This window comes from Salmo salar, chromosome ssa10, assembly GCF_905237065.1.
Source record: "Salmo salar chromosome ssa10, Ssal_v3.1, whole genome shotgun sequence".
NCBI classification, from domain to species: Eukaryota; Metazoa; Chordata; class Actinopteri; order Salmoniformes; family Salmonidae; genus Salmo; species Salmo salar.
In genome coordinates this window covers 22,056,280-22,128,368 of record NC_059451.1, presented here as the reverse complement: position 1 = coordinate 22,128,368, position 72,089 = coordinate 22,056,280, and the positions used below count along the sequence as shown (strand labels likewise).

Here is a 72,089-nt window from a genome sequence, read left to right as displayed (position 1 = left end):
CCTGTTTGTCAGCCTGTTTGTCTGTCTACCCCCACTCCACCTAGCCTAGCCCACCTCTTCTGTTCTGTGTGTCTGTATCCTCCGCAGTCCCCCTCAACGTGGTGGTCGTGGCTTACTTATGTCATCGTCTGGGAGATGTGTTTGAGCAGAGGGAGGCTGGATGTGTTAGGCTTACCAGGTCCTTTCTCTCTCTTTCTAGCCCCTTACCTATCACTCTGTATTCTTGTGATAAGGCAATTTACTTAAAGATGCAAAAAGTCCCTCATATGACCACAAGTTGTACAACAAGTTTCAATAAAATGTCTGTCCTTTGTCGTACTAGGGGTGACATTTCTTTGTCTACTGGGGTCAACACTGGAAGTGGGATCCTGTGAAAACTTTGTATAGCTTTATTATAAAGGATTATGTTGTAAATCTGAGGTCAAGAATAATCCTGCTAAGATTGGGAAATTCCAGTGCAATGGTAAAATAGTATAGTCCTACTGTGTCTTAAACCTTAAAACCTTAAAAGATTTAGATGCACTATTGTAAAGTGGTTGTTCCACTGGATATCATAAGGTGAATGCACCATTTTGTAAGTCGCTCTGGATAAGAGCGTCTGCTAAATGACTTAAATGTAATGTAATGTAAATGTGTCAGCGAACGTTTTAATTACCCAGCGGTAACAGTTAGGCTACATTTGTTCACAGCTGTCATGATCTTTCTAGTTTGTTAACAACTCATTCATAATTACTTCTTGCAATTTGACATACATTTTTTTAGGGGGGTTAACCTGTATGATTTGGAAGATTTTGACAAACAGTACTTTATTGACCAAGCATGTCATGACTGAGATTCCATGTCATGTTGTACAGTACTCCATCTAGTGGCTTATCATAGAAACAAGTCTTGCATTTTTTGAGAAGGGTCTATCCGCGGGCCGCAGGCCGTAGGCCTAATGTTACAAGCAGCCTCAATGGCAGTGGGCGTGGCATGTAGTGAGGCAATGCTAATAGGCGTTTCATGTGGGCGTTCCTAGTAACTGCAGTCTGCAGGTAGACATTATTGCATGGATTACCATAGATTATAATGTGTTGTGCTATACTCCAGTGCCTTCTGCTGGATGCCTAGTAAGGGTTTACGCATGAAGAATAGTGTGTTTTCCTGTTTCAGGTCAAGCCTAGTCCTGTACTAAAAAGCACTTTCAATGAAGAATATCCAATTGGCATGCTTTTTAGTGCAGCAATATGTTTAATCTAGGTTCTGGGAAACAAGCCCGTAGAATGTGACCAGTGGAAATCAGCCATTATGGGACCTATGGAGACATCTGGTCAACTCTGAATATTCTTTCTGTTGAGTGATGACCATGCTTCAAGGGTTCAGTAGTTACCCAATTAGTTCTCCAATGTCATCTCGTTTTCTTACTATTACAAGTAGTCATTTTATTGCTATAACTGTTGCTATCCTCGTTTCGTAGTTACTGTGCACTAAATGGCTTTAGTTTGGTTGTAATTGTAGTTATAGTTATACACTCAACTATTTACTGTCATTGCAGCAGGCAGGAGGTGATGAGCCTTCCCTGTAGCTCAGTTGGTAGAGCATGGTGTTTGCAACGCCAGGGTTGTGGGTTCGATTCCCACGGGGGGCCAGCACAGGAAAAAAAATGTATGAAATGTATGCATTCACTACTGTAAGTCGCTCTGGATAAGAGCGTCTGCTAAATGACTAAAATGTAAATGATGGGGAAACCATATCTCATATTGAATGAGTGATGTTCTCACATGAGTGTGAAGGGCCTCAGTCAAACATTAGATGTGCTCAAAAGTGTCTGGTGTTAACAGACGTGTCCATGCTGTCACCACTCAGCACCACTGGTTTCACACCCCAAAGCAGCATGGCAATTACGCTCTCCTCACCCACATGAAATACAGTTCACATATGGCTGGTATAAATAGCTCATATAGAAGTATTGTATTTTGTTATCTGACAATGATTAGGCTACGGAACACTTAGAAGTAGGCTACTGTAGGAATTTGGTGTTCTAGAATCACTTGCTATTATCTTGGCAAGTCTGTACTGAAACACCTGTAGGTGCAGAGTTTACAATGGTGAGAGGTCTATGTGCAAAAGTGTGAAAATATGAATGAATCATAAGCCTAGTGCTTTTCTTCCTACTGTTTAGAACATCGGTGGCATCATGTTAGATGTGCAGTTAAAGCTACTGAAGGGTATACTGTGAATCGCCATACTTCAAGGTGTTAAACGTGGTTTAGGAAAAGGGTTAAGGTTAAGGGAAAGATTACCTAACTTTAACCCTTCCCCTAACCTTAACCCTTTAACCTAACTCCTAAACTTAACCCTAACCCCTAGCCTAGCTAGCGTTGGCCAGCTAGCTAACATTAGCCACTTAGCCAGCTAGCTGGAATTCGTAACATACCATAAGTTTTGCAAATTCGTAACATATTGTATGTTTTGCATGTTCGTAACATATAATATGAATTGTAATAGTCGGTGATTGACATCCACAAATGAATACATACCATATGAAACGTAACATATACTAAATGGAGTGTCTGGGATTTACCTACAGAAAAATACGAAATGCTCTGAGACCAGGTTGCAGCCAGCCAGCAACCAGCCAGCCATTCTAAGGCATATCAGTATGTGAATTGGTAAAACGCCCGCTTTTCCATAAAAATGCATTGAATTAGCCTACCAGTCAAAAGTTTGGACAAATCTACTCATTCAAGGGTTTTTCTTTATTTTTTACTATTTTCTACCTTGTAGAATAATAGTGAAGACATCAAAACTGAAATAACACATATGGAATCGTGTAGTAACCAAAAAAGTGTTAAACAAATATATTTTATATTTGAGATTCTTCAAAGTAGCCACCCTTTGCCTTAATGACAGCTTTGCACACTCTTAGCATTCTCTCAACCAGCTTCATGAGGTAGTCACCTGGAATGCATTTCAATTAACAGGTGTGCCTTGTTAAAAGTTAATTTGTGGAATTTCTTTCCTTCTTAATGCGTTTGAGCTAATCAGTTGTGTTGTGACAAGGTAGGGGTGGTGTACAGAAGATAGCCTTATTTGGTTAAATACCAAGTCCCTATTATGGCAAGAACAGCTCAAATAAGCAAAGAGAAATGACAGTCCATCATTACTTTAAGACATGAAGGTCAGTCAATCTGGAAAAATTCAAGAACTTTGAACGTTTCTTCAAGGGCAGTCACAAAACCCATCAGCCACTATGATGAAACTGGCTCTCATGAGGACTGACACAGGAAGAAAGACCCAGAGTTACCTCTGCTGCAGAGGATAAGTTCATTAGAGTTACCAGCCTCAGAAATTGCAGCCCAAATAAATGCTTCACAGAGTTCAAGTAACAGACATTTAAACATCAACTGTTCAGAGGAGACTGTGAATCAGGCCTTCATGATTAAACTGCTGCAAAGAAACCACTACTAAAGGACAACAATAATAAGAATAGACTTGCTTAGGCCAAGAAACACGAACAATGGGCATTAGACTGGTGGAAATCTGTCCTTCGGTCTGATGAGTCCAAATTTGAGACTATGGGTTCCAACCACTGTGTCTTTGTGAGACACAGAGTAGGTGAATGGAGGTTCTCTGCATGTGTGGTTCCCACCGTGAAGCGTGGAGGAGGAGGTGTGGGGGTGCTTTGCTGGTGACACTGTCAGTGATTTATTTAGAATTCAAGGCACACTTAACCAGCATGGCTACCACAGCATTCTGCAGCGATACGCCATCCCATCTGGTTTGCGCATAGTGGGACTATCATTTTGTTTTTCAACAGGACAATGACCCAACACACCTCCAAGCTGTGTAAGGGCTATTTGACCAAGAAGGAGAGTGATGGAGTGCTGCATCAGATGACCTGGCCTCCACAATCACCTGACCTCAAACCAATTGAGATGGTTTGGGATGAGTTGGACCGCGGAGGGAAGGAAAAGCAGCCAACAAGTGCTCAGCATATGTGGGAACTCCTTCAAGACTGTTGGAAAAGCATTCTAGGTGAAGCTGGTTGAGAGAATGCCAAGAATGTGCAAAGCTGTCATCAAGGCAAAGGGTGGCCACCAATGTTCTAATCAGTAGTAAGAAAAGCACTAGGCCTTTAACAAATTAATGTTTCACAAATATTTGGTTTTCTACATGATTCCATATGTGTTATTTCATAGTTTTGATGTCTTCACTATTATTCTACAATGTAGAAAATAGTCAAAATAAAGAAAAACCATTGAATGAGTAGTAGTGTTCAAACTTTTGACTGGTACTGCATGTCTAACTAATGTGCAATAGTTGGCAATAAGGGAATTCACAGCGTGGGGATTACCACCCCCAACCAACCAACCAACCAAAAAGAGCACCTAGTTTCAGTGAAGCCTTATTCGATGCTTCACACCGCAGAAAAACTGCTTTTTGAACAGTAAAATTCAAACTACTTTTGCTCATCTCCGTCATGTAGCTGTTAAAGCATTTTAAATCCGTAGTTGCAGAGTGTGTTTTAGAAGGTTGGTTGTCGTGTTAGTTTTTCTAATTCTTGCCATTAGGCTAATAAAGCAATTGTGTTTGTGTACAATGTCCACCTAACAGAACAAAGCGAGCCGTTGAATTAAAAGTGATTGAAAATGTATCTTTGATTGCTTTCATTCCTACCCTACTTGCTTATATGAGAATGTGAAAAATATTTTCTGCTCTTTGAAAAAGTAATTTTTTTATTCCATTGGTGTTAAAAATGCAACATTTAATTGGGGGGGGGGGAAATGCAGTCGGTCTATTTTACCCCTGAATAATTGAATCTTCAGTGTAACTGTAAAAGTTGTTAAACCAGTTGTATTGCTGTGTCATTTGAAAAAGAAAACTTGTATTAGATATACAGCAGAATAAGCAGAGGACATTCTATGGAGCTCCATCTTGTGCTCCACAGAATATAGCCTACTTATTTGTTGTCCTAAATATAAAATAAAAAAAACAACCTGCTAAATTTTAAGATATGCAAGAGGTCTAATTTCTACATATTATCTTCTATAACCTATTCAACTAAACAGAAAATCACCACAAATTCACCGAAATTACCGATGTCAAATTCCTCATGTAAAAGTCTGAGATGAATTTAATGAACTCCCAGTTCACTCTCCAAATGTAATTAATACACATATAGTATTTATAACAATATTTTAAACTATGATTTGCAATTGTTGATTAGCAACCATTCAATAAATCCAGTGTCCATGTATTATTTGACCTGATCTGACATTTAATACATGCCATTAAAGTAGTCCTATGTATAATCTGGGGTTGATTTGTTCTAAGCCACTCCGTTAGCTAGCAGCTGTCTGGACTGAGGTACCTTCTGAGCTGAGTCAATTTGTTGAACCTGCCCCTGAAGCTTCTGTGTATGTCCAGGACCTGGTTCTGCCGCTCATGCTCCTCCAGTGTGGCAGGTAGAGAGGCAGGCTGGGGTACAGGGCTGGCTGGGGGAGGCAGAGGGAGCCCCAGGGCATCAGCAGATTGGTAGGCACTGATGAGTGACTCAGACAGGGCAGCCGGCTGTGCAGTGGAACCGTGCCATGGGAAGGCATGGTGGCTGGGCCTGCCTCTTTCCCCAGGCCCATGTGGTACTGCAGGGTGATCAACTCAGCCCTCAGCCGGGCATTCTCCTTACTCAGGGCCAGCAGCTGGCCCTCCAGCATCAGGTCATTCACCCTCCTCTTCTGCTGCGAGCGCTTGGCCGACTCGTTGTTCTTGTGGCGCTTATCCCAGTAGTTGGCATCCTTCTTATCGGCAGGGGTCATCTCTCTTTTGCGGCGCGTGCTGGGGTACAGATGGCTCTGGCAGGTCCGGAGCCTCAGTTGTCTCTGGGCCAGAAGGGACGGCCGGGCCACAGGGAAGAGGAGGCCAGGGTCCCACATCTCTTCCTCCCCACCACTGCTCTCCACTGAGGAGGAGGGCTGGCACATATCCTCCAGGGGCCTTTCGCTACTCCGTGGGGTATACATGTCAATCAGTAGGCTATGAGAGGACAAAGAGGCTGTAAAGGCTCTATAGTACAATTGCTTTTGAAGAAATTATTCACACCTGATTTATTACTTGTGATGTGTTGCATAGTGGGTCTGTAACCTAAGCCTAATTCAAAGGCTGCAGAAAATGTTATAAAAAGTATATTAGACTTTATACAAAATATTTATACAAAAGTAGCCAAGGCTGAAATTTCAACAAAATACACTGAAAATGCAGATGGGAAAAGACTAAAACCATTAACTACACAGTGCTCTAGGTTATGTTTAAATACAGTTTTGGTAAGCAAGTGACCATTTAGATATTTAACTTTTACAAAAAATTAAGTAAATCTGAATGGCATTTTGGCCTTTTGTCATGTGTTTTCTGCATCCTATACATTTTGCCATGACATATAAATTCTGTTTAGTGAGTTTTTAGGAAGCGTAAGAGGAGTTTTTAGATATAGTTAGGCTACGAGCTCTAGCGGGCCTACCTTTCTGTCTCTGTCACGATGTGAAGTGCTGAAGTGATAATGAGACAAGGCGCGTATTTCGCTCTGAGCTGTGAAACTTTTGTGCATGTTGTGTGTTTATTTCTGTGCAAGCGCGCTCGTCTGTGTGGTTGACGGGAACAATGGTCATTATCAATGGTTGTGCCTAGTTTCTTCAGGAGTTCTGAAAGGTGAAATCCAGATCAACGTTGTAAAAAGTAAATCAAGAAAGGATCTAAATGACCTGCCCTATCTATTGTCAACGTAGCCGTAGCCTACCTTACATGCATCCTCTCCACAGAAATGGACCAGTGTTTGTGTACTTTATCATGTATCTGTGGATGGACCAATGGGCATGTGGTGAGTGAGGGATTGTCCAGGCAGTAAGTGGGGGACTGTCCTGTGAGAAAAGGGAGCAGTTGCGGTGAACATGTTGCTTGCGCTCTCTTGTGACTCATCCATAGGTCTTCCTTAGTTCTAAACTGCCGAAGTTCAACAACCTGACAGATTCTGTGGTCATAATGACTCATAAAGTCTCTATTTCCTAGAACTGAAAGGGTTAAACCACAGACATTCACCTGAATACATTTCTAGTTTCACTTACCACAAGTATGCCTTTTATGCCGTTACTGTAGAAGTGAAAAGGCAACTGTCTGTGGGAGTAGGGATACATTTAGAGATGTTGAAGACAGTGGCAGGGCTTGTTGTGGTGCTCAGACTTTGATTTCAGGATTCATTATATTACAGGTACCAGGTGGCATCACCATAGTCTGAAGTGATTTCCTCTTCATTTACCTGCACTGAACTGATAACATATGGTGGCTGAAAACAATGTGGTGGACGGCCTTTCAGGTATTTGCTGTCACCTGTCCAGTTCTTTCACATTAGTGGAGATGGAAGGGAGGGTATGAGGAGAGAAAGTCACTTTAAACTATTGAGATGCAGCCCAAGTTTCAGTTCATTGTGTGGCAAAACCACTTCCTGCCTTTATGCTGGCATGGAATTCCCCTCCTCTGTCTACATAGGCCAACCATATATCAACAAAGTGACCCTCTAGGCAAGTAGCAGAACCCCGTCCATCTCACCCGTTCACCCTCCCAACACCATCACAGCTAACATACACATGATGCTGTGCCCACATACAGTCTCAAATTCAGTACTTCCACAAAGTGACTCATTGTGGTGTATACCAGTACACGTCAAGTATTGTTAGCCAGGTTATGACTCCTTATCTTACATGGCTAAAGAGTAGAGACTATCTAAAATACTTTTGAAAAAGCCTTGTTTCTTGTGCTAGCTGTTTGTATTTATCAGAAGTGTGTGCATGTTGAAAATAGAGTACGTGTGAATGACAAGACGTGGTTCTATTTTAAACCAGGTCATGTTTTTATATTCACCATCTTGGTTGAAAGGCCAATCTGAAATGGTCTTTGCATGATTCCTACTCCTATCCTGTCAGCGAAGCTGCTAACCACTTTTCACAGGAAGTTTCACTGCCTCATTTAGCTCACTGGGTGTAACCTTCTGCTTCAGATGCAGTGTGACTGGGTGACAGGATGACTGAGAGCAGAGGTTGGTCAGAGCCTGGCTGGTAGACCCCTCCAACAGAAAAGCACAGTTTTCCCACACTGATCCACTCATTCATGGGAAAGATGGACCAGGCATAGACAAGTGATGATACTGTACAGATCCAGTAATATGTAATGGGCTACAGAGATTCTAGTTTGACAAAGTTTGACCCCACAGTTTGTGCAAGTGTACAAGTACCTCATTTTGGGTCATGGTGTTACTCTGGTTCTGATCTCATGTGGAAGATGCCTTAGTGATTGAGTATGGGTTTGATCTACAGTAACCAGGCGGGATGGAGCTTGGCCAAAAGGTCCTCCAGTCCTCTCTCAGAAGGCCTGTGTACCAAAGATACTGCAGTATATCTGTCCATCCATCTCTCTGTTACTTTGGTGTGGACATCAATTAGCAACCATTCCAACTGTTAAATGGTAAGTAGGCCTCCACCTGTTGAACTATTTCTAATGGTGTGATGGATTCACATTGAAGTGTGTATGTGTGTATGCTTGCTGAGGGATATGAGGTTTAGCAGGTATAATAGCCAGCAGTTAAACTGTAGTGGAAAAAGCCTGGCTGACTGGTCTTATTGTTTGTGGAGGTTTGAGACCCCCGTGCCACAATACATCTAAGAAAACCACTCTGCTGCAAGTCTACATTTAAAAATAGATTGGACTGATTGTACTTGATGAAAATACACAGATGCGAAGGAAAAGGGTGTCATGCTGCTTGCTTAGCGAGTACCACTTCCTCCCGATTCGGCCCATACCTGGCATGAACTTAAGACCCCCTCCTTGCTAACAGACGTGACAGCCCTCCTTCAAGTGTCTTAGCCAATCGCGTCACCGCAAAAGCTAGCTATTGAGGCGACACAAGCAGGACATTTAAGACTGAGGAGTAAGTTTCACACATCTCCATGTGCTACATGAACACACAGACACTCGCGTTCAAGCTTTAGACTGCGGCCCTTTTGAGGATAATTCAACGGAGGGTACGAGTAAAACACAAGCACATTTAACACTATGTTAAATAGAGTACATACAATTGAACTGGATGTAAGATATTTATGTGATGACACATGATGACATCTTAGTAAAGTTTAGAAACCGGTAATAAACTGTTTAGTGGATTATCAAGCTGCAGTGGATATTTACAACCACCAGATGGCAATGCAACAGAGAAAAGCACAAGAAGGTGTGCTGACTGAACAATGGATTAGTTTGACATGTATTATTACATACAGATCCATCTAAATACATGCATCTTATTACATATGCCTTGATAACCTAAAACATGCTTTGAGCTATTTAGCGATATATCTTTGTGGCTTTTATATAAGTTTATATTTCATTGCATGTTGCCTTCTGAACAGTAATGGTGATCATTTGCCTTTTGACCTGAAGGAATTTACCTACAGTTTTGATATACAATTCTGGCAATTGCTGTGGTTCCATCGCGAATCCAGGCCACTTAGTAGTTTCCACTGTTGTGGCCACCTTGACCTTCTGGTTCAGCATCAGTCCTCTGAATGTGGTTGAGAACTTGAGATGCACAAGAGGAGTGGAAAGAGAATTTACACCAGAATGGCTATTTAAAGACAGTATATCATACACATTGAATGTAATGGGCTTCTTATTGGAACATATTTTCTTTCACAGACATCATTGATAATCACATGCAATCGTGATTTAACAGAAAATCTAAAATTGTACTAACAAGTGGACAATGTTATGCCATAAACAATGTAGTTGTGTGACCGGTGTCAATAAACAGTGCTCTTTTTGTAGAGAGAACCTTCCGTTTCAGGATGAAGACTTAGTGGCCACCCCTGGGAGGGAGCTCATTGGGCCCCTTCGTCCTCATCTCAGTCCTCGTGCAGCTCAGAGTGCCCTAATAGGCCCTCCTTACGACAGGCTGATTATCTGGAGCAGAGAGACACATCCACAGTCCCACTGTTTGTCCTCCCTCAGAGAGAGAGAGAGAGAATGAGAGAGAGGGAGGAAGAAATAGTGCGAACGGGAGAAAGAGAGAGGGAGAAAGAGGGGGAGATGAGGGAATATGCAGAGAGGGGGGTGATGTGGGGAAGAAAAGGAGACCTCTGTATTGTGAGGGGAAATAATATAAAACCCATTGTGGAAGAAAATCAGAACTGTGAGTTTGGCCAAGTATTTCCAGAACAAAGACATAGTGCTGCAGTTTCTCCACACAGGACTTCCTGCTCATAGATACTCTCATCAGACCTTTAGTCCAATGTTAACCTTATTAGCATTGTGACAAAGGATGAATCTCAAAATAATTTCCTTGTTTCCTCTTGACCTCTCCCGTTCTCCTTAGACTATTGAGATCCAGTCAAAGACGTCAGTGAGATCTTCAGTGCAGATGAGTATATCTCAATGGTCTAGTGTTGAGTGGACATGGAAAAGGAGCTGGGAAATTAGGTGTTGAGGTGTTGAAACTGGTGTTTCTGTTCTCAAACTAAGCACTGATAACCTTTCCCCCTTTATATCTGCCTGTTTTTCTCCCGTCTCTCTCCTCACGCTTTGTCCCTGCCCCGCCCTCCCTTCCTCCCTCTCTTTCTGGCAGGTACAGGTGGAACATGTTGATGGTGAAGCTACCTGGGAGAGGGAGAGGGGCAGAGACAGAGTGAAAGGTAGCGAGGGAGAAGAGAGGGAACACTCCCAAGCAGGTGAATGTTCTGAAATGCTGTGGAGGGTGGATGGAAAGTCACCACCACGTTAATGTTCAGCCGTGGTCTGACACTGCTGAGGTTGTTGGTGCGTGCCACAGTCGCTTGGTCACAGGTCTTACGTGACACCCATGGGACACACATGCTACGGAGGGATCCTCCAGAGACGCTGTTTACAGGTGAGAGTTGTTAACAGTCCCCTACACAGGTGTTTGTGTGTGAGACATACAAACAATTTAAGAGTGAGCTATGGATTTGTTAGTTTATTTATTTCTGGTGGGAGTTTATTCGACTTTGTGCTGTTATGCCGAAGTGTGAAGGAGGGTTAGTGTTTAGGGTTAAAGGACATCAGATATCACCTGTTATCTATTTTCTTTGTAAGGAGAATAGGCATTAGAGAGTTAGAGCTACGGAGGTGGAGCCCCTCTCTCTGGCCTATCTGAGGTGAACTGGCTTGACATTCATTCCACTGAAGACGATCCATTCTCCTCTTTAGGTTGTGACGACAGATGAAAACAGGATATCTACTTCCGAACCAGAATTCACCACCTCTTGTTGTGTTACCTGCTGAGAGTCCTGGCTTAAAAGGATTTATGCTCAAATTGTTGGATCGACATGTTTTGACCAACCGCTTACCAAAAGAAGGACTTTCAACTCAAGCTGGGTTAACTCATGTTCGGTAGGTATTTTGTCTACTACTAATCAAACATCTTAAATATTAAACCTTGGGACCATTTGATTTGACACTCAGTCACCTCACATGACCAGTAATAACACAGGATTGTGTGTCTTTCTATTGAGAATAGGTCACAGTCAATGATTTGAGGAGTCAAGTTTCCCTTTCTCTGTGTGTTCTGTGAGGTAGTAAGCATGGCAGCAATGTAATGAGTTAGAAGACTGGCATGCGAGTCAATGTTATAAATAACTCGTTGTCTGTTGTTTTCTGATGTTTCACTCCTCCAGAACAGCGTCTGTGGTCATTATGGCACCGTGCCCAAAAGGGGATAATACCACCAACCCTGAAACAGGTCAGTCCAGTCTTTGTGTCCATCCATATTTGCATGAAACAAAGAAAAGTGTTTAGATGTCAAATAAAGCATCCAATATATGACCTTTGACCTAATTTGATAATGACAGAGGTCCGGTTTCCTCAGAAGAAGCTATTAGAGTAATTTCTGTCTTCTCCATGTACGGTATGGGCGAATAGGGGCCTGCAAGATTCCCCCTGAGAGATGGCATAATAACACACTACAGTCTGTCACACACACACACACACACACACACACACACACACACACACACACACACACACACACACACACACACACACACACACACACACATGATCTCATCCTACTCCCTCTGTGATGGAGAGTGACCTGACCTAGTCATAGATAAAGCACATTTGCAGTTATATAAGGCTTTTCTTTAACTCTGTTTATAACAGATATCACGTGGGAGGTGAGAGCAAACAGCCGCCGCTTCCACAAACATCGACAGAGGAGATCCTTTCTGTGTTGCTGCTGGGACCGATATACCTTGAGTCCCAGAGTACACTGTGTTGTGATCCAACACTGCTGGCACAGACACGCTAACCCACTAATTGACAAACTCTCACATCTCCCTTGTGTGTCTCTCTCGCTCTCTCTCTCTCTCTCTCTCCCTCTCTCCCTCTCTCTCTCTCTCTCTCTCTCTCTCTCTCTCTCTCTCTCTCTCTCTCTCTCTCTCTCTGTTTCTTTCTGTGTCTGTCCACTGGGTTTTGTTGTCAGGACTTCCCCTCACGCTGTACAAACAGTTCCAGTGAGAAGCCAACCACTACTTCCTCCTCATCCTGGTGATGTAGGTCAAACTCTAGGTTTCAACTCTCAGTTTATAGCCAATATTTGATATTGGTGAATTTAATTATCTGTATGTATGTTGATATAGAATCGTAATATTTTTATATTTTTGGTTGTTTTAGACTAAAGTGTTCCAGGTTCTTGTGAGCAGGTCTTATTAATGTGCAATTCATATTTGTGATTCAATGAATGATCAATATCTGTGTGTGTGTGTGTGTGTGTGTGTGTGTGTGTGTGTGTGTGTGTGTGTGTGTGTGTGTGTGTGTGTGTGTGTGTGTGTGTGTGTGTGTGTGTGTGTGTGTGTGTGTGTGTGTGTGCGCATGCATGTATATGTACACGTGTGTGTGTGTTTCCAGTATATCTCTGCCATCTCATCAATCAATCAATCAAATGTATTTATAAAGCCCTTTTTACATCAGCCGATGTCACAAAGTGCTATACAGAAACCCAGCCTAAAACCCCAAACAGCAAGCAATGCAGATGTAGAAGCACAGTGGCTAGGAAAAACTCCCTAGAAAGGCAGGAACCTAAGAAGAAACCTAGAGAGGAACCAGGCTCTGAGGGGTGGCCAGCCCTCTTCTAGCTGTGCCGGGTGGAGACTATAACAGAACATGGCCAAGATGTTCAAACGTTCATAGATGACTAGCAGGGTCAAATAATGATAATCACAGTGGTTGAAAAGGGTGCAACAGGTCAGCACCTCAGGAGTAAATGTCAGTTGGCTTTTAATATATATATATCTATCTATGTATCGATCTATGTGTCTATTTCTCCTCTCTTTCTACATCAGGCCAGGAGATGCAGTGACTCTCAGATTAATAACCCTGTGATATCCTCATCTCCCAGAGGTGAGCACAAAGAGGCCAGCTCTGTCTCTCAGGGCAAAAACCGAACTTGAGACACCCATGTGTACTGTAAAACCCTCAAACGTCTGTGTAAATCAATATCACTTCCTTTGTCCTTCTGTCTCTCTCCACTCCAGTCTCAGTTTCAGCCCATCCCAGTGGAAGGATGAATGTGTGGGAGATGTGTTGCGACTTCACAAAGACCAGATCATCCCGGTGAGTTTCTAGACCTAGGCTGATGCTTCAGTTTACTCAGCACCACCTGCTGGTTTACGAACAGTCACAGATTGTGTAAAGTAATGTTCATCCAAAACCTGTGTCTCTCTTGCGTTCTGGTCTCCTGTCCCTGACTCTTGTTCCCCTTTCTCCCCCTCTACCTTTGATCCTCTATATTCCCGCTTCTCTCTTTGTATCTCTTGTACAGGTGGATCTGCTTCTCCTCTGCAGCTCCGAGCCTCACAGCCTGTGCTACGTGGAGACAGCTGTGCTACGTGGAGACAGCTGTGCTACGTGGAGACAGCTGTGCTACGTGGAGACAGCTGTGCTACGTGGAGACAGCTGACAGGTACAGGAACATCTGTGTTCTAACAATGCACTTGGCTTTTATTCTGAGATTGATATCATTGTTATGAGAGCACTGCTCCCCAGTAGTATGTGTCTTCCTCTTACACATATTATATCCATATTATAATAATTCTATTACGTAGTCACTGCAGTGTTGTTTTTGCAAAGAGACCAACATGAAGTAGCTACAGGCCCTGGCCTCCACCCGCACAGAGATGACCACTGACCCAGCAGAGCAGACCCTGGCTGCCTTCGATGGTAGGCACCACCTGACTCAAAGCATTACAGTAATTAGGAACAAATGCTACGTTTATAAAAAAATAGGGTGAGCTCAAATCTGAAGCAGACCGCAGCTGCCTTCAATGGTAAACACCACTCTGACCCAGAGCATTAGGAAGTAAGGGGAAATAGGTTCAAATGCAAAGTGTGTTCAAAATATGGTGAGCTCCTAATAACTGTATGTCAGTGTCAGGTTAGAAATGTAAACAGCCCTTTCTTTCACTCTACCCCTGCATCATTTTATTTCTGCCCCTCTCTCTCCCTCCCTTTCACTCTACCCCTGCATCATTTTATTTCTGCCCCTCTCTCTCCCTCCCTTTCACTCTACCCCTGCATCATTTTATTTCTGCCCCTCTCTCTCCCTCCCTTTCACTCTACCCCTGCATCATTTTATTTCTGCCCCTCTCTCTCCCTCCCTTTCACTCTACCCCTGCATCATTTTCTTTTTGCCCCCTCTCTCTCCCTCCCTTTCACTCTCTCCCTCCCTCCTTCCCTCTCTTATTCGCTCCCCACCCCTATCTCTCCCTCTCTCCCTCCGTCTCTCAGGCATTGTGTTGTGTGAGGGGCCCAACAGTCATCCGTACACCATCCGAGGAGAGCTCCACTAGAGGGGAGAGCGCCACCCTCTGGACGGTGAACACATCCTGCTGAGTGGAACAGCCCTTTCAATGCAGACACAGCCTATGGCATGTTCATATACACCAGTACTCAGCACACATACATAGGCCCTGCACCAATACTTTCAAATGGATCCTCTTTTCCTCCCCTAACAGATAAATTATAAGGACTATGAAACTGAAAATTGAAAGTTGAAATGAGACATATCTTCCTGCCCCTCTGGCTAAGACAGTAAGACCCTGGGTAATGTTGGTCGGCTCAGAGTCAAGATGACTCAGATTCAGACAGTAAGACCCTGGGTAATGTTGGTCGGCTTAGAGTCAAGATGACTCAGATTCAGACAGTAAGACCCTGGGTAATGTTGGTCGGCTCAGAGTCAAGATGATTCAGGCTCAGACAGTAAGATCCTGTGTAATGTTGGTCGGCTCAGAGTCAAGATGATTCAGGCTCAGACAGTAAGACCCTGGGTAATGTTGGTCGGCTCAGAGTCAAGATGACTCAGGCTCAGACAGTAAGACCCTGGGTAATGTTAGTCGGCTCAGAGTCAAGATGACTCAGATTCAGACAGTAAGACCCTGGGTAATGTTGGTCGGCTCAGAGTCAAGATGATTCAGGCTCAGACAGTAAGATCCTGTGTAATGTTGGTCGGCTCAGAGTCAAGATGACTCAGATTCAGACAGTAAGACCCTGGGTAATGTTGGTCGGCTCAGAGTCAAGATGACTCAGATTCAGACAGTAAGACCCTGGGTAATGTTGGTCGGCTCAGAGTCAAGATGATTCAGGCTCAGACAGTAAGATCCTGTGTAATGTTGGTCGGCTCAGAGTCAAGATGACTCAGGCTCAGACAGTAAGACCCTGGGTAGTGTTGGTCGGCTCAGAGTCAAGATGACTCAGATTCAGACAGTAAGACCCTGTGTAATGTTGGTGGGCTCAGAGTCAAGATGACTCAGATTCAGACAGTAAGACCCTGGGTAATGTTGGTCGGCTCAGAGTCAAGATGATTCAGGCTCAGACAGTAAGATCCTGTGTAATGTTGGTCGGCTCAGAGTCAAGATGACTCAGGCTCAGACAGTAAGACCCTGGGTAATGTTGGTCGGCTCAGAGTCAAGATGACTCAGATTCAGACAGTAAGACCCTGTGTAATGTTGGTCGGCTCAGAGTCAAGATGACTCAGGCTCAGACAGTAAGACCCTGTGTAATGTTGGTCGGCTCAGAGTCAAGATGACTCAGGCTCAGACAGTAAGACCCTGTGTAATGTTGGTCGGCTCAGAGTCAAGATGACTCAGGCTCAGACAGTAAGACCCTGTGTAATGTTGGTCGGCTCAGAGTCAAGATGACTCAGATTCAGACAGTAAGACCCTGTGTAATGTTGGTCGGCTCAGAGTCAAGATTCAGAAGGCCCTGGACGAGGTCGTCCTTGTGGTGAGTGATAGAGACCTGGACGAGGTCGTCCTTGTGGTGAGTGATAGAGACCTGAACGAGGTCATCATTGTGGTGAGTGATAGAGACCTGGATGAGGTCGTCCTTGTGGTGAGTGATAGAGACCTGAACGAGGTCATCATTGTGGTGAGTGATAGAGACCTGGACGAGGTCGTCCTTGTGGTGAGTGATAGAGACCTGAACGAGGTCATCATTGTGGTGAGTGATAGAGACCTGGATGAGGTCGTCCTTGTGGTGAGTGATAGGCCCTGAACAAGGTCATCATTGTGGTGAGTGATAGGCCCTGAACAAGGTCATCATTGTGGTGAGTGATAGGCCCTGAACGAGGTCGTCCTTGTGGTGAGTGATAGGCCCTGAACAAGGTCGTCATTGTGGTGAGTGATAGAGACCTGGACGAGGTCGTCCTTGTGGTGAGTGATAGGCCCTGAACAAGGTCGTCCTTGTGGTGAGTGATAGGCCCTGAACGAGGTCGTCCTTGTGGTGAGTGATAGAGACCTGGACGAGGTCGTCCTTGTGGTGAGTGATAGAGACCATAACGAGGTCGTCCTTGTGGTGAGTGATAGGCCCTGAACAAGGTCGTCCTTGTGGTGAGTGATAGGCCCTGAACGAGGTCGTCCTTGTGGTGAGTGATAGGCCCTGAACAAGGTCATCATTGTGGTGAGTGATAGGCCCTGAACAAGGTCGTCCTTTTTGTGAGTGATAGAGACCTGGACGAGGTCATCATTGTGGTGAGTGATAGAGACCTGAACGAGGTCGTCCTTGTAGTGAGTGATAGAGACCTGAACGAGGTCGTCCTTGTAGTGAGTGATAGAGACCTGAATGAGGTCGTCCTTGTGGTGAGTGATAGAGACCTGAACGAGGTCATCATTGTGGTGAGTGATAGAGACCTGGACGAGGTCGTCCTTGTGGTGAGTGATAGAGACCTGAACGAGGTCATCATTGTGGTGAGTGATAGAGACCTGGACGAGGTCGTCCTTGTGGTGAGTGATAGGCCCTGAACAAGGTCATCATTGTGGTGAGTGATAGGCCCTGAACGAGGTCGTCCTTGTGGTGAGTGATAGGCCCTGAACGAGGTCGTCCTTGTGGTGAGTGATAGGCCCTGAACGAGGTCGTCCTTGTGGTGAGTGATAGAGACCTGGACGAGGTCGTCCTTGTGGTGAGTGATAGGCCCTGAACAAGGTCGTCCTTGTGGTGAGTGATAGAGACCTGAACGAGGTCGTCCTTGTAGTGAGTGATAGAGACCTGAACGAGGTCGTCCTTGTGGTGAGTGATAGAGACCTGGACGAGGTCGTCCTTGTGGTGAGTGATAGAGACCTGAACGAGGTCGTCCTTGTGGTGAGTGATAGAGACCTGGACGAGGTCGTCCTTGTGGTGAGTGATAGGCCCTGAACAAGGTCATCATTGTGGTGAGTGATAGGCCCTGAACAAGGTCATCATTGTGGTGAGTGATAGGCCCTGAACGAGGTCGTCCTTGTGGTGAGTGATAGAGACCTGAACGAGGTCGTCCTTGTGGTGAGTGATAGGCCCTGAACAAGGTCATCATTGTGGTGAGTGATAGGGCCTGAACAAGGTCGTCCTTGTGGTGAGTGATAGGCCCTGAACGAGGTCGTCCTTGTGGTGAGTGATAGAGACCTGAACGAGGTCATCATTGTGGTGAGTGATAGGCCCTGAACGAGGTCGTCATTGTGGTGAGTGATAGAGACCTGGACGAGGTCGTCCTTGTGGTGAGTGATAGAGACCTGGACGAGGTCGTCCTTGTGGTGAGTGATAGAGACCTGGACGAGGTCGTCCTTGTGGTGAGTGATAGAGACCTGAACAAGGTCGTCCTTGTGGTGAGTGATAGAGACCTGGACGAGGTCGTCATTGTGTTGAGTGATAGAGACCTGAACGAGGTCGTCCTTGTGGTGAGTGATAGGCCCTGAACAAGCTCATCATTGTGGTGAGTGATAAAGACCTGAACGAGGTCGTCCTTGTGGTGAGTGATAGAGACCTGGACGAGGTCATCCTTGTGGTGAGTGATAGAGACCTGGAGAGGATGAGGAAGGAAAGCAGTGTGAGAGTTATGGAGATAGATGGTTTTATCTGCTGAGTTATATGCGTCTCTTGTCTTGACTCATTTTATTATGTTGAATTATTCAACTTGAACATGTGTTTTATTTGTGTATTAAAAGTGTTTTTGTGTAGTAGTGTGTGTTTATCTACATGTATGTCTATGATCTCAGATAGTGCTGCTCTTGCTGCTGGTGGCTCTACTGCTGGCTGTGTTAATGGGGGGCAACTCGCCCGTCTACAAAGCCTTCCTCACCTACCAGAGCTTGACATTTCACTAGAATCCACTCCTCCAGTCCTATAGTACTGTATACACATACTTCATCTGAAATGTCTCTGTCTGTCACACATCTAGTACGGATGGCCTATGACCTGGAAGCAGCCTTTGTCTATATGTGTTAGATTTGGTTTCACCACAGTGACTGAACTCACTTTTGTTTGCATCTGACCAATGACCCAGACCTACGTATGTGAGTGTCAGACTCAGAGTTTGAGTTACAGGCTGACTGGAAGTTCTGGGCACTGTATGACAAATCAGGGCACCCTCGTAAATGTTTAAATATTCAAATACCCACCCTGCAAAATATTTAATGATGGTCCAGCCCTCTAGAGTCAAGGTGTGATCTGAAATGTGGCTAGAATCTCACTCCCATCTGCCCACTGTCTGCTACTACACAGCCCCCTATCCCCACTCTATCTGCAAATGTCTTCATTTCTCTTTCTTGTATTTATTCAGGAGATGCGCCAATCATTGCAGAGGAATCACAGGTAATGATCCAGGTTTAGATGTTCCATATTATTGTCGAGAAAAACATACTGTATACGTTATGCGGTTCAGTCCAGTATTATTTGCACATAGTCAAATCCGCCAGGAAGAAAGGGCTCCCGAGTGGTGCAGCAGTCTAACTGCAGTGAGCTGGGCTGGGTCTTCCTCTCCAGGACCAGGGACTCTCTGACAGTCAGTGAGCTGGGCTGGGTCTTCCTCTCCAGGACCAGGGACTCTCTGACAGTCAGTGAGCTGGGCTGGGTCTTCCTCTCCAGGACCAGGCACTCTCTGACAGTCAGTGAGCTGGGCTGGGTCTTCCTCTCCAGGACCAGGGACTCTCTGACAGTCAGTGAGCTGGGCTGGTTCTTCCTCTCCAGGACCAGGGACTCTCTGACAGTCAGGGAGCTGGGCTGGGTCTTCCTCTCCAGGACCAGGGACTCTCTGACAGTCAGTGAGCTGGGCTGGGTCTTCCTCTCCAGGACCAGGGACTCTCTGACAGTCAGTGAGCTGGGCTGGGTCTTCCTCTCCAGGACCAGGGACTCTCTGACAGTCAGTGAGCTGGGCTGGGTCTTCCTCTCCAGGACCAGGAACTCTCTGACAGTCAGTGAGCTGGGCCTCAAATGCCACTACCAGCTCCCTCACCCTGCTCGACTTCACCAGACATGTCTGTACTGGGTGAGACTGACGTTACCATTTGACCATGCTAGAAGGATGAATATATAACCCTGAGCTTACCCCTAACAAATATACCCTAATTATGTACTTTCTCAAAAGATCTGACAGAATTGCCTCTTGTCCTTTCTAGCATGGCTATCTAGTGACTACCTGAGTGAGACTGGATGCATCTGCCCCACAGCTCCCCTATCCTGGCACCTTTCCCTTTCTCTCCCTTCATCTCTCTATCCCCCAGTCTCTGGTCTTGATGTATTCTCCTGACATGTGTAGATGTGTTCTATCCTCTGATGTATGTTGTTGTGTGTGCAGTGCAGGAGCCAGAGGGAGGGCTGAAGTTATACTGTAAAGGTGCTGACATAGTGATCTTGGAGAGACTACAAAAAGACTGTCCATATCTGGAGAGCACTGAGAAAGCCTTAGATGTAAGACACTAACGTACACGTGCACACACACACACACACACACACACACACACACACACACACACACACACACACACACACACACACACACACACACACACACACACACACACTACATAGAGTAAGCAGAACAAGCAGATCTCATGCAACATCTCGTCAGGTATATTCCTGCCCTCTTCTAGCTGTTGCCCTGTCCTGTCTGAGAACCATGAACATACTGAACATACTAAACATACTGTACATACTGAACATACTGAATATACTGAACATACTAAACATACTAAACATACTGAACATACTGAACATACTGAACATACTGAACATACTAAACATACTGAACATACTGAACATACTGAACATACTGAACATACTGAACATACTGAACATACGGAACATACTAAACATACTGAACATACTGTACATACTGAACATACTGAACATACTAAACATACTAAACATACTGAACATACTGAACATACTGTACATACTGAACATACTGAACATACTGAACATACTGAACATACTAAACATACTAAACATACTGAACATACTAAACATACTGAACATACTGAACATACTGAACATACTAAACATACTAAACATACTAAACATACTAAACATACTGAACATACTAAACATACTGTACATACTAAACATACTGAACATACTGTACATACTGAACATACTGAACATACTAAACATACTGAACATACTAAACATACTAAACATACTAAACATACTGAACATACTAAACATACTGAACATACTGAACATACTGAACATACTAAACATACTAAACATACTAAACATACTAAACATACTGAACATACTAAACATACTGTACATACTAAACATACTGAACATACTAAACATACTGAACATACTAAACATACTGAACATACTGAACATACTGAACATACTAAACATACTAAACATACTGAACATACTAAACATACGGAACATACTGAACATACTAAACATACGGAACATACTGAACATACTAAACATACGGAACATACTGAACATACTAAACATACGGAACATACTGAACATACTAAACATACGGAACATACTGAACATACTAAACATACGGAACATACTGAACATACTAAACATACGGAACATACTGAACATACTAAACATACGGAACATACTGAACATACTAAACATACGGAACATACTGAACATACTAAACATACGGAACATACTGTACATACGGAACATACTAAACATACTGAACATACTGAACATACGGAACATACTGAACATATGGAACATACTGAACATACTAAACATACGGAACATACTAAACATACGGAACATACTGAACATACTGAACATACGGAACATACTGAACATACTAAACATACGGAACATACTGAACATATGGAACATACTGAACATACGGAACATACTAAACATACGGAACATACTGAACATACTAAACATACGGAACATACTGAACATACTAAACATACGGAACATACTGAACATATGGAACATACTGAACATACTAAACATACGGAACATACTAAACATACGGAACATACTGAACATACTGAACATACTGTACATACGGAACATACTAAACATACGGAACATACTGAACATACTGAACATACTGTACATACGGAACATACTGAACATACGGTACATACTGAACATACTGAACATACGGAACATACTGAACATACTGTACATACTGTACATACGGAACATACTGAACATACTGAACATACTGTACATACTGTACATATGGAACATACTGAACATACTGAACATACTGTACATACGGAACATACTGAACATACTGTACATACGGAACATACTGAATATACTGAACATACTAAACATACTGAACATACTGAACATACTGTACATACGGAACATACTGAACATACGGTACATACGGAACATACTGAACATACGGAACATACTGAACATACTGAACATACTGTACATACGGAACATACTGAACATTCTGTACATACGGAACATACTGAACATACGGAACATACTGAACATACTGAACATACGGAACATACTGAACATACTGTACATACTGTACATACGGAACATACTGAACATACTGAACATACTGTACATACTGTACATATGGAACATACTGAACATACTGAACATACTGTACATACGGAACATACTGAACATACTGTACATACGGAACATACTGAATATACTGAACATACTAAACATACTGAACATACTGAACATACTGTACATACGGAACATACTGAACATACTGTACATACTGTACCTAGGCCTAATGGGAGGAGTGGAACTGCCTTGACAACCCGTAACCATGAGGACGTGCTGGATCAGCTGTCTGACGACATGGAGAGAGGTGTAAAGGAATCCTCATAATCAGGACACTGCGTTACAGTATGTTCATATCATGGGATTTGATGAGAAATCACTATGCTACAACGGATGATGCCAATCAAGGAACCTCATGAAAGCTTTACATAAATGTAATGTGATCCACTGTCATAGTGATAAACTCTCTGTATATCCTGGTTCCTGTTGTGAAGGTGCTGGGGGTGACGGCTACAGAGGACTGGCTGCAGGACAGGGTCCCTGAGACCATCTCCTTGCTCAGACAGGCTGGACTCCAAGTCTGGGTGCTGACCGGGGACAAGAAAGATAGGCACCACACCATACTGAGTGGAGAAAACTCTCACTGTTCTGTTCTTCTCAGTCATCAATCCCTCTGTCTGTCTCTCTGTCACTGTCTCTCTCTTTCTCTCTGCAGAGACAGCGGTGAACATATGATACTCCTGCAGACTTCTGGATCCTGATGCCAGACTATTAGAAGGGGAGGAACTGAGGTCAGACATATGCACACACACACACACACACACACACACACACACACACACACACACACACACACACACACACACACACACACACACACACACACAGCTACACGACACACACATGGCTACACAACACGCACGGACACACACACAGACACACATTGACTATACTTTTCCAATATACTGTATCTATTAGTGTCTTTCCTCCCGCAGGCAGTCTTCTCCTGATCCAGAGAGGACTTTCTCCAAGGGCAAAGAGACATAACTATGGCGTGTGGACAGAAAGATGGCTGGAGAGAAATCAGCATTGGTCCTCACCGGCCCTGAACTGGTAAACATATGGATAAGGACTAATAGAGCTTGTCTTAAGACTACAAGACTGAATATCTTATAGCTTAGTGATGATCCGTATCATTTCTTTGCTCTGAGTCTAGTAAAGACTCTCTTTATCTGAAGGCTGCCTTCTCTTGTTGTTTCTTCTCAAGAAAAACATCACACAAAAGGCAGTGTCATGTTGATAGTGTTCAGGCAGAGTTTGACGCCAGGCCAGAGGGTGGGTGCCAGGTTCATGACCCTGGCAGGGCTGTGCCAGTCAGTGCTGTGTTGTCGTGTCACTCCGGGCCAGAAGGCTGATGTGGTCATGCTCAATGGGAAACACACCACCTCCATCACCATGGCGATAGGCGATGATGCCAACAATGTGAACCTGATCAACAGTGAGTGTGATGGACAGAGAGGTTGGCAGTGAAATTATGTCTGTTCGAAGGCAGGTTGTATTTAACATGTTTTCTCTCTCCCTCTCCTCTCGCTCGCTCGCTCTCTCTCTCCCTCTCTCCCCCTCTCCCCCTTCTCCTTCCTCTACCAGCTCACATACGGGTAGGTTTGGCTGGTGTAGAGAGGAGTCAGGCAGTGCAGAATGCTGACTATGCCCTGCCCCAGTTCAGCTTCCTATAGAGACTCCTATTGGTCCACAGAAGCTGGTCGTACTGCAGCATCGCTGTCTTCCTGCGCTACTTCCTGTACAAATCAAATCAAATTTTATTTGTCACCTGCCCCGAATACAATTGTGAAATGCGTACTTACAAGCCCTTAACCAACAGTGCAGTTCAAGAAAGAGTTAAGAAAATTTTGACCAAATAAACTAAAATTTAAAAATGTAAATAACAATAACGAGGCTATATACAGAGAGTACCGGTACCGAGTCAATGTGCTGGGGTACAGGTTAGTAGAGGTAATGTAGGTAGGGGCTTTGCTCTGGTACACATCTGGTTCAGCTTCTTCAATGGCTTCAGTGCTCAGAGAGATGGTCCAACTGGTCACATTGGTTTTGCATCATAAATGGAACTGCAACCTTTTTTAACAGACCCCAATGTTTTTGCCTTTTTCTGGGCTGTTTTCTTCCAGTCTCTGTATTAGAATTGGTTCATCATCCTGTACGTCTTCTACACCGACATGCCAGTAGAATGCCTGGGCTTTTTCGAGCAGGTAAGAGAAAAGATATAGGTCTTCCCCTAGGGTAGGGCCCTAGGGGCCCAGAGTTTGTTTTACTCCATGTGGTCATGGAAACACTCCTGACCCTTACCATACTGTTGTTGATCTCCTCCCTGCTACAGGAGATGAGTTCCGAGGTCAGTCGGAGCTCCATAAGGTTGGCCAGTGACAGGAGCTGTTCAACCCCTGGCTGCTGACTGCCACCCTGTTCTATGCCCTCTACACCTCCCCGGTCCTCTTCTTCATGCCCCTGGGGGGTTTCTATAACTCTGTTCTGGACTACCAGACCATGGCCGTTACCGTCACCTTAGCATTAGAATTCATGGAATGGACGTCAACAGAGGTCTGTGGAGTTTAGCAATCACTGTTGATTGTTGTCTAAGGCTGCAGATTGAATGTGATGATTATGATATGAATGTATGATATGATATTTCATTTATGTTGTATTTTGGTTTGTGTTCCTTAGATTATTCTCCTGACCAGACACAGGACTGTGGAGTGTGGCTGCGTAGAGCTATCTCTCTCTCTCTCTCTCTCTCTCTCTCTCTCTCTCTCTCTCTCTCTCTCTCTCTCTCTCTCTCTCTCTCTCTTGCTTCTCCTTAATTTTGGAAGAAATGAATTTGTTCAAAACTGTTCAACTATTGTCTTTCTCTCTCTCTCTCTCTCTCACTCTCTTGCTTCTCCTTAATTTTGGAAGAAATGAATTTGTTCAAAACTGTTCAACTATTGTCTTTCTCTCTCATTGAGTCAACTACTCTCCACATTTTATGCACTGCAGTGCTAGCTAGCTGTAGCTTATGCTTTCAGTACTAGATTCATTCTCTGATCCTTTGATTGGGTGGACAACATGTCAGTTCATGCTGCAAGAGCTCTGATTTGTTGGAGGACGTACTCCGGAAGTTGTCATAATTACTGTCTAAGTCTTTGGAAGGGGATGAGAACCATGAGCCTCCTAGGTTTTGTCTGGAGTCAATGTACCAAGAGGACAGAAGCTAGCTCTCCTTCGGCTACACCATGGTGCTATCCTACAGAGTGCTGCTGAGGCTACTGTAGACCTTCATTGCAAAACAGTGTGTTTTAATCAATGATTTGGTGACGTGAATATACACTACATGACCAAATGTATGTGGACAACTCCTTATCGAACATCTCATTCCAAAATCATGGTCAATAATATGGAGTTAGTCCCCCTTTGCTGCAATAACAGCCTACACTCTTCTGGGAAGGATTTGCACTAGATGTTGGAACATTGCTGCAGGGATTTGCTTCCATTCAGCCACAAGAGCATTAGTGAGGTCGGGCACTGATGTTGGGCGATTAGGCCTGGCTTGCAGTCGGCGCTCCAATTCATCCCAAAGATTTTTGATGGGGTTGAGATCAGCGCTCTGTGCAGGCCGGTCAAGTTCTTCCACACCGATCTGGACAAACCATTTCTGTATGGACCTCGCTTTGTGCACGGGTTCATTGTCATGCTGAAACAGGAACGGGCCTTCCCCAAACTGTTGCCACAAAGTTGGAAGCACAGAATCATCTAGACTGTCATTGTATGATATAGCGTTAAGATTTCCCTTCACTGGAACTAAGGGGCCTAGTCCGAACCATGAAAAACAGCCCCAGACCATTATTCCTCCTCCACAAACATTACAGTTGGCACTATGCGTTGGGGCCGGTAGAGTTCTCCTGGCATACGCCAAACCAAGATTCATCTGTCGGACTGCCAGATTGTGAAGCGTGATTCATCACTCCAGAGAACGTGTTTCCACTGCTCCAGAGTCCAATAGCGGTGAGCTTTACAGTACTCCAGTCGACGCTTGTTATTGCGCATGGGGCTCTTAGGCTTTTGTGCGGCTGCTCAGCCATGGAAACACATTTCATGAAGCTGCCGACGAACAGTTCTTGTGCTGATGTTGCTTCCAGAGGCAGTTTGGAACTTGGTAGTGAGTGTTGCAACCGAGGACAGGCGATTTTTACGCGCTTCAGCACTCGCCGGTCCTGTTCTGTGAGCTTGTGTGGCCTACCATTTCTCGGCTGAGCCGTTGTTGTTCCTAGATGTTTCCACTTCACAATAACAGCACTTACAGTTGACCGGGGCAGCTCTAGCAGGGCAGAAATTTGATAAACTGATTCCTTGGAAAGGTGGCATCCTACGACAGTGCCACGTTGAAAGTCACTGAGCTCTTCAGTAAGGTCATCCTACTGCCAATGTTTGTCTATGGAGATTGCATGGCTGTGTGCACGATTTTATACACCTGTCAGCATGAAATAGCCAAATCCACTAATTTGAAGGGGTGTCCACATACTTTTGTATATTTAGTGTATTTTATATAGTTTTTTCGAAAAGGATAACTTTTTTAATGTTTCATTATTATTCTTTTTATGAAATTAACTTAGGAGGATGGTCCTCCCCTTCCTCCTCTGAGGGGCCTCCGCTGATAGGATGTGTGCACCATGCTTTGGGATATATTTTTGTGTTTGCCCATAGAAGATTCCATCCTTTCAAAAGCAACAAACCAAACTGAGACAGCAAAGATGTTTTATCCTTGTTTTATTTGTTAATTTATTTCAAAACACGCAATTTACCCATATTATCCTTTTAAGTTTTTATTTTCTGTAACAGTTAGCTATTACTCAGATTTTTTTCCATCTCAAAAGTCTCCACTAGAGCTAAACAAAACGTTATCCACAGGCTCTCCGGCTTCTGCAGTGGGAGGAGGGAAAAGAGGCTCTCAGACCAGAGGCTGGACGCACAGGTGTGTGTGTGTGTGTGTGTGTGTGTGTGTGTGTGTGTGTGTGTGTGTGTGTGTGTGTGTGTGTGTGTGTGTGTGTGTGTGTGTGTGAATGTTTACATGGCCAGTGTTGGAATCATTCACGGAATCAATAGAGCAGCTTTGAGAGCTGGCCATTGTCTTGGTTCAGTGGTCAGATTTTCATTCCTCTGATTTCATCTTTGGTTTTTGCATACGCTCTCAAATGGCAGACTTTAATTCCATGTATGTGAGTGTGTGTGTCTGTATGAGTTTGTATGTGTTTACTGAAAGTCACCCTTGCCTTTTGAAGCTTTTGTAAACTATGGTCCATTTGGATGTCTGCATTGATTGACTGGGGCCTTCCTTGTCCTTAAACAGAGACTATCCAACATTGTAACGTGTGACCATGTAGCAAAATGATTTAGGCTACCCGTGTATGGGCATGGACTCCATGTCATGTCAATGGCAGTTTGGGACCGTTCTAAAATCTAGTAAAAACACAGTCTGGTAGCCACTAGAGAGTCAGTGCTGTAGTGCCTCTCCTCTCCAGGCACTCTACAGTACCCTGAGTGTCTGCAGCTGCTAGACCCACTCTGGGGGGAACCGGGAAGGGCAGGTGTCATGAAATGGAAAGGGTAGGTGGGGGATAGAAGGTTGTACACTCTGACCCAGCAGCAATGACTAAGATTGGGGGGGTCAGGTGTTTGCATAGATTTCTGTGCAAAAGCCACCAGCCAGATCCTCTTATCTCTCACGGCTGGTTTTGTCAACATTAGATCAGAAGGAGAGGGGTTAGATGGGAAATATAGTGATAACTGTTTTGCACTGCATTGTGTCGTTTTGCTCCCACACAATACAGTGTCAGTGAGTGAAGGCATGTGAGATCGACAGGTGAGAGGGAATGTTGTTGTGTGTCCTTGATCAGAAATTGGTTACTATTATAGACAAGGGATGTCAGAGTAAGAGTTTCTCAAGGTAAGGGCTAAATGTTTGGGATGATTTTACATTTTAGCAGACAGAGCAACATACAGGAGCAGTTATGGTTAAGTGCCTTGTTCAAGGGCGTATTGACAGATTTTTCACCTAGTCAGCTCGGGATTTGAACCAGTAACCTTTTTGGTTACTGGCCCTACCGTCTAAACCACTAGGCTACTTGCCACCCTACTACATGTGTGGCTTGTGATGAGATTTATGATAGGGAGTGTATTGGAGTGTGGGGTAGTGGGTTGTGGGCATATTTTGGCAGTTGGGGCACTACAGCAGTAAACGACCCGGAGAGCCTCTTTTCCTGATTTCTCCTCCCAATCCCCCCTACCGGCCTGTCCTCTCTCTACCTTTTCCTTGTTTTGAAACTGATTGTCTTCTACCATCACAAAGACACTTGGTTCTGATTGATTAACAGGTACCAGAAGAGGGAGAGCACAGTGTGACTGGGGGTGGTAACGGGGTCTGACTGCAGGCCGTCTGGCAACTTTACATCCCAAGGGGAAATGATGCACATATGCTATTTGACAGAAGATGAGAACATCTCTGGTTGGAGGGGTCAGTTTCCAACGTACTGGTTGGTTGGTAAATGTTTACATTTTGCATGAAAAAGATTAGAACCCAAAGAAAGAACAATTTTTCACATAAATTCAAATGCACACGCACATACACACAGATGAAAGAAAAGGATGAGACATACAGTACATATAGGCAGCTACACCCAGGCCTGTGGCTTAGTCCCTCTGATTAACTCCAAGGAAACAACCCGGCCTTGGAAAAGCAGGACAGCCACCAACAGGACCTTGTTAGTAGCCAGGCTGAGGAATGAGATTGAATGAGATTGATTGGAGAGGAGGAGTGGAATCTCCCCAGCACACTGCCCCCTACTGTCAGGATTTATATACATTGGGGAGGGGGAAAGGGTTGAAACAACACATGCACACAACCAGTGAATCCAACAGTGACAAAAAGTCTAAAAACAAAGACCCCTCCAACGCCAAACCCCAACCCCCCCTTTTTACCAAATACCCCCCTCCACCCACCCCCAGTCTTTCCTTCCTCCTCTCCCACAAAATCACAGGTAATTCCTGTAGGTTTCTATACAGTTATACAATATCCATGCAGAAAAAAAAGGTTGCACCCCTCTTTCAGTGAGAGGTGCTGTTTTTTATATTTTAATAACATCAGGAGTACTTGAACACACTCAGGAACCTTCAAAAGTAACTGTGAAATTGTTTTGGAGAAAAGAGAACAAAATGGCAGAAGAAAGCTTAGGATGAGTAAAAAAGGTCTTCCTTTGGTTAATATTCAAATGATACTTTTTTGAATTCGATCCAAATCCGGGTTTTTTTGTCTTTGAAAAAACACACCTCTTAAAGAGCTGAGCTAACTATGTGTTAAGTCGCTCTTGTAGCACTCTTTCTCTCTTTCCTTCCTCTTATCCTCTCTCCTGTCCCTTGTTCTTTTCCCATTTTAACTTCCACAGAAACATTCACAATGTCTTTCCTTTATGAAAACATTAAGTACATGCCGTAGCAAAACAAGCAGGAAACGGACAAGAAAATGAGCAAACAAATTCAAAAATGTAACAGTATAAAGCTTCAAGTTACAAGTTCCAAAACTAACTATCATAGTATCGTAGTATCATAATCATTGTTATCATTAGCATTACTATTTTAAGTTAAATTACATAAACTTTACATGAAAGGTTTGAGGTATTTCAGAATGAATTGTCAACACATGCCTACCAAGTCTTAGCTCTGGCCAGGGGGAGAGGTTGATGTGTGAGAAGAGTAGACAGGGTGGGAGTGGCGGGAGAGCGAAGTTGTGTCAGTCTATAATTGTCAGTGACTGTTCCAGTGCCCAGTGCAGCATTAGTTCTGGCACCAGGTGTGGAGAGAGAGTGGCATGCAGTGGTGAGATATTACAACTATAACCTGGTCACTTCTGACTTCTGTCAAGCCCTTTAACCTCCTCCCTTTCTGTTACATAAAAATATCTCTGTTGGGAGGGGTAAAGGGACAGAGAGCAGAAGAACACCAGGCTACAGAAACTAGGGCTCTGCGCTACTCCGACAGCAACTACTGTGCGGTAACAAAGCGATTGAAGGAATTCGAAGTAACATATTTTTTTGTCTCAAATAAATAGTGTATAGAAAATGTTTTCTAGACTTCCTACATGATAAAGTGCTTGGATTCTAGTGTATCAAGATGGCAAGTCAACATGAAAGAAAATGCTGACACAGCCCCCACCCCCTTTCTTTGGCCCCCCTTTCTGTCCATCTAATAATGAATGTAATGTCTATGTATGAGTGTGAGTGTGTGTGTGTGCGTGTGCATGTGCGTGTGTGTGTCCAGAGCAGTCCCACCCGTGGTTGAAGGAAAAAGGCACTCAACTCAATCTGCATGGTAGCCACCTCCTCCTTTGTGGCACAATGCAGCCTGACTGCACTGTGTGTCTATGGAGCATGTCAGTGTGTCTAACTGTGTCGTTGTGTCTGTCTGTAACAGCGTTGGGGCAGAGGGGGGTCTTTTTGGTGTGTCCCCCAGGCAGCATGGGACTGGCAGGCTGGAGTAATCTTTGGTATTCGTGGCGGTTTCACAAACCACTCAGCTTAGTGAGGTAGCCACATCGGTTCTCACTACAAACAAAGGTCATTTTTTCAGCCACGGACATAGAGCTGAATCCTATCCTTGCTGAACTGTGTACCACAAATACATTTTTCTCATCGTTCCAGACTTCAAACTCACTGCTTATAGCAAAGTGAGTTTACAGCCATTTTATCAAACCATTTACCATGACAATGTCTTATCTAATCTGCACAGTTAATCTAACTATATTGTTGGAAATGCTACAGTTGCATTTTAAGACCATTCAGATAGCATCCATGTCCCAACTCCCCTTTAACCTTCATCCCTCCCCCCACACACACACACATAACCAGAAAGGACGTATGGAGGTCATGCTGCGTCCCCTTTCCACAGCCAGTTTTGAGGCTCAGATTAAAGGGGTGCTGATGTACGGACCGCAGCCCGACATGAAACGCCACGAAAGAATACATCGTCCATCTCCCTGGTTTCTCCTTCTCTTGGGAGATGTCTCCTCCTCGTCAATATTCACATATAATGCAAAAAAAGATGTCCTTCATTGGTCTCAGTCCTTGCATCCATCTTTTTTTCTTTTAAAAAGTCCTTACATTTGTCTTTTTTTGATTTATCAACAAGGTGCCTTACTTATGCACGACAGAGCACAAAAGTAACAAGAAATATAAACTTTGTGTCTATGGTACTAATTACCCGCATCAATATTATAGAGTGTAAGAAAGAAAGAGAGGGAAAAGAGGGGGTAGGGGAAGAGGAGGTAGATAACCAAAGATAGAATGAAAGCGAGAGAGATTTTCCTCTGTTTCAAAATGTGTCCAGTATGTGTCGGTGGATTTTCTTTGTAACATATTGTGGTATCTTTAGTTTTGAGGTTTGGTATTGTATGCCTTAATAAAATCGGGTACATTTCTTTGTTTTCTAAAAAAGCAGATTCTAATTCACTTAAAAGTTTATTGTGGGTTGCTATGGCACATACTGCCCATCAGTAGGAGTAGGGCACACTGTAGCTGTATGTGAATGCAATGCCATATTCTCTGATTATCATTAAGGCAGTTAGCATTGGCACTAGTTCTTGTAGCATTTGTGACTGTAGTATGTCGCGGCAAGCCACAGACAATAACCATTGGGTGGGAATATCAAGTGGAAGATTGGCTCTTTTCCAAATCTGCTGATCCCTATTTTTGGTAAAAGACGGATGATGCATCTAAACTGTGTGTCATTCAGTTTCAAAACAGGAAGCCTCCCCACCATTTTTCCGTAAACAATGATGTAATACTAAATCTCCGTAGCACCTCAAATGTTTCTGGATCCATCATTACCCCTCTGTCCACTAAATGAAACTGAGATCTCTCCATATCAACTGTTTGTGTTTCTGACTGTATCTTTTCAATAACCTGACGTGTATGTTGTGATACAAGGTCATCTATTTGCTTGGTGAGTGTTATCAAGGTAACGTATTTGAAGTGTTTGCTAAAAACCTGCCTCTTCTTTTTCCCAGTGTATAGGCTGCTGGTTGAACCATCCCCTCCTCCTACTTCCTCATCCAACAAGGACTGGTGAACAACAATAGGATAATGGCTCTCTATTGATCTGCCTTCAGAGAGGTGCGAGGGCCTGAAAATGTTGTGCCATGGCCTCTCTCTCCCCAGCCCTGGAACACACTGAGAAGCTTCTCCTCTGAGGACTGCGGTCTGCAGCTCCTCCTATAACCAGCAGGGGGCACTAGGGCACCTTCAGTGCAGAGTAGACTGGACGCTGCCGCCGGGTGAGGCCATTGTGTTGCCACCTCCATTGAGTTCCCCATGTGCTCTTCTTACATTCTTCTCGGGCAGCAGCTGTAATACAGTTGGCTGGACGCCTGCCTGGCCGTGTTGTCGCTTGGTTTCTGTATTGATCAGTGAAAAGCAGCTCCCTCCTGAACAAAGAGCATGTCCAGACATATCTCCTCCCCGACGGTCACAAACACAGACGCTTCTGCTTCTCCAAAGCAACGACAGTCTCCCTGCAGGCCTCCAACATCTGTGCAAAAATATAGACCTGGGCAGCCGGGCAGACCTGAGTATCTTTACTGCCAAGCGTCTTCTGTTTCACCTTCAGGAAGGGTCAAGGCCCTGCTCCCTCTCCCTGTCTGCATCGATTCATTTTTCAATTCATTAGTTTGCCGGCGTATGATCCGAGTGGCTCGCTGAAATGGCTGGCCATCAGGGAATACCTTTGGCGAAGAAGGAGTGGAGAGAGGGAGGAGAAGACCGGTCGAGCTTTTGTTTTTTCATGGGGTTGTGTTGTTTTCTCTAGGATGGTCTTGCGCACAGGACTGGGTTAGATAACAGGGCTGTGTGCTGTCAGGTTTATTGACGTTCTTTTGTCTTTGTTGAGAAATGTGAGTAGAGAATGGGGCTGAGCAGACTCATAGCAGACACAAAGGGGAGAGCTGGGAGGGATTCAGCAGCAACTACCTGGATAGGGAGGCTGGCCGATGCTTGATGTTGAGATCGTTTAAACATAGCAACATATCATGGTGCCTGTAGTGTAGATGGACTGACACCATCAACAGAAACTCAATTCAATAAAAAAAAAGATGATTGTCCTTGTGTGGACCTGACTACATGTTACCTTTACGTTTCACTTGCTTCATAACAGTCCAGTGGTGAGACTTTCAGATCGTTGTAGTTAAAGTTACGACTGACCAAGAGGTGGTTGCATGGAACGAATGAGGCATCAACATGGATATTGGGAACGGAGTGGGCTACAGGAGGTACTACCTTCCCATCCCACCCCGTGGCTCCCCCCTGGCCTCTCAGGCTTTGGAGAAGGTGGTGGCCGAGGTGCCCGGCTGGCCGGGGCTGGTGCCGTGCTCGTCGTGCCAGCGGTCCACGCAGCGGCGCCGGGCATTCATGAAGAAGTTGCTGACGGTGTTGAGCTCCAGGCCCAGCTGCTGGGAGATGGTGATCTGCATCTCCTTGGACGGGCGCTTGTTCTCCTTGAAGATGGCGATGAGCGTGCGGCGCTGCAGGTCCGTGAAGACCAGCCGCTGCTTTTTGGGCGCCATGTTGCAGTCTTTGTGCTGCTCCTGCTCTTTGCGCTTGCAGGCTGCAAGTGGTGGTAGAGTTGGGGTTGGGAAGACAAAAGGGAAGAGATAAACATAGCATAAATGCAGTGTTATAGTTATAGTACTGTAATACTATATGAATATGAGTATTTCAGATAGAGTAAAATGGTGGGAGATGCAGATGGAGAATTAGGGGAAGGTGTGGGAAATGAGTCATTAGCCAGACATAAAAACAGGTTTCAACAGCAGCAAAATAGATTGAGCTCCCTTATATTGCCATGTATTAAACTTGGTGCCCAGTGGGAATATTCCTTCCATCCTGCAGAGTGCAGACAGGGAGCTAGCCTGCGGTGAGCTGCTCTGGCTGCCTGGTGGAGACACTGCTGTTTGATTCAATATTAATGCAGTTTGGGTCGCAATGGGAGACTGAGTGACTGTTACACAAAAGTGAGCGTTTGTGTGTGTGTTTGTGGGCCTGTGTGTACGTGTGTGTATGTGCGCGTGTGTGCACACGCACGCATCCGCGTGCATGAGAGACAGAGAGTGAGAGAAGGGAGAAAGAGAGCTTAGTGTGTGTGTGTATGAGAGAGGGAGTGGTGGAGAGGGAAATATTGACCCACATTGCTGTAGGAATTGGGGGGTTCTCTACAGGGACTGAGGTCAGAATCCCCTCCAGCAGGTCTGCCGTCTGCTACATCAAACAGAGAGCCACTGGAGCCCTATCCATTGAGCTCTGAGGTGGTATTTATAACTGCCTCCAACACAAAATGGAGTGTTGAGTGTGTACTGACTTCTATGAGGAGCAATTTGAAGAGAAAACATCTAGTAATTCTTAGAGGCACTAAATAAAAATATACAGAATATGTAATGTACAGTAAACTAAGTATGAACTATGTATAAAGGTGAAATGAACAGTGAAAACATGATGAGACAGGTATAGATGGGGAGGAGGTGCGTTTCGTCCCTGAGGATTCAAGGCAGTGGGTTATTTCCCCTGCTGTTGCCATAATTACCCTCCTCTTTTCTACCTTTTTTTTTTACTCCAATATTCCTTTATTCCTTTATTCTTCACTTTCTCTGATGTGTGTGCGCCTGTGTGTGTGTGTGATTGTGCAGAAGTGGCTGGAGCCAGGCTTTGGCGCTGTGTGTCTAATTACAGTGGTCCAGAGCCCATTGATCAGCCATTGCATGTCAAATCTGTTTACTACAGCCGTCTAACCTCCACACCAGCACATCCATCATATTCATATTTCACATCAACACTACAGGCCTCTCCTACTGTACCCACATACACTATACACTGGGTCTGCACTATAGACACACTTGTACAGTGTTTAGCCTATCCTATTGACATGAATTTATAGATCATCAGTTAGTGCTGCTGATTTGGTTGTGGTGGTGATGTATGGTGGTGATGATGGTAGTTTCATATAGTCTGGATTTATCATCATTGTAGTTAGCTTGAGCAACAGATGACATTAGATTCAACAGGCTATTGATGTGTGTAGTGTATAATTATTAACACAGCTATCCACTCTTATCCCTCTCTCCAACCAGCCCCTTCATCTCATTATGTTCGAGTTGTACACAGAGCTCTGTGGGAGACTTTTGGCCCCGTTGTTTTATCGTCTCTTAGTCAGTCAGAGGGTGTCACTAGCGCTGTGCCCTGGCCGTATGGGGCCCCATACTGGGCTGCCTTGCTACAGGCGCTGGATTTAGTAATCAATAGCGATCGATCGATGAGGAAGGGGGCCCTGATTACTGAACCAAGCGCGCCGTAGAGAAGAAGAAAATCGATCACTGCAGCTTTTAGAGCTACAGTAGGCACAGAGACAGACATAAACTCATGCACAAAGAACTACCCACATTGGACTCATAATAGAAATGTATTTGGCTTTTATTTTTGGCTTTCAAGTTGGTCTACTCTTTCCGGCCTAACACCCTGGCAATTATTCTACCCGTTCGTTACTTAGCTGTGGCTGCAGTTGAATCATCGTAGTAAAATTAATAAATACATGGGCTAAATATATACAATTACATATTTTTTGTTTATTCGATATTTTTCCGTCCTAAACTTGAGAATTGTATTGGATAATCGCCTATAGCCTACGTTTGGCATGTGTATAAGGTTAGGTGGAAGTTGCTATAAAAGCAACTCATTCCAAACAGTATTGTATTAAGATACAATACTGTGCCTCATGCTTTGGCAGAAACAAAATGTGCTCTGAAATGCGTTCATATAAGATTGAAGCTATATGTACCTACTGCTCTTATTAGTAGTGACATATTGTGCAGAATACGAGCCAAAGTTCTCACATTTCTGTAAGATGCCATTTAACACATTTTAGCGATGGTAATCAGAGTAGCCATCAGAGTATAGGCCTACCCTACTCAATTAATCATCATAATTACCAATCGATACATTTGGGTCGGTATAGGGTTTACCATAATATAGCCTATGGGTGTCGGCTTTTGTCATGGTCACTCAAAACAATCTCACAATAGACGGGAGGATCCTGACTTGAACTCATTTGTATTGAACCACAATGTAAAGTCTAAATGTGAGTCATTATAAAGTTGAAAGTTGTGTAAAAACAAAAAAAATAGACTAACTTTCCTGTTTCTATGGAAGTTATTACTGCTAGCATTACAGAGGTTACGGGAAAGGCCCTGGGTGTTCAATATCGGTTGGTAGATTTGTGAATAATTAATATGTGAAAATCAGTTCGTCCAATTAAATATGCATCGGAAGGAGAATGGGAAGAGGCGGGGCAGGGACACAAAACATGCAGGGAAAGGAAACGGATGCTAAATAATCTACAGATACTAATCGTGTCGTGACGCGCCATGGAGCAAGCGTCTCTCGAGTTGGTTAATTGTAGGTTTTATTTGCTAAGATTTTGTAGAAACAATGGTTCTCATAAACCATTATGTAATTGCACTTGCCTACGAAGCCTGTTATTCCAAGGACTTCGCTTTACAGTTCCTGGGTTATCCAAAGCCATGTTGCCAATTTTGTGCTGCCTTTCTATTTGTATGAGAAAAAAAAACAGAAACCTACTTGGTGTAAAATAAATTTCGAGTCAAAAGATAGAAGTAGTCTAATCTTTAGACATTGAAATCACATTGGATTTATGGAATGAACGACATTTTGTAATGAGTTTTGGTTATTGGCCATGTAGAATGAATACCCATCCCCGTAGCGCTATGATCATCTAGTCCTACAATATGGCTAATCATGTCTAATAGCCATGGCGAAATATTTAATGTCAACAGTCCTAAATGTAAAACATGTCCGTTTAGGACTTCTGGTTAAAGTGTATAGGGTGTATGGTCTACTCTAGCACTAGACCACTGATGTAATTAATCTACCAATAAACATTTTTACTGGCTGCGGTTCAACATCATACATACTATAAAGCCACCTTCAAGTCCTGCTTCCATTGCCCTTACAGAAAAGAACCCGAGGCACTTATCTCTGCCTTATATGCACTGCCAGTTGGCATGTATCAATGTGTTATCTAAAACTCTATTATTTTCCCCTGCAGGATTCTAGATGCCACAGAATCGGATGCACCTTTTCTCCAGACCTTGAATAGTGCTGTAAGATGGGACGTGCAGTATTATAAAGGAATGGTTTTTGTTTTTCACTGATGTTGTGTTGCACAAAGATTGATAGTATGTGTATCGACTGGGCTGCACTTTAAAGGCTAGTTTGTACAGTATTTATTCCATTCAGACCTCAGGGCAGTGCCAAGGTTTCCCAATGCAAAGTACTTCCAACTCAATACTCCTTAATGTAATGAGGCAGAGTTGATGCTAATATACTGATAACTTGATACAATGTGTTTGTTTACCTTGCACACTGCTCCGCTGCAAGGCATTTCCACACAACTTTAATAACACTTTGAAAGTCACCCGGATCAAATCACTTGATGGAAGAAGAATGGTTCTAACTGCAGTTCAGGATAAATTCAGCGGTAGCGTACGTTTTCATTTGACTTATTATTATTTTCTTTTTTAAATATGATGTTATTGATAGTTCCTATTTTACCAGTCATTAGGCTACCATTATATATGAGATCATCAGACAAAGAGATTTCTTTGTGTGCAACATTCACCAATCAAATGTTTTTTTGGTTTGCTTTAATATTTGCTCTTAAATAGAAGTCAAGTGAGCACTTCCTTAATCACCTTAAGATAAATATTATGACCTATGCAGGCCCAGAACCTGATGTAATAGAATATCAAAATAATACAATATGTAGGTACCTCATTACTTGTGATAACAACTGTGACATTCACAGATGCAGATTTCCTGTGAAAACAGGGCTCAAGTGTTCAGATTATTACCAGTAATATTTAACTGAAGTCAAATATGACACAATTAGTGACTTGGCAAATGTTGTAGACGTCATGCTTAAATTGATTGATATAGCACATCATAATTGGCAACAAAAGTCAGTGAAAGTTGCACAATGAAATATGGTGGCATTTCTCAGTAAACATAGCAGTCAGACTGCAGGGGAAACGTAGGAGTGCCCATCTATAGATTGCAATAGTGTTATAAACTCGACTTTGTTTTATGATTAAACATGTATAATTTAGTGACACCTCATTACTTTATATTATGCACTCTGCCGTGTTGGTGTTTCCCTGATTAAGAAAGGCAATAACCGACTGATTCTTCTTGTTGGAGAAATGCAGTTCATGTGAAACAGCAATACAAGTACTAGTGCAACGTGTTTGCAAGAGTGGGATCATGTTAATACATTGACTAACTTCGCAGAGATTGGCTTGATCTATACTTAAGACTACATAATAATAATAATAATAATGATATTTTTACATCAAGAGGTCTGTCATGTCTGTGGGCTTCTTATCTAAATCCTAAATAACAACAGGTGTATCTCAAATTTGGACGACATTGTCAGTTTATAAATTATTTGATATTATGGGATTCGTTGTCAATTAATTGTGAACTTATTTGATGTATATAATCATAACACATTTGATCTCATTGTTCTTATTTTTAGGTTATACCTGAGTTACTAATCCCCAATTTTAGTACAAGACACTTCATGCTTCCAGATGACTTTAAAAAAAATAAACAAACAGGTAGCCCTATATAAATAAATAAACACATTTCTGAAATAAATAAATATGTGAGCGTGTGAAAGCTGTCTCAGCAGCCAGACTAGAGGTGTGTGCTCTGTCGGATTTGAAGTGGGAGAGCAGAGGGGGTGGGGTATGGTGGGGGAATCGATAACTAACCGCACCGTTCAGCCAACCGGTCTGCCTGGGATCGATGGCTTGAATGGGGCTGATCTGAAATTGGGTGCGGTGCGACTCTCTCCCGCAGAGGCCGGGCTACTGCGGGCGAGAAACAGTCACTATGTCAACCATGGACTCAACCTGTTGTTCATAATTACTTACTATGAATAACTGGCTTGTAACAAGTCATTGGGTCAATGTAAGAGGAGGACATGCAATATGCTTTTCAAATCATTAATATGGGCTTTTATTTAGTTTATTGCAATAGGGATTATTACAACATCTCCTCATCGTTTTCGATTATTTAATTGCAGTTATATTATGTTGATATTGTGAAGGTGGGCAGTCTGTTCTTGTGTGATCGTACTTATGCACATTGTTTGCATAGTATATCCTATTCTTAAGTTGTTTTATAGCAGCAAATCTGTATAGATGTGTTCGTTAACAAAAATACACCATCAAGCGATATATCGAGGCCTACAGGACGGCCACAACATCAAATAGACAATGAAAAACTCCAATACCTTGGCCCAGAGACTATGTTGAGGAATGTTGTTTTACTTTTTCAAATAAAATGAAGACAAAACAGTCAGGGTTATTTCATTGGCAGTATGGATGATTTACCACAGGAAACCACGCATATCGTTTTTGAGTGAGTTGTGTGGCCAACATTAACACTGCGTACCCGCCTATCAACATTGTAAGGGAATCTTGTTCAAATCAAACTGTATTTGTCACATACACATGGTTAGTAGATGTTAATGCGAGTGTAGCGAAATGCTTGTTCAAACGTCACAGTGATGTTTTTTCCTCCGTACTCATATAGGCCTACTGTTCCTGGCATGTTCAGAACTTTAATTTGCTCTGTAACGCCATAAAACATATTGCTTAGGCCTAGGGTACCAGTCCTACCTCTGTTAATTAAGTTAAACCTTAAGTTGATTTACTTTTCGTCACTCTTTGAGTATGTTTCTTATTTTTAGTGATTTATGGGAAAGTCTGAACATTTTTATCACTGACGCAGCCTGCTAATCATCTCAAAGGTCCATTTTGATGGATTTAATTCTGCAGTCAGCTGAAAAAACAGTGCAGATGAGAACTTGTATGGAAAATGTTATTCAACCAACAAGGCAGCTCAAATGGCTGCAAATATGACTAAATAGTAGCCTATGCTATAAAAACAGAATTGTAGTATCAATAAATACTACTACTACTACTACTAATAATAATATTAATAGTAATAATGATTATTATTATTAGAATTAACAAGACGGAGTAAATTGAATTAAATTTAATCCAATATTTTATCAATTATATGACTATAGTCTATCGAACAAGAGTGGAGCATGGTAAAAAAGTTGGGCTTGAAGTCACATAATATGTGGGTGTGAGTTGCGTCAATGCAATTGGAGACAAGACCTGTATCATTAACAACTAAAACACTGCAAACTATGGCGTGAAAGTATCAAAAATGGCAACACTCGTGTGGCTAGTTTAGGTAACATAATTATCTGCATTGGACCCAAAACAAATAAGCTAAAGGAGCTTGCCTGCATTATATGATTGAGATATACACCGTGGTGTAATTATTGTGCCTTGTGAAAATCCTGAACGAATAGTAATAAACCGCAATTAAGGCCCTGCATGGGAATTATTTACATACAAGCACACACACACACACATATTACGTGTGTTCATTTTGATATTGGATTATTGAATGTGATGTATGCATTTTATGTAATTATGTATATATATAGCTTCTATAAGCAACAACATTTTTCATTTGTAGCCAATAATAGAAAAGGGCTCTAAAGATTCCGGCTCAGTATAGGCCTGAATAATCAAAACGATAGCCTCACTGAATTGATATTCAAACATCAATTCAAATTTTTATATTGGACTCCACTCCGTTTGTTTATTTCGCATGTAATATAGCATTGATTATTTCATCAATTGATTTCACGGTCGTTTTGTTCCTTTGTTGATTTGTGTGGGTTTGCCCGACTGGAGTTTCGGGTTGCATCTGTGGGTACTGTATGCGTGTGACTGCGGTTTTTCTGAGATCGGCTGGTGATCGACCCAGGTTACAGTCAGTGTATTTGAGCCCATGCAGGCTCGGCTCTCTCAGGTTAGGCCGTTTGGACATTCAAATATTTGTCTTTTTCAGGCTCTTTAATGATTTATGTATTCAATAATATGTCCGTAATATGATCAAATATTTGTTAATGTGAAATTATGGTTAATAACAATTAGTCCTAACTTTCAGTTTTCCGTCTTTAATGAGTCAAGCTGCATGCTCTTTGGAATTAATTGTCTACTATTCTACTCTCAGTTAAATGAAAAGTTTAAATGTTGTAAAAAATGTGTATTATGTAAAAAAAAAAAAAAGGAGGCGTAACATCTCCCGTATTATTTTATTTGTTTTACTATTCATACCACTGTAAAATGTAGACACAACCGTGTGTTATTGTGCAAATTATCTTGATACAAGCATGCACAACATTATGCCCCTCAACTGCTTATTTATCTCTTTGCTGTCCTCTTAAAAAGCATGATCCTCTTTCGACAATAATCGATTAAGCCAATTCTGTCTGCAGATGATTGTTGGCATGCAGTGCCCGAACACGTTTTATGGTAATAAGGGCCTAATGTGACCCTTTTCTGAAGTCAGTTTTAATCACAATTTTACAAAAGCATACCCATAAAACATATTACTTCTATCATCCGTGATACTGCCTTAGAATTTGTATAGGCATGTTGTCTACAACCGAACCTGGAATATGCAAACATGGTTGTGTTTATTAAATCACTGTGAATTCAGTATTGGTCTATGCATGAGGCTGCTGTCATTGCATGATGCCATTCAATTATCAGTGCAGGCTAATTTGTTGGCTATTGGCTAATGCTGCCCTACTATTAACCTATTCGTTCAGGCTTAAATGGGGATGTGTGCATTTTCTCTCCTTCAAAGAATTGCGTGGGCATTGTATTTCCCTTGTTCTTCGAACGTTGCAGTATTCGCCTTAGATCGGGCATTAAACAAGCTATTATCGGACCTTTAATAACCAATGTCCTGTCTGACGTCAGATAAGCGTCTACTGCTAACAGGAGAGAGAGAGCATTTCAGCACCACTGCTCAGAGATTTACCACCAGGCCCCGGTTACGCAGGGCGCGCGGGAAGTGCTGTATTGGACAGTATACGCACCCATAGAAGTGGATGCAGTTGACTTGCATGAGCTCAGATTCCATCATCACATGCACGCGCATTGGCTTGGTTGATTGTTGTCGCAAATTTGTCACACTACAAATACCCAATGTAGGCTACAAACAACATAACGTGAAGGTTGGCTAAATGTATAATGTTATCTCGTTAGCTACTCATTCCACTTCACCAAAATATTTTGGGAAATCAATTAAACCCAACACGATATGCCTTTGTTTCAGCCATATGCCAATTCACGTGTTTTATAATTGGAGTCATAGTTTACGGTGCCAAAGTCATTTTGGATAGACTATTCAATGTGCCTAATAAAACATATGATAGGCCTACAAACAGAATACTTTTCATATTATTTGGCAGGGAAATGTTGCTGTAATTTCAGGCTACAACAATGATCCTGTAATTCAGAAAATGGCTTCTCTTACTGTTTTATATTTGAAATCGGTGACGCAACGCCATTTAACCCTTAGATGCTAGCCTCGTGCGCACAGTTCAGTCTCCTAGCAATTTGATTTAAAGGTCATTCTCTCCTATCGATCCGGTTTGGCGAGGGGGCGACGGAAAAGCGGAGGAATTGATCATCTAAAATAGAATAGACGGTATTCTAAACTGTAGGCCTATTGAGGCAAACGGGTTAGATAGACCTATATGTGCTGCATTTATAATTGCATGCCCCCGTGTGAATTCTCTCTCTGCCTGACTGTGTGTGTGCGCGCGCGCGTGCACTGTGTGTGTATGTGCATGCAGGATGAAAATTTGAACGATATTGGTCCCTTAATATGCAGCAAGGCTACTGTACAGTGTGAGTAGGGCGCAGGCAGGTGCGACTGCCCACATGTTCTTGTGTAAGGGACGGAACAGGCTTCTGTCTCAGAGCTTTACTTTATCATTTATTGATCACTTTGTCTAATGGTGACATTGTAATTTTCAGAGTAGGTCTGTCTGGGTATAGGCCTAATCTCATTTTAGGCTATTCCCTTATCCATAGAATACTGCTTCACCATTTTAGTGAAACGTCAACATAACATAACATATGATTAGTGGAATACTAGTTAGGATTTGGTCGTGTAAATGCAAGTGCCAATGAAAGCATGCGTTTAATAGTCATTCCGTTGTACGTTATGAAGGGTGAGCTGTTAATGGGCAAAATGGTGTTGCACATGAGCGGAGGGGGGAAGGGGTAGCGGGAGTAGGCCTATGCCTGCATGGCGTAGCTCCAGCGATGGAAGGGAGAGACCCGGGAATGGAAATCGATACAGATTCAGAGCTCGCCAGATCGGCCTTAACAATATATGGCGTAGACGCACTCAGTATCCCGATCACATACACACATGCAGGCACATAGGCTACACTGGAAAAATGGGGAGTCGTGTCTGTGAGTGCACGTTCTCTATCACTATACTCAATTCGCCTCCTCAAACGCAGAAAAACAAATCAGAATTCGTTATCTGGCTGCATTGACAAACATTTGGAATGGATTTTAAGAATGTGAATAGCTTTTCATTAGTGCCCGGAGAAAATGGCCCCCATTGTCCACAACAGCCACATGATTTCAGTGTGTGCGTGTGCGTGCATGCGTGCGCGCGTGTGAATCCCAGTAGACCTATTTACAGCACACATTGCTGTGCTTAACAAAATGCGTCTGTGAAACCGCAGCTGCATGATTCTCTCCCCTTCTGTTCCCCATGCCTATCAATTATTAAAGTTCGCATCGATCATTTCGCAGGCCTGCATCAACCCGTCTCTTCATGAAAAAGCCTGCTTTCGATTATTCTAAATCAATCACGCCTAAAGGCTCCATTCAATCAAAACCGCTAACCGGATTTCCGGGATACAACATAAACAACATTCTTGCATCACAGCTTTTGATTAATATGCTGCTGACTATCTTTTGGTTAAACCTTTAGCTTTTTTAAGTACCGGAAAAGGTGCATTCTTGAGAAGAATCTCCCAGAAAAGTGTTTTCCAGATTTGAGAATATGGACCTTATTCTATGAACTCTGAACTATGTGTCTTAACATAGCCCGCACAGGATGGTGAGACTGATCTGATTGTGACATTGTGTGATATTATTGATCTTGACATGTTGATGGGGGGTGAAGGACATAGAGTATGCTAGACGCAGGCTATATGAACATGTCAGAATAAAGAATTTGACTCATCTGGGATATTAACATACTGTATCTCCATAGCCTACCTATTGTTGTACAGCCCTTTATTACTACACAGCTCTATACACTATACACCCCACACATGGTTATGGGCTTAAAAAAGGAAGACACCTGTACTATGTCAGATATATAGTTGAAATGTATTCAATGTTGAGTTTGCATCCCAATATTACACTTTAAATACTTCACTGAAGACTGAAATAAAACAAAACCGTTTGACATAGAAACACCAGATTTTCAGCATAAACAGTTTATTAATTATGAAATTATGACAAATATTAATACAATTCCACCCATTGGTTCACTAGGTCACTTGACTGCAGGAAAGGGATACAGCAAAGCCAAAATTCATTACCTCAAACATAGGCCAACAGTACCGTTCATAAAGACCTAAGATTTCAGCACCATGGACAGCGGTGATCCCAAATGAAAATGTTTTTTTGTCGGTGTAGGTGAACATTTCTATAGCAAATACACTTGGAGGTGGATAGAAATGCTAGTGGTGTGTGGAACAGGCTGGGTTGGTCGATGCTTAGGTACAGTGATGGCATTGGGATTATGTCCCAACTGTTTAGACGCAGGCAGCCATTATTCCGAGTATATGAAGGATGCATGCATGTGGATGACTGCTAGATGATAGATTCATAAAATACTCCTTTTACTTATATTAACTTTTCATGAGTAGCATACCCATCTTAAATATTGCTCCATCCAGAAATAGGAAAAGGTATGGGGACAGCAGAGAGGTTGACCTCTGATGTGAATGTAGGCCTAGCCTGTAGGCCTAGCCTAGCCTGTGAGTTGATTGAGCTATTCTCTCCCTATCCATAGTCTGTCTGTATTTTGGTAGAGAACAGAACAGAACAGAGAATAATCTCATCCCCAAAATCGAATTTTTACAAACTATACGATTTTGATATTCCCCCTTTACATTTTGGATAAATGAGATTGATGCTCTTGCGAAATGTTTCATTGCGTCGTATTTTACGCTTGGGTGGTTTGGCAGGATCGAATCATTTTTGTTGTCTCTATTGTCTTCCTCTTGGCTCCAGAGTGTGTCTGGAACAATGCGTTGGTGAATACATGTTTACACAGATCCAGGCTGATTGTATAACCCAACCCCCAAAGGGTGTTTTGAGAGTGAGTTTGCCATCCAGTCTACAGATGTAACATGATTACAACAGAGAGAGAGAAAAAGGTGTGCAATGGGGGATTTTTTCCAGTCTCTCCATTCCCTTTAGCTCCCCGACACCCCCCGCCGCTCTGGGAGAGTCCAATGGGAGAGAGTGCTGAGGCGGAATAATTGATAGATGCACTGGCTATCCTTATCGATCACTGCATTATTGACCCGACTAAATACATTGAGATGGAGTGTGGAATTCAACGCAGATGCAAATACGAATTGTTTTGATCGTAAATGCAATCTTTAAATGTCGCTCAGACCTCACTTTGCCGTGTCTTTCTCGACACAATCCAAGTTGTTGTTTTTACCTATAATGCATCCTTGTTTACGTTGGTTCAACATTTCAACATATACACTTTGTGAGCTTGTTTTTGTAAATTAGCTGTCCTAAAAAGCCAATCAGCTTGATACATGATCAACGTAATGCGTAACGAGGCACAGGTTGGACTTAATTGTTGGCCATACTATAGGTTTGCAATTTGGTGAGATTCACCTTGCCCTCCACTCGCGGACAACGCAGCACACATTTGTAACCATGTGTTTTATGGTGTGCTAATAAAGGGCACGCAGCCCCCCTCATTTGACTACATCGTGCTCTGTTTTTAATTTTCTGGGGAAGATTGTCATGTGAGTGTGCAGACACTGGCATTTTCACATTAGCTAAGCAGGGAAGCGGCATTGATTTGTGGGACTATGATGAATTTGGAATAGTAATTTGAATGTATTGATTGATGTGGCCGACCGAGAATCCGCACCCTCCCTTTCAGAATCCTAACTCCCACTCTCAACCCACATGCGCACAGTGGATAATGGCGAATTGAAATGCAATAAGTAAAATGTAGCTCCCACCATTTACATACCACAGTCATTTGTCATTTTGCCTGCGAGCAACTGACAGCACAAGGTAGCTCACATGACAACAGACAGCACGTCAGGGCCAGAGGATAACCACTCGCTCGCAAAGAGCGCAGCTATTAAGTTAAACAATCATAGCCATAATCATAACCATAACAACAATAACCATAACAATCACGATAATATCACTACTACGAATGATATTGATTGATACTTGATAATAAGTAATGATACTTGCACTATACCTATTAGGCCTATAGCCTGTAAACTAATGAAGTATGAAGAATAGCCATCGGGGTACAAATGGAGCATAGGCGTATCAATTCTAAAATGACTGCATACGAACGTGCATGCATGCTACACATACACAGGCATACTGTAGCCCTACATGCATGCAGAAATACACATGTATGGGAAGTTATGTGCCATAGCTCTAGTATAGTGCATTGAGTCCATTCATTGAGAGGTTTGTATCATAGTGTGGAGTGGGGTGGGGTGGGGGGGCTTTAAAACCCCACTGCTCAATTAGGTTTAACAGCAATGGCACTTAAAAGAGACAATTGTAGAGTGTTTAAATCTTTATTTACCAGAACCCCACTAAATGCGGAACAATTTACATGCCATTAAGTGCTTTTCAATAGGGCATTGACTGGAACTAAAATATGCCACTATATCTGCTTAATTGAACTGTCCACTGAAATAAGACAGAGAAGTACTGATTGGCGTTTTGAAGCGCGTGCATGTCCAAACGGAGTCATTTGCAGAAACATCAATGAAAGTGGCCCTCACTTCCAACTCGTTAATTAGCTCCTAAGCTTTATAGCTTGTACAAGAGCACAATTTTCGGGTTGCTTTTTTTTGCCTTCTTGGAGCTTTCAGGGGCTTGGGATAGCCTGGTGGTCATTGTTCCAAACTCTTACCTCTCACTGGCAAAATTAATACATGAATGAATAAATGGTTACAACTTATGAATTCAGAGTTACATTTGGAAATAATGGATAAATTGTTCAATCGTAGCTATATAAACATCCCATCTCTCGAAATATATATCTCAGTCTCAAAGTGGAGTGATTATAGCAATGATTGTCAATTAAATTGTACATTTCTGGTGCATTTCCAAACTTGAGACCAAGTATTGATTATGTTTGGGATTCAACTAATAGCAATAACATTATTGAAGTAAATGCCTTTAGCTTTTTTGCTTTGCCATCCTTAAGTAGGTTAGTGTAGGCCTTAATACTTTTTAGTTTTGTGCATTAGAGTTGCATAGACCTATGTAAAAACAACAACATTTTAGGCTGCTATACTAGGCTTATGTATTTACAACACAATGTACAACTTCGGCTGTAGTGTTATTGCTGATGTTTTAGAGTTGGTATGTTGTAGAGTTAAGGAAAGTCATCGTTTACAGTTCATTCTGACATTAGGCCTATTTTTATTTCACCTCCATTCAGTTCTTATTTTCAGTTCTTATTTTACTTTTACTTATTCATAATCACAATATATCACTATGAAGTCTCTATTCCACCTATAAAGGACTTGGAGACTTCATAAATAAAGTGTAAGCCGCAGAATGTTGAAAATCAAAGACAGGCTCATCTGTTTGTTGAGCTGTCTTTCAGATCCAAATCGATCATTTATCAGTGTTCTACTTTGAAAAGGGACGCGGGGACCCGAAGTATCGATTCGCAAGAGGTCACGCCCCCGACTCGCTGCTAGGCCCTAGCATCTCAGACGCGCCTTGTTTGCGCCTCGCGGAGTAGACCGGGGAAGGGAAAGCCCACGAGAATTCCAGGTCCATTTGATACATAATACGCTGACAAAACGATATTTAACATGAGGCTAATGGAACGACTCAACACCAGAAGAAGAGTGAATATGTGCATTTTGAACTTCTGGTCAATACTCCCACCAGTGTAGGCCTACGTGCGTTATTGTGGCCCAAATGATACAGTTACAGAGAAGCACAATCAATTTGATGCAGGTCTTTCCCTGTTTGATTTCCCATTGTCTGTGTTCTAAACACCTTGTCGTGTGTGTGTTCCCCATTACGCGCGTGCGTAAAATTGATACAAGTATAAAGTTGGAAGCATACTAGTGAGTATTAAAAAACTTGAAACAAGTTGATTTCTATTTGTTTTCTTCTTTAACAGATAATTAGAATATCACCGGCAGAGTAGACTACCACAGCATAGCTACTGTTTACTCTTTCATACTTTATTATATGAGCATGAAGCAGTCAATCCAACCTGGATTTACATATCTTTTCAAACAACCAATTCAACATGCTGGTTTAACAAAGTTGAAAGAATAATAGCCATTGTTAACTCCTCAAAGAATCCATGCTAACTTGTTACAGTGATATCTGTTTGAGTAGCGATTGATTTTCTCGCCACATTGACTTCTAAGATCCCTTCACATTTGGACGTCTCTTTACTCACCTGCTAGTCTGAGTGCCGACATTCTCTGGAACTCGGGTTCTTGTAGCCACTTCCACATCCTCCGGAAGGTTTCCCGGCCAGACTTGAGTTTACTCCAGGGCTTAGGGTTCCTCAGCAGGTCAGACAGGGTTCCCTGGGAACGACACAAGATCCGCTGGGCGAAGATGGCCTGGGGAATGCTGTAGCGCTTGAGTTCCGCCGTTATTCGTTGTGCCACCTCCTTGGTGTTTATTTCTTCCACCTGCCCGGACCCACCTCCCTGCCCGCCCCCTGCCGTCTGCCTCTCCCGGTCAGAGAGCATGGATCCGTTAGCCTGAGAGTGCGGATGGCTGTGATGGTGCATACCGTTCAGGGATGACATGATCCCGGCCCCGTGGCCCCCAAATCCCCGGGCCAGGTGTTCCTCGCTCCGGGACAGCATCGATGCGTGAGACTCGAAGCCTCCCGACGAGAGCATCTTGTCGTTGGAGAGGTGGGCTCCCGGACCATAGGCGCCAAGAGTCTGCTGCGAGTTGTGCAAAGACCCGAGGCCGTTGGAGAGAGGGGACAGTGGTTGGCCCATGCCGGACATGTCTTTAGGGTAGTGGCCGTAGAGGTTGCTCATTGAGGCAAGGCTCCTGTCGTCCCGCATGAGCGTGAAGCTGCCGCTGACGTTACCGGCGGTGAGACGCTGATGGGCCGGATGGTGGTGAGCGTGCGGGTGAGGATGATGGTGAAATTTATCCGAGACGGTGGCTATGGGAGGCAGGTGCTGCAGCGGTGTCAGCGTAGTGTAAGTGCTGCTCATGGTCATCCCGGAGTCGCAGGACATGGTCATGGCGGGGTGCAAGGGACCGGACAATGCATGGTCTGTGCGATACTCCCCAGCTCCCTCTAATATTGAGGCCATACTGGACACCATGGCTGACCGTCCGTGCGACACCAAGTTCCGATGCGACGCCAAGGACTGCCGTGCGTGGTGCGGAGAGTTCATTAAGTCACCCGTTTGATGAGAATGAGATACGCCGTGCAGATTTCCAATGTTTTCCATTGTAAGTTCCATTGTTGAAATAATCTTTATTTACACCTCTCTCTCCCCTCTCTCACTCGTGCGCACTCTCTTGTTCCCTCGCTCTCCCTCTCCCTCTGTCTCACACACTCCTTTCCAATAAAATGTTAACGATTTCAAAGCCAAGCCATTGATTGTAGTAGCCTCTTCAGTCAATCCAGCATGATTTCAAGCGATCAGTTGCCCGCGACAGAGCTGTGCCACAAACCACTGCTCACACTTCTGGTATGGTGCCTGCTTGTTTGTAACCTATTCCATTCGCTGTAGCGCACCACTACTATCGAAAGCAAAGGCTGTGCTTCCAGCGTGTATGTTGACGTGCCCGCGCAAATGTTAAGACGTGACTGTGCATGTGTGCGCGCACTGTGTTACAGTGTTAGCATTCAGTCCAGAGGTGGACTGACCATCTGGCATTTTGGGCAAATGCCAGATGGGCTGTTCCATTTTTAGCCCAGTGGCCCTATCTGACTTGGGTTTTATGGGCAAAATAATCTTTATCTGGCCAATATTGGGGGCCTCAAGGAAAAAATTGTCCGGTGTGGGTGTCTTGAGGAAAAAAATGGCTAGTGTGGCCACAACAGAAAAAATGGACAGTTGCATTAGAAATCCCAGGGCCGATTTCTGGTCCCAGTCCACCCCTGATTCAGTCTGGGGCTGTCTGACATCATTAGCCCTTTGTCAGACAGAGGTTTGCTCATGTTGTAAACTAAACCTGGAATTCCTCAACAAGATTACATTAGACATTTAAAGAGATAAGAGACAGACGTATCTTGAGCAAAACTGCAAGCCCTCGCTAAGCAACATTTACCTTGAGCTATTTGGGAGTCCTGGATAAGAGACTTTGGTTTAGCCTGATAAAGCTGCCTAACTTGGCACCAGGACATGTGATTTCTCAATGGTTAAATATTAATTGACATGCTTAACATCATGCTACTGCCATGAATAAAAAGTGCTGTTCTTCTAAACAATCCTACACTTCATAAAATTGCAAGGTAGCCTATACAACTTGGAGTGTTCTGTCAGGAGAGTGTTCTGTCACATTGTTAATTTCACACACATGATATATGTTGTTTGTTTTTTAAAATGCAATTTCGGGAGAAGTCATTGGAAAAATGCTATGCATTTTGTTGTGTGAAAGACATACAGTACCTCCACAAAGTAGTCACCCCCCTAGACTTTTTCCACATTTTGTTGAGTTACAGCTTGAATTTAAAATTGATTAAATAGAGATTTTTTATATTTTTACAAATTTTTACAAATTAATGAAAAGCTGAAAAGTCTTGAGTCAATAAGTATTCAACTCCTTTGTTATGACAAGCCTAAATAAGTTCAGGAGTAAAAATGTGCTTAACAAGTCACATAATAAGTTGCATGGCCTCACTCTGTGTGCAATAATAGTGTTTAACATGATTTTTGAATGACTACCTCATCTCTGTACCACACACATACAATTCTATGTAAGGTCCCTCAGTGGAGCAGTGAATTTCAAACACAGATTCAACCACAAAAACCAGGGAGGTTTTCCACTGCCTCGCAAAGAAGGGCACCTATTGGTAGATGGGTCTAAATAAAAAAGCAGACATTGAATATCCGTTTGAGCATGGTGAAGTTATTAATTACACTTTGGATGGTGTATCAATACACCCAGTCACTACAAAAATACAGACGTCCTTCCTAACTCAGTTGCCAGAGAGGAAGGAAAGTGCTTAGGGATTTCACCATGAGGCTAATGGTAACTTTAAAACAGTTACAGAGTTTAAAGGCTGTGATAGGAGAAAACTGGGAATGGATCAACAACATTGTAGTTACTCTACAATACAAACCTAATTGACAGAGTGAAAAGAAGGGACCATGTACAGAATAAAAATATTCCAAAACATGCATACTGTTTGCAACAAGGCACTAAGTAATACTGGAAAAAATTAGGCAAAGCAATTCACTTTTGTCCTGAACAGAGAGTGTTATGTTTGGGATAAATCCAATACAACACATTACTGAGTACCACTCTCCATATTGTCAAGCATAGTGGTGGCTGTGTCATGCTATGGGTATGCTTGTAATCATTGTCTAACAATGATCAACAACCAATTTAACAGAGATTCAAGAATTTTGAAAATAATAATTGGCAAATACTGTACAGTCCAGGTGTGCAAAACTCTTAGAGACTTACCCAGAAAGACTCACAGCTGTAATCACTGCCAAATGTGATTCTAATATGTATTGACTCAGGGGTGTGAATATTTACAGTGCATTCTGGAAAGTATTCTTTTTCCATATTTTGTGACGTTACAGCCTTATTCTTAAATTGATTAAAACATTTCTTTCCCTCATCAATCTACACACAATACCCCATAATGACAAAGCAAAAACAGTTTTTTAGAAATGTTGGCAAATAAACAAAAACATACATTCCACTTGAAAGGTATAGGCAATAGGCCTATATGCTGTATGTGCTGTGTATGCAGTGATTGTGGCAACAGTTGGACGCTATACACTGAAAAAAACAAAGGTTCTTAAATGGTTCTTCCTCAGCTCTTAAGGTTCCTTTGAGAGCTCTTGCCTGATAAAGAACCTTTGAGGTAAGTGTGGGGTTCTTGACATGGCATTTACGGTTCTTCAGAATTCTAAAAGGTTATTGAAATGTATGGAAGCCTGCAGATGTGTCCCTTTTATAGCACAGTGTTAACGAGTGTTGATTTTTCTATGTAACATTTCTAGTGTTGATTCAGGAGTTAAAGTAACACTGTAAAAAGTTCAATTAACACTCAGTGGTGAAAAAGAACGCCAGTGTGTTGGTGTTAATAAGCAGAGTTGTTTGATTCAATATCTGTTTTTGCATGTACGTTGATTGATAAATAAATGTTACGCTAATCAAATACAGTATAAATAACATACATTTTCCGAAACTATTCCAATCTGTTACTTGGACTTTTTGCACCCGTTACTGAAATGGTTGATCCCGGTCTGATATCTTAGTCTTCCCAACCCTTGTAGTCATTCTGAATGCAGGTCAATGCAAATTCCAAATGTTGAATATTCCCAATCTGGCTGGATTCCAATAGGAATTACACATCATATTGCAAGCCAGTATAATGTGTCTTGCAGGCCTGATGTGACCTGTAAACTATGAGTTTCAGGCCACTGTATTATGGTAGAACTAGGCCCTCAAAAGAAGGCATTATGAAATCTGTATTGTATTGTCTTAAATCATTTTATTTGAATGTCAACATTTTCACTTAGGATCTCACTTGGTGAAGGCCACAGGACTAAACATGTATATTGAAGAAGGCACGACAGTACCCTTAGGAGGCTGAAAAGATTTGTCATGGGCCCTCAGATCCTCAAAACGTTTTACAGCTGCACCATCGAGAGCACCTTGACTGGCTGCATCACCATTTGGTATGGTAGATGTACCGCCCTCGACCGCAAAGCCCTACAGAGGGCCACACACACACACACACACACACACACACACACACACACACACACACACACACACACACACACACACACACACACACACACACACACACACACACACACACACACACACACACACACACTTTTACACTAATCATATGATGTTGCTACTATGTTCTTTATTTATCCCTTATTATTATTATTATTATTATTATGATCTATCCTGATGCCTTGTCACTTTACCCTGCCTTCATGTACATATCTACCTCAAATACCTCGTACCTCTCCACATTGATCTGGTACTGGTACTCCCTGTATATAGCTCCACATTGATCTGGTACTGGTACTCCCTGTATATAGCTCCACATTGATCTGGTACTGGTACTCCCTGTATATAGCTCCACATTGATCTAGTACTGGTACTCCCTGTATATAGCTCCACATTGATCTGGTACTCCCTGTATATAGCTCCACATTGATCTGGTACTCCCTCTATATAGCTTCACATTGATCTGGTACTGGTACTCCCTATGTATATTTTCATTCTTGTGTTTTTTATTCCTCTTGTATTACTATTTTTCTTTGTTGGGAAGGGCTCGTAAGCAAGCATTTCACAGTAAAGTCTACACCCATTGCATTCAGTGCATAGGATAAATACATTTGGATTGGATTTGGTTTTTAATTAATGCAACAACCATTTCAAACACAGTCATGGGTTGTACTGGTAACTCTAAAACTCAATCCAAAGGCACCCTGGGGAATATGCAAATAAGTCTTGAAACCCTACAGCAGGGATATTCAATTTCGGTCCTGGTTCTGGTTTTGTATTTTTGTATGGTTCTTCAGAGACCCTAAAACTGTTTCCCTATGGCATCACTCTCAAGAACCTTATTTGGATCCAACTTTCACCTTTGGTTTTAAGAGAGAAGGCTCCTGGTGCCTCACCTATTATTCTTAATCTTAGGCCTGATTTCCTTCTTTAGGTCGAAAATGGGAAAAAAGGGGCTAATCCTTAAGAGCTTGCTGCCTGCTGAAGTCAATCCTAATTCATCAGTGTCAATGGATCTATAAATCAGGGTGCGTTTCATCGATAGTGCAGTAGTAAAATATACAGACGCCAAAGGTGCTTCTTTGGATCACGAGAAACATCAGATATGGGATTGTAGAAAAAGCTTTTTGGGTAGGCAGTCCAAATTTTGAGGATATTTTACTCGTAGCTCCACTTTAAAATGGGATTTAGCCTGTCAGGTGGTTACCTCAATACGTAAATAATTATTGTGGCCTATTTGTCTTGATTTTCTTAGCCTGGTTTGTACAGCATCGGTTTCAAAATGCATTATTAATAGTTCTCTTTTGCATGTGTAACTGTAGATTTGTGTATATAATCAAATATAGCTGTGTGCTTATGCAGAAGTTAATATGCAACAGTATTTTCAGAGACAAATGATTACTGCTAGATTGTTGCTATTTTCAAGAATCCCAATAAACAGTAATCTCAAGTAAACAACTAAATACAACCATTCAGAAATAAACCTATGGTCATAGGAAAGGAAAACCCAGAAATAAAATGCCTATCTAAGCTGTAAAACTTTGTGCACAATGGCTTTGAAGAGCAGGGATGTGATGGAAGTGGAACTATGTTGGACACGAGATGATCCCTCGCTGATCACGTGATGACTTCAAAACCAGTTCCACCTTTTAGCAACAGCAATGGTGTAGGATGTGCAAGTATCCACAATTCACCTAGTAACAGAGTTCCATATGATTAAAACAGTAGCTCCAAACACATTAAAAAACATCCCACATGAATACTTCTGCGAGTAATACAGGACACTTCTGGATAAAGCAGCAGCCGTAGAATAATTAAGGACTTGCACAAACTCTGGTTTAAAATGGAGGAACTTTAAAGGGGCAACGCACAATTTTACTCTAGTGCTATACTGGTACTATCAGCTGCACTATGATATCCAAAAGTAACACAGGGTTACACTCTCCCCTGCTTAACATTGTTGTCCCGACAATCCAGGAACATGATTGTTCATTTGAGCTAAGAGTTCTATTAGCTTTTTAATGACTTTACAGTGATGCTGCATTAATTCACCTTGTTTTGTGACAAAATTGACTAAGAACCTCCCTAGGTCAGAGAGCTCTTTGAGATCCTCACAGTCTGATACCATAGGTGTTATTTCCTCCAGCATCATAGGATAACTCAATCTGTTGTGAGGTCTGTGCTCCTGACTCAAATTTCTTGGAGCAGTAGTGACCTCCTTCACTGTCTCAACAATGGACTCCACCCCATTGGGCAAAGATAACTCTTCAGCTTCTAGATCAAACCTTAATAATGATCAAGCCTTAATGGTGAGGATTGTGGTTCACCATTTGCAATATCTACCAGAACTTCGAAATCCACTGATTCACCCTTTCCCATGTCATGACTCTCATGACCACTTGGGAAAGGCTCCAGGATGTCTTCATCCACATCCTTATCCATCTCTCTAAAACATCACCTCCACGCTTCCGCATTCTCTGCCTGGTGTTAGGTGGAGTCAGGACGTTCACTTCTTCCTGCTGGTTATCATCAGGTGGGGACAGGAAGCCGCAGGGTCTTAGCATGTCACAGTGGAGGGTTCTTTCTGGGCCGTCGGCTCTCTTGGACCTCACCTGAAACACTGTGATGTCATCTGATATCTACCGTACCACAATGTGCACAACAGACTCCCAGCGATCAGTAACTTGTGTTTCTCTCGAATGCACTTCTAGACGAGCACTCTGTCACCTTAAGTGATTGTAGATGCTATCACTTTTGAGCCACATCTGCATTTGTTGGACATCTGACTCTTCTCTGCAGATTTCACAGCCAACTCGTAAGTGTACTCCAGGCATCTCTTAGCTGTTTAGTGTAGTTCTGATGCATGGTTGCATTGTGGCCAGCAGGCCTCAGGCCAAAACAAAGGTCAATGCGTAACCAAGCTTGTGGCCCAAACATGAGAAAGAATGGAGTCTCACCTGTTGTGTCAATGCGAGTGCAATTGTATGCATGCACTACGGGTTTCACATAATGTCTCCACTCTCCTTTTCTCTTGTCACTCAGTGTGCCTAACATGTCGAATAAAGTCCTATTTAAGCGCTCAACAGGATTACCACAAGGGTGGTAAGGGGTTGTTTGTGATTTCCAAAAGAGCATATGTCCGCTATCAGCTCAAACTCAAAACTGGCTCCTTGGTCACTATGAATACTCTGAGGAAATCCATACTGTAAAATCAAACTCTCCCAAAGTGCTCTGGCTACTGTCTTGGTGGTTTGACCTTTAGTTGGGATAGCTAAAGAGTACTTTGTAAAATGATCTGACATTACTACAATGTTTCTGGTGTCTGAATTGTGAGGTTATTGTGAGAGAAAATCTATATAGACTAGTTCTAGTAACATATAGTGTCAAGAAACAGTATGTGAACCCTTTGGAATGACCTGGATTTCTGCATAAATTGGTCATAAAATTTTAGCTGATCTTCATCTAAGTCACAACAATAGACAAACAGTCTGTTTAAACTAATAACACAACAAAAATTACATGTTTTCATGTCTTTATTGAACACACTAAACATTCACAGCGCAGGGTGGGAAAAGTATGTGAACCTTTGGATTTAATAACTGGTTGACCCCCCTTTGGCAGCAATAACCTCAACCAAACGTTTTTGTAGTTGTGGATCAGACCTGCACAACGGTCAGGAAGAATTATGGACCATTCCTCTTTATAAAACTGCTTCAGTTCAGCAATATTCTTGGGATGTCTGGTGTGAACCGCTCTCTTGAGGTCATGACACAGCATCTCAATTGGGTTGAGGTCAGGACTCTGACTGGGCCACTCAGAAGGCGTATTTACTTCTGTGTTTTGGGTCATTGTCCTGTTGCATCACCCAACTTCTGTTGAGCTTCAATTGGCAGACAGATAGCCTTACATTCTCCTGCAAAATGTCTTGATAAAACTTGGGAATTAATTTTTCCGTCGATGATAACAAGCTGTCTAGGCCCTGAGGCAGCAAAGCAGCCCCAAATCATGATGTTTCCTCCACCATACTTTACAGTTGGGATGAGGTTTTGATGTTTTTCTCCACACATACTGTTGTGTGTTCCTTCCAAACAACTCAACTGTAGTTTCATCTGTACACAGAATATTTTGCCAGTAGCGCTGGAAAATCCAGGTGCACTTTTGCAAACTTCAGACTTGCAGCAATGTTTTTTTTGGACAGCAGTGGCTTCTTCCATGGTTCCTCCTATGAACACCATTCTTGTTTAGTGTTTTATGTATCGTAGACTCATCAACAGAGATGTTAGCATGTTCAGAGATTTCTGTAAGTCTTTAGCTGACACTCTACGATTCTTCTTAACCTCATTTAGCATTTTGCGCTGTGCTCTTGCAGTCATCTTTCTCTTACGGCCACTCCTAGGGAGAGTAGCAACAGTGCTGAACCTTTTCCATTTATAGACAATTTGTCTTACCGTGGACTGACATCAAGGCTTTTACAGATACTTTTGTAACCCTTTCCAGCTTTATGCAAGTCAACAATTCTTAGGTCTTCTGAGATCTCTTTTGTTCGGAGCATGGTTCACATCAGGCAATGCTTCTTGTGAATAGCAAACTCAAATTTTGTGAGTGTTTTTATAGGGCTAGGCAGCTCTAACCAACATCTCCAATCTCGTCTCATTGATTGGACTCCAGGTTAGCTGACTCCTGACTCCAATTAGCTTTTGGAGAAGTCATTAGCCTAGGGGTTCACATACTTTTGCCAACCTACACAGGGAATGTTTAAATTATGTATTCAATATAGCCCAAAAAAATACTATAATTTGTGTGTTATTAGTTTAAGCTGTGTTTGTCTATTGTGTTTGTCTACTGTGTTTGTCTATTGTTGTGACTTAGATGAAGATCAGATCAAATTGTATGACCAATTTATGCAGAATTCCAGGTAATTCCAAAGGGTTCACATATTTTTTCTTGCCACTGTAGCTTTGTTTTGATATTCACTAGGTTTGCAGCTTTTTGCACTCAACCCTTGCGTAACACGCACCTCAGACATTCTTTATACTTCTTGTCGACTTCGAATGCCATTCTAGGCCAGTAGAAGCGAGCCTTTGCAAGATGGAGAGTTCGGTCAGTACTGAGGTGTCCAGCTTCATTATGGATACCTTCTAGTGCACGTTGCCTTAAGGGTATTACCATTTGGAAGAAAGGTTATCCACGCTGCTCTTAAACTTTTCGAAACATCATGCCTTTTCTGGCAACAAACTTATCTCATTCTCTGAGCATTATCCTGACTTCGGCAGGCTCTTGCATCCTTTGTTTCTCACTATGCTTCTCACCTACTTCAAAACAGCATATTACCACTGAGAGGTGTGGATCTTCCAGCTGAAGCGTATACCAGTCTTCTGCTGTTAAGTCAGGCAAGGAGGGTTAACCTGGCCACTGCTCTAGTTCTTCAAAATCCATCAGGACGGCTTTTTCTCCAGATCCAAGACTCTCTACCATGGCAGTGTCATTGGCATTTACATCTTCTTCATCCATGTGTGTTTGAAAGTAAGAGTAAGTCTTCTTGTTTGATTATTGATTGTCACCATGTGCACCTGTGAAACTATGTTCAGGACAGCCTTATCCACTATGGTACAGTATCTGCATCAGTCAACTCCATCACTCTTAACTTCAGTATCATTATTCTCCTCTCTTCTGCTGAGGACTCATCATCTTCAACTGGACATCCATTATGCGGTTGTCTGGACAACCTGTCAGCATCCGTATTTTGAGACCCTGAACGATACTGGATGTACAGTATCGGTCAAAAGTTTGGACACACCTACTCATTCAAGGGTTTTTCTTTATTTTTACTATTCTACATTGTAGAATAATAGTGAATACATCAAACTATGGAATAACACATATGGAATCATGTAGTAACCAAAAAAAGTGTTGAACAAATCAAAATATATTTTATATTTGAGATTCTTCAATGTAGCCACCCTTCACCTTGATGACAGCTGTGCACACTCTTGGCATTATCTCAACCAGCTTCACCTGGAATGCTTTTCCAATAGTCTTGAAGGAGTTCCCATATATGCTGAGCACTTGTTGGCTGCTTTTCCTTCCCTCTGCGGTCCAACTCATCCCAAACCATCTCAATTAGGTTGAGGTCGGGTGATTGTGGAGGCCAGGTCATCTGATGCAGCACTCCATCGCCCTCCTTCTTGGTCAAATAGCCATGTGTTGGGTCATTGTCCTGTTGAAAACAAATGATAGTCCCACTAAGCGCAAACCAGATGGGATGGCGTATCGCTGAAGAATGCTGTGGTAGCCATGCTGGTTAAGTGTGCTTTTGAATTCTAAATAAATCACTGAGAGTGTCACCAGCAAAGCACCCCACACCATCACACCTCCTCCTCCATGCTTTATGGTGGGAACCACACATGCGGAGATCATCCGTTCACCTACTCTGCGTTTCACAAAGACACGGCGGTTGGAACGAAAAATCTCAAATTTGGACACATCAGACCAAAGGACAGATTTCCACCGGTCTAATGTCTATTGCTCGTGTTTCTTGGCCAAAGCAAGTCTCTTCTTGTTATTGGTGTCCTTTAGTACTGGTTTCTTTGCAGAAATTCGACCATGAAGGCCTGATTCACTCAGTCTCCTCTAAACAGTTGATGTTGAGATGTGTCTGTTTCTTGAACTCTGTGAAGCATTTATTTAGGCTGCAATTTCTGAGGCTGGTAACTCTAATGAACTTATCCTCTGCAGCAGAGGTTACTCTGGGTCTTCCTTTCCTGTGGTGGTCCTCATGAGAGCCAGTTTCATCATACCACTTGATGGTTTTTGCGACTGCGCTTGAAGAAACTTTAAAAGTTCTTGAAATGTTCCGGATTGACTGACCTTCATGTCTTAAAGTAATGATGGACTGTTGTTTCTCTTTGCTTATTTGAGCTGTTCTTGCCATAATATGGACTTAGCCCTATTTTGTAAAAGACCATCTTCTGTATACCACCCCTACCTTGTCACAACAACACTGATTGGCTCAAATGCATTAAGAAGGAAATTAATTCCACAAATGAACTTGTAACAAGGCACACCTGTTAATTGAAATGCATTCCAGGCGACTACCTCTTGAAGCTGGTTGAGAGAATGCCAAGAGTGTGCAAAGCTGTCATCAAGGCAAAGGGTGACTACTTTGAAGAATCTCAAATAGAAAATATATTTTGATTTGTTTACCACTTGTTTTGGTTACTACATGATTCCATATTTGTTATTTCATAGTTTTGATGTCTTCACTATTATTCTACAATGTAGAAAATAGTTAAAAATAAAGAAAAACCCTTGAATGAGTAGGTGTGTCCAAACTATTGACTGGTACTGTATGTTGAACAATGACAGTGCTGCCAGACAGCGATGTCCAGTGGAGTCCAGCTTGGCTAACGTGAGGACATAAGTCAATGGATGTTGTCAGTTATCACTCTAAATTAACAGACATAGAGGTAGTCCCGGAACTTATCAGTGACTGCCCTTTTGAGAGCAAGAAACTCCAGTTTATTGGCCGGGTAGTTCTGTTCACTTCTGCTGAGTCATCTGCTGGCATATGCAACTACCCGCATCTGTCCATCTTGCATCTGATACAGGGCTGCACCAAGGCCTGATGTGTAGGCATCAGTATGAAGCACAAATGGAATCCTCCAATCTGCAAATGCAAGAAAAGGCGCAGAGGTGAGCCTCTCAAAGACAGTCTCAAAGCTCTCTGGCAATGATCATCCCATCATCCTGCGAGTGGTGGGCTCTTCTTGGGCCTCTTCAGTTGCCCTTTTTTCTTCACGGAGGGATCTCCAACTCGAAGATCATTCAGTGGGCTCACAATCCTTGAATAATTCTTAACAAACCTTCTGTAATATGCGAAAAATCAAGGAGTAACCCTCACTTCCTTTGTGATCCTTGCAACAGGCCAGGTCTTGAGTACAGACACTGTCTTCAGAAGGCTCAATTCCCCTCTCAGAATGCCCCAAGTACAACTTCCATTTGGAGAGGGAGAGCTTGAGTCCGTGCTTTGAGACATAAGACAGAACCTTCATTAACCTCTCTTCATGCTCCTCCAGCATCTCAGAAAAGATGATGTCATTAAGGAAAGCAATGACTTCCTCCAGGTTTATCCCTGCCATTCCCTTCTCCATTGTCAACTGGAAAGTAGCAGGGGCCCCCTGCGGCATCATCTTGAACTGCCAATTTCCAAAAGGAGTGGCAAATGCCGTCGTAGGCTTGTCACCCTCCTCTATCTCAAGCTGATAGTAGCCACTTTTCAAGTCCATTTGAACCATTTGGAACCGGCAAGAAGGCTGAAGGTCTCCTCTATTCTTGGCAGAAGATAAGCATCCCGCTCGGTCAAGCAATTCAACTTCGGATAGTCTACTACCATCCTTAAAGTATAATTATTGTTCCTTACAAGCACAATGGGACAAGCATAGGTACTATCAGATTCCTCAGTGATGTCTGCTTCAATTAGCTCATAAAGGTGCTGCTTAAGATCATTCAAATCGGTCTGGGACATAATACGACTGCGCTCCTTGAAAGGCACATCAGTTGACACTGATCCTATTTTTCACTCCAGATATATGGTCTATATCCAAATCATGCTTGGAGAAAGCATGTGGGACCTCTTCGATCAGTCTCTTAATCACACGTTTGCAGAATTCAGGTGCAGCTGGCGAATCTTCAAAATGAAAGTCAGACGACTTAAAAGCTGACTGTTCGACACAGATGGGACTCTCTGGGGACTGGTCAGGACAACTTTGTACAGTTTCTCTTCCATTGATCGGTTTGACCCACTCCACTGCACATACATCTGAATTTGACTCTTTTTGGGGCGAGTGTAATATTATGCTCTGTCCCATTCTTCATCAGAACACTGTAGTTCACAGGCTCTCCCTGGAAGGAGACGAGTTGATGAAACACAAGTAGCCCTCCTGGCAAGCATGGATCTGAAGGCTCCTCTAGCACAGCACACTTGAACTTAACACTGCTGACGAATTCACCTGAGATTTCAACAGTTTCCCCTTTGAGAACAGTGACAGACTTGCTGCTGTTCACTAGTAACTGCCCTATTGGTTCATCCATGACAGAGGCAGTGACTAGATGACAAACAGCTTGCAGTACATGGGCAAAGTATTCTTGAATAGTGAGTTAGTCAAAAGCACTGTCACCTGTAACATCTCTACATGACCTGGCAACAAGCTTCAGCTAATTTGTCCCTACAATTATAGGCACCCGCATGGAGTACTAATGATCAGGACAGACAAGAACTAAGATATTGAAGGTTTTCTCTGTCAAAGCTCTTCAGGTAGTTGAATGGCTATTTCGATATCATCCAAGTATGGCAAACTCTGCCCAGCAGCACCTTCAACACTAATCAATGTATTCAGGATGGTCAGTTCACGGTGACTTAGGTGATATGGGAGGTCTCCTAAACACATGTAACCTGTGATCCACTATCAATAAGACTTTTACATTCTTTCCCATCAACAAACACTTTGGTTTCACATGCCTCTCTGACCAAACCTTCAGGTATTTTGAAAGGTTTGTGTTCCCTCTAAACCTTTCCATCTGCATGTATGTTCTGTGAGTGCAGCATAGGACTTTTCTTTTAAAGCTTCTGTTTGTCCCCCAACAAAAGCCTTCACATGTTTAAAAACTTGGGTTGACGTTACTCTGGAGCTCCTCTGTCGAACTCCTCTGTTTGGATCAGCAACGGTTTCATTTTTGCACTGACCCAAGTGATGGGCATCCTCACCACAGTTGTAGCAGAAGCTGTACACCCTCCTATCTGCAGGGGAGTGTAGTTGTTGGCCCTCGACAGCTGCAACAAGGTTGTTTCTTTCCCTCCCAATTTGTATAGTTAGGTTAGTCTGCTCCATTTTCTTGGATTTCATTTGCATTTCAGCCAGTTTATATTCAAGTTGCTCAAATTTTAGCTTGAGTTGAGATTAATCATCCTCTGCAGTGCTACTGGTTTGTTCAGGCATCATTAAATGAGAGTTGCTGCTCACCTTTGTCTGTGGACATCCAAAGTAACATTTATTTTGTTCCTCTTTCAGTTCACGCTCCCTCTCCGCGGACCGCACCATGAATAGTACTTTCCCACAAGTGATGTCACTGTCATTCTTGGTCTTTTCATCCAATCTCAAATTGGAAATAAATCCCTCAACCCAACAGCTTCTCAAAAACTGTTTGAGCAGGACTGGATCGTTTTCTGTCCTGCTACTCCGCCTCTTTCAATTGCAGAAGTGCATTGAGACGTGTCCAGATAATCTGATGATTTCTCTACTTTTGTTTGAGGGGCTTGTAAGAACTGTATGTACAGCTCCTTACCATCAGCAACTGTTCCAAATGTCACGCCTGCTCCCACTCTCCCTCTCTGGTGCCCGAGGGCGCCAGGCTGCCCTTCATTACGCACACCTGTCACCATCATTACGCACAGCTGCGTAATAATGGACTCACCTGGAATCCATTACTATGTTGATTAACCCCCTTTATCTGTCTGCTCCTCAATTTGTCTCCTGTCCAGAGGCTGTGCCTGTTCTGTTTCATGTCCGTTGTTTATTAAATGTTCACTCCCTGTTCTTGCTTCTCGTCTCCAGAGTTGATCCTCACAGAATGCTGACACCCCTAAAGGAAGCATCAGGTAGTTTTGTTTTTTTGTTTGGGTTGGTGACGTCGGGTCCGAGTGCCATCACCGATGGAACCAGGGGTGCCTCAGCTAGCTTGTCGCGCTTCCACACCTTTGCTGGTTCGTGAGGACTTCTTTTTTCGGTTGGTTTGGCAGGTGCCCACCCCACATCATGCTTCAGCTGGCCCATCAGGCTCCCACGCCTCAGCCGGTTCGTCAGGCTCCCATGCCTCAGCCGGCTCGCCAGGCTCCCACGCCTCTGCCGGCTCGTCGGGCTTCCACGCCTCAGCCAGCTTGTCCAGCGTCCATGCCTCGGCCGGCCCATCAGGCTCGCCCAGGTGGGACGTCGGGTGATGCCCCTAGAGGGCGGGGTACTGTCACGCCTGCTCCCACTCTCCCCCTCTAGCGCTTGAGGGCGCCAGGCTGCTCTTCATTATGCACACCTGTCACCAGCATTACATGCAGCTGCACAACATTGGACTAACCTGGACTCCATTACTTTGTTGATAAAACCCCTCTTTATCTGTCTCCTCCTCAGTTTGTTCCCTGTGTCAGCATTGCTGTTGTTATTTTTCCCCTGTCCAGATGCTGTTCCTGTCCTGTATCATGTCCGTTGTTTATTAAATGTTCACTCCCTGTACTTGCTTCTCGTCTCTAGAGTTGATCCTCAAACCAAAGGCTCTCTCTAATTCTTCAAAATACACTACAGCACAGGACATGCAGGGCTGTGTTCAGGGCAGGAGGCAACAGGTTCTTCTCTTTGCATTATCTGAGAAATTGGATTTTAGATTTGATGCACCTGCACACACCGCACACCATGTGTCACTTCATTGACAGGTTTAGGTGAAACACCAGAGAAGACCTTGAGGTGGGACTGGCTAGATGATGTACAGTTGAAGTCGAAAGTTTACATACACCTTAGCCAAATACATTTAAACTCAGTTTTTCACAATTCCTGACATTTAATCCTAGTAAAAATTGCCTGCCTTAGGTCAGTTAGGATCACCACTTTATTTTAAGAATGTGAAATGTCAGAATAATAGTAGAGAGAATTATTTATTTCAGCTATTATTTCTTTCATCACATTCCCAGTGTGTCAGAAGTTCACATACACTCAATAAGTATTTGGTAGCATTGCCTTTTAAATTGTTTAACTTGGGTCAAATGATTCGGGTAGCCTTCCACAAGCTTCCCACAATAAGTTGGGTGAATTTTGGCCCATTCTTCCTGACAGAGCTGGTGTAACTGAGTCAGGTTTGTAGGCCTCCTTTCTCGCACACGCTTTTTCAGTTCTGCCCAAAACTTTTATATGGGATTGAGGTCAGGGCTTTGTGATGGCCACTCCGATACCTTGACTTTGTTTTCCTTAAGCCATTTTGACACAACTTTGGAAGTATGCTTGAGGTCATTGTCCATTTGGAAGACCCATTTGCGACCAAGCTTTAACTTCCTGACTGATGTCTTGAGATGTTGCTTCAATATATCCACATAATTTTCTTTCCTCCTGATGCCATCTATTTTGTGAAGTGCACCAGTCCCTCCTGCAGCAAAGCACCCCCACAACATGATGCTGCCAACCCCGTGCTTCCCCCGTTGGGATGGTGTTCTTCGGCTTGCAAGCCTCCCCCTTTTTCCTCCAAACATAACGATGGTCATTATGGCCAAACAGTTCTATTGTTGTTTCATCAGACCAGAGGACATTTCTCCAAAAAGTGCAATCTTTGTACCCATGTGCAGTTGCAAACTGTAGTCCGGCTTTTTTATGGCGGTTTTGGAGCAGTGGCTTCTTCCGTGCTGAGCGGCCTTTCAGGTTATGTCGATATAGGACTCATTTTACTGTGGATATAAATACTTTTGTACCTGTTTCCTCCAGCATCTTCACACGGTCCTTTTCTGTTGTACTGGGATTGATTTGCACTTTTCACACCAAAGTACGTTCATCTCTAGGAGACAGAACGCGTCTCCTTCCTGAGCGGTATTGTAACGGCTGTCTTCGTGAAGAGAGGACCAAGGCGCAGCGGGTTGTGTGCTCAACATTATAATTTATTAAATGTGAACACCAAAAAACAATAAACAAAGAAACGACGACAGGAAACAGTTTTGCAGGCTACACCAACGCAATGCAAAAACAACTACCCACAATTAACATACAAAACACATCCCTAATTATAGGACTCTCAATCAAAGGCAACTACAAACACCTGCCTCCAATTGAGAGTCCAACACCCAAATACCTAACATAGAAAATACTAAACTAGAAAGAACATAGAAATACAAAAACATAGAACATAACCCAAAACCCGGAAATAATAAATCAAACACCCTTCTAAACAAATCACCACCCCGAACCACATAAAACAAATACCCTCTGCCACGTCCTGACCAAACTACAATCACAAATAACCCCTATACTGGTCAGGACGTGACAGGTATGACGGTTGCGTGGTCCCATGGTGTTTATACTTGCGTACTATTGTTTGTACAGATGAACGTGGTACCTTCTGACGTTTGGAAATTGCTCCCAAGGATGAACCAGACTTGTGGAGGTCTACAATTTTTTTTCTTTGTATTTTTCAAAGAAGCAAAGAGGCACTGAGTTTGAAGGTAGGCCTTGAAATACTGTCACGCCCTGGCCATAGAGAGGGTTTTATTCTCTATTTTGGTTAGGCCAGGGTGTGACTAGGGTGGGCATTCTATGTCCTTTTTTCTATGTTTTGTATTTCTTTGTATTTCTTTGTTTTGGCCTGGTATGGCTCTCTATATCGTTGTCGCTGATTGGGAGCCATACTCTGGTAGCCTGTTTTCCTTTGGGTTTTGTGGGTGGTTTATTTCTGTTTAGTTTTATTACCTGACAGAACTGTTTAGCTGTTGCACTTTGGTTTTTGATTCAGTGTTTATTTCAATAAATTTCATGATGAGCACTAACCACGCTGCACCTTGGTCTACTCCCTGCAATGGCCGTTACAAATACATCCACAGGTACACCTCCAATTGACTCAAATTATGTCAATTAGCCTATCAGAAGCTTGTAAAGCCATGACATCATTTTCTGGAATTTTCCAAGCTTAAAGGCACAGTCAACTTAGTGTATGTAAACTTCTGACACACTGGAATTGTGATACAGTGAATTATAAGTGAAATAATCTGTCTGTAAACAATTGTTGGAAAAATTACTTGTGTCATGCACATAACCAACTTGCCAAAACTGTAGTTTGTTAACAATACATTTGTGGAGTGGTTGAAAAACAAGTTTCAATGACTCCAACCTAAGTGTATGCATACTTCCGACTTCAACTGTATCCCTCACAACATGCTCAACAGCCATCTTCTAAACATCAGCAGGAATGGAAAGAGGTGGATGTCTGTGATGACCTACCTGGCATATGTGGGAGGATTTACTTTGGTGTGAATGTGTCTTTGGGGAACATCGCAGTTAAGCTGCCTCGTTCTAGGGTGCCTGACACACTTAGCTTCATGATTTCATGTTCCCTCAATGCATTTTCCTCCACCGCGTTTGCTGCAGCAAGACAGTCTAGTTGCACCTGAAAATGTTCAGTGAGATCCTGTACTGTCTTCAAGCAGCTCCTCTGACGACCTGACCCCAGCACCAGCTTCTTGCTGTGAATCACGCGGGGGACCCTGCTCTTCTTCAATAAGACTGACTTTCCATGATCCGTCCTCATGATCCTGCCTTTCATCAAGACGTTTGTGTTTGAGAATTCACACAACTTTCACCTTGGCCCAAATACCTGCCTGTGGGATTTCACCAGATAAATGAAATACCTTTGTACCTGTTAATTGTTGGTTGCTGGTCTCACCTCACCTAATAGGACTGAACAATCAGGTTTGAACTGGTACTGACAGCAATAATCCATTGAAATGGTGAAAGGAATAATGGAAATGAATAATGAATATGTACATGCTCTTGAAATATTGAGAGAATATTTAAGATGTACTCAATTGTACATTTTCATTTCTGAAAAAGGACCCAGCCCTGCGTTGGGAGCCATTTATGTAACTGTAGATTCATGTAAATAATCAAATATAGCTGGGTGCTTATCCAGAAATTAAATGAATATGCAACAGTATTTTCAGAGACAAATGTATTACTGCTAATCTCAAGTAAACGATTAAATACAAGTATTCAGAAATAAAACTATGGCCATAGGCATTTTATTTTGGGGTTTTCTTTTAATCAGATTAATACCAGATTAATCAGTGAACTAGGTCTAGGCCAGACAGAGAGCAAAGTCCCATAGGACTGAGCTCAGGGCAGTCATAGTTGCTGTGTGTCCCTCTGTCCACCACAGTCAGGGAAGAAAAACCTAATACACACACATCTAAGTAAAGGAATAGAATAAGAATGTCTAAATATATGGATGAGCAATGTCAGAGCGACATAGGCTAAGATGCAATGGATAGTGTTGAATACAGCAAATACATATGAGATGAGTAATGCAAGATATGTAAACATTGTTAAAGTGACATTATTAAAGTGACTAGTGTTCCCGTTATTAAAGTTGTCAATGATTTCAAGTCTGTATATAGGCAACAGCCTCTCTGTGCTAGTGATGGCTGTTTAACAGTCTGATGGCCTTGAGATAGAAGCTGTTTTTCAGTCTCTCGGTCCCAGCTTTGATGCACCTGTACTGACCTCGCCTTCTGGGTGATAGCGGGGTGAACAGGCAGTGGCTTGGGTGGTTGTTATCCTTGATGATCTTTTTGGCCTTCCTGTGACAATGGGTGCTGTAGGTGTCCTGGAGGGCAGGTAGTTTGCCCTGGATGAAGCGTTGTGCAGACCGTACCACCCTCTGGAGAGCTCTGCGGTTGTGGGTGGTGCAGTTGCCATAGCAGGCGGTGATACAGCCCGACAGGAGGCTCTCAATTGTGCATCTGTAAAAGTTTGTGAGGGTTTTAGGTGACAAGCCAAATTTCTTCAGCCTCCTGAGGTTGAAGAGGCGCTGTTGCGCCTTCTTCACCACATTGTCGGTGTGGGTGGACCATTTCAGTTTGTCAGTGATGTGTACAGCGAGGAACTTAAACTTTCCACCTTCTCTAATGCTGTCTCGTCGATGTGGATAGGGGGGTGCTCCTTCTGCTGTTTCATGAAGTCCACGATCATCTCCTTTGTTTTGTTGACGTTGAGTGAGAGGTGATTTTCCTGATACCACACTCCGAGAGCCCTCACCTCCTCCCTGTAGGCTGTCTCGTCGTTGTTGGTAATCAAGCCTACTACTGTTGTGTCGTCTGCAAACTTGATGATTGAGTTGGGGGTGTGCATGGCCACGCAGTCATGGGTGAACAGGGAGTACAGGAGGGGGCTGAGTACGCACCCTTGTGGGGCCCCAGTGTTGAGGATCAGCGAAGTGGAGATGTTGTTTCCTACCTTCACCACCTGGGGGGAGGCCGTTAGAAAGTCCAGGGCCCAATTGCACAGGCGGGGTTGAGACCCAGGGCCTCGAGCTTAGTGATGAGCTTGGAGGGTACTATGGTGTTGAATGCTGAGCTATAGTCAATGAACAGCATTCTTACATAGGTATTCCTCTTGTCCAGATGGGATAGGGCAGTGTGCAGTGTGATGGCGATTGCATCGTCTGTGGACCTATTGGGGCGGTAAGCAAATTGAAGTGGGTCTAGGGTGACAGGTAAGGTGGAGGTGATATGACACTTGACTAGTCTTTCAAAGCACTTCATGATGACAGAATTGAGTGCTACAGGGCAATAGTAATTTAGTTCAGTTACCTTTGCAACACCCAGCACAGCTGTCCCGACCTCACTGGTGGGATCAACATTGACTCGATAGTGACTAGAAAAGATGCTAGACGATGCCTAACTGGCCGAGGTGCAAATGTCATTGAGGGGAACTCCTCAAGTAGGACCAACGATGTAGCTACTCCACCTTAAATTGGCTAGGACGGGCTTGTGGTAATGACTACAGTGGAATTAGTGGAATGGTACAAATGGTTTCCATGTGTTTGATGCCATTCCAATCACTCCGTTCCAGCCGTTATAATGAGCCGTCCTCCCCTCAGCAGCCTCCACTGATCTACTCCTCTAGTAGAATGCGCCACTACAGCAGACGGCAGAGGCCGGCTGGCCAGCTGATATGTTGTAGTAATAGTGTCCACAATCCAATGTGAGAGTCTTTACATCGATAGGCTCTGGCCCAGAACTCTCTCACCATAGCAAAGAAATAGCCGATCAAACTGTCGTATTGCCTGTGTCTTTGTAATGGAAGTGTCCATGGCCATGACCGGGCACAGTACACTTGGGGAAAACACCTTGCTTATCCGCGGTTGTGAGAGGGGCGTATGCGGACAAATGTAAGGGCCGGTTCACATGCCTGTCTGATAGGACCTTCAGCAAGTATCAGGGGTTAAGATGGAGGGTGACAGTCCTCTTGTCTGGGCCCATTCGGAAAAAATTCAGTGCTCACTGAAAAAGCATGAAGTTCACTCACCTTCTTAGTGGTGGTAATAGCCAACAGGAATGCCACCTTAATGGTTAGGTGCTTCAAAGGCATCGACTCTAGGGGTTAGAGGGTGGCTTAGCAAGTGCTGACAGCACCCCGTTAAGGTTCCAGCTTGGCACCGAACGGGCCACAGACATTGAACTCCCTTCATAACTTTGGAGAGCAATGGGTAGCCACCAGTGGGTCCCTCTTGGCCGTCATCATGCCGAGATAGAGGCTAGATACATTGTAACGGCCGTCATCAGAATTAGACCAAGGTGCAGCAGAGGATGTGTTCATTATTAGAATTTTAATTAAAAAAAGAGAACACTTTACAAAAACGAAACAAAAACTACCAGAAACAGTCCTGTCAGGAAACACACTGAACAGAAACAATTACCCACAAAACCCAAAGGAAAAACATGCTCCTTATGTGTGACTCCCAATCAGCAACAACGAACTTCAGCTGTGCCTGATTGGGAGCCACACACGGCCCAAAACAAAGAAATACAAAAACATAGAAAAAGGAACATAGAACACCCACCCAATGTAACACCCTGGCCTAACCAAAATAAAGAACAAAAACCCCTCTCTATGGCCAGGGCGTTACATACATTCTCAATGTGGAAGCCGCTTGGCTCGCATCAAGCAGTGATTGCAAAGGACCTTGTGAAGATGATAGAGGAAACCGGTACAAAAGTATCTATATCCACAGTAAAACGAGTCCTATATCGACATAACCTGAAAGGCCGCTCAGCAAGGACGAAGCCACTGCTCCAAAACCGCCATAAAAAAGCCAGACTACGGTTTGCAACTGCACATGAGGACAAAGATTGTACTTTTTGGAGAAATGTCCTCTGGTCTGTGTCCTCTGGTCTGATGGAACAAAAATAGAACTGTTTGGCCATAATGACCATCGTTACGTATGGAGGAAAAAGGGGGAGGCTTGCAAGCCGAAGAACGCCATCCCAACTGTGAAGCACGGGGGTGGCAGCATCATGTTGTGGGGGTGCTTTGCTGCAGGAGGGACTGGTGCACTTCACAAAATTGATGGCATCATGAGAAAAGTAAATTATGTGGATATATTGAAGCAACATCTCAAGACATTTGTCAGGAAGTTAAAGCTTGGTCGCAAATGGGTCTTCCAAATGGACGATGACCCCAAGCACAGTTCCAAAGTTGTGTCAAAATGGCTTAAGGACAACAAAATCAAGGTATTGGAGTGGCCATCACAAAGCCCTGACCTCAATCCTATAGAACATTTGTGGGCAGAACTGAAAAAGCATGTGTGAGCAAGGAGGCCTACAAACCTGACTCGGTTACACCAGCTCTGTCAGGAGGAACGGCCAAAATTCTCCCAATTTATTGTGGGGAGCTTGTGGAAGGCT

The 72,089-nt window shown here is 43.1% G+C and overlaps 3 protein-coding genes and 1 long non-coding RNA gene across 5 annotated transcripts in view; 1 reads left to right on the top strand and 3 right to left on the bottom strand.

Annotated features, from left to right (window-relative positions):
* The window catches only part of nfil3-4 (nuclear factor, interleukin 3 regulated, member 4), a 7,565-nt gene extending 7,499 nt beyond the window's left edge, over positions 1–66 (bottom strand). The window contains exon 1 of the mRNA XM_014216899.2: positions 1–66. This exon is cut by the window's left edge and continues 258 nt beyond it. The gene's annotated coding sequence lies outside the window, so the exon portion shown is untranslated.
* A 4,632-nt stretch (positions 67–4,698) lies between these two features.
* On the bottom strand, positions 4,699–6,778 carry si:dkey-172o19.2 (cell death specification protein 2). Its single transcript, XM_045688778.1, has 2 exons — positions 6,497–6,778; positions 4,699–6,015 (listed from the first exon to the last, which is right to left on the bottom strand). The coding sequence occupies exon 2, from the start codon at positions 6,000–6,002 to the stop codon at positions 5,367–5,369; it is 636 nt and encodes a 211-aa protein (XP_045544734.1). The 5' UTR covers positions 6,003–6,015; positions 6,497–6,778; the 3' UTR covers positions 4,699–5,366.
* Positions 6,779–23,289: 16,511 nt separating this feature from the next.
* LOC106614007 (uncharacterized) lies at positions 23,290–24,960 on the top strand. The gene is made up of 3 exons (XR_006757143.1): positions 23,290–23,406; positions 23,561–24,560; positions 24,689–24,960. It is a non-coding gene; the product is annotated as an uncharacterized lncRNA (long non-coding RNA).
* Positions 24,961–27,094: 2,134 nt separating this feature from the next.
* On the bottom strand, positions 27,095–50,480 carry LOC106613776 (hepatocyte nuclear factor 6-like). 2 transcript variants are annotated; one of them, XM_014216382.2, is made up of 3 exons: positions 49,095–50,480; positions 39,229–39,322; positions 27,095–33,990 (listed from the first exon to the last, which is right to left on the bottom strand). In XM_014216382.2, the coding sequence occupies exons 1-3, from the start codon at positions 50,134–50,136 to the stop codon at positions 33,516–33,518; spliced, it is 1,611 nt and encodes a 536-aa protein (XP_014071857.1). In that variant the 5' UTR covers positions 50,137–50,480; the 3' UTR covers positions 27,095–33,515. The 2 variants fall into 2 exon arrangements, with proteins under 2 accessions (XP_014071857.1, XP_014071859.1); XM_014216384.2 differs by lacking the exon at positions 39,229–39,322 and having other exon boundaries at positions 33,573–33,990; positions 49,095–50,477.
* Positions 50,481–72,089: the final 21,609 nt, after the last annotated feature.

What these genes read in the sequence shown, in the direction of transcription:
- si:dkey-172o19.2 (XM_045688778.1), bottom strand. Translation starts at nt 6,002, where the DNA reads ATGTATACCCCACGGAGTAGCGAAAGGCCCCTGGAGGATATGTGCCAG.
- LOC106613776 (XM_014216382.2), bottom strand. Translation starts at nt 50,136, where the DNA reads ATGGAACTTACAATGGAAAACATTGGAAATCTGCACGGCGTATCTCAT. An exon ending in GTCGGCACTCAGACTAGCAG is followed by an intron (nt 39,323 to 49,094) that starts GTGAGTAAAGAG and finishes TCTCGCCCGCAG; the next exon opens with TAGCCCGGCCTCTGCGGGAG. An exon ending in GCAGACCGGTTGGCTGAACG is followed by an intron (nt 33,991 to 39,228) that starts GTGCGGTTAGTT and finishes CACCACTTGCAG; the next exon opens with CCTGCAAGCGCAAAGAGCAG.